The sequence below is a fragment of the Manis pentadactyla genome, chromosome 9 (genome assembly GCF_030020395.1).
Source record: "Manis pentadactyla isolate mManPen7 chromosome 9, mManPen7.hap1, whole genome shotgun sequence".
In the NCBI taxonomy this organism is placed as follows: domain Eukaryota; kingdom Metazoa; phylum Chordata; class Mammalia; order Pholidota; family Manidae; genus Manis; species Manis pentadactyla.
Genome location: NC_080027.1, coordinates 70,526,488 through 70,598,576, shown reverse-complemented (window position 1 = coordinate 70,598,576; position 72,089 = coordinate 70,526,488). Strand labels below are relative to the sequence as shown.

Here is a 72,089-nt window from a genome sequence, read left to right as displayed (position 1 = left end):
TGCTCCACATCACTAGTCATCGGGGAAATGCAAATCAAAACCACAATGAGCTATCACCTCACATCTGTTAGTGTATCTATTACCAAAAAGACAAGAGGTAACAAATGCATAACCAACAAAAACCAAAAAAACAGGAGGTGAAGATGTGGAGAAAAGGGGACCCTTGTTGTTAGGAATGTAAGTTGATGCATTCACTATGGAAAACAGTATGGAGGTTCCTAAAAAAATTAAAATAGAAACACCATATGATCCAGTAATTCCACTTCTAGGTGTATATCCAAAGGAACTGAAATCACTATCTCAAAGAATTTTCAGTCCTCCAATGTTCATTGCAGCATTATTCATAATAGCCAAGGTAGGGAAGCCCCCTGAGTATCCACTGATGGATGGGTAAAGAAAATGTGATTTACACATACAGACATATACACATGTAATGGAATATTATTGAGTTATTCAGCTATAGAAAACAAGGAATAAGGAAATCCTGCCACTTATGGCAACATAGATGAACCTGGAGGGCATTAAGTGAAACAAACCAGAAAAACAAATAATGGATGGTATCACTTGTGTGTGGAATCTAAAAAAAAATATTTTGAATTCAAGCAGGGAGTAAAATGGTGGTTTCCAGGGACTGGGGAATGAAAGAAATGGAGAGATATAGGTCAAAGGACATACATAAGTTATAAGATAATCTAATGTACAGCCTGGTGACTATAGCTAATATGACATTGTATACTTGAAATTGGCTGAAAGAGTGGTCTTCAGGGTTCTCATTTAGAAAAGGTAGCTATTTGAAGTGATGGATATATTAATTAACTTGATTGTGGGAATGTACATGTGTATCAGATCATCACATTAGACACTTTAATTATGTTACAATTTTATTTGTCCATTATATCTCAAGATGAGGAGAAAAAAAAAGGCATCACACATAGTGTTAAGAGGGTTGACTATGGACTCAGGCTCCCTGTGTTAAAATCCCAGCCTTACCTCATGTAGGCTTGTGACCCTAAGCAAGTTGCCCAACTGCCTTATACCTGCTTTTGAATCTATAAAATGGAGGTAATAATAGTACTAGCCTCACAGGAGTGTGGTATGGCTTAAGTGAGGTTTGAACATAATATATTTGGAAGAGTGCTTGGCATGTATTAAACATCAATTAATATGGGTTGTTACCATATTTGAAGGACTTGCAACCTCCTCTCTTTCCCATATCTCATTTTAATACTATGAAGTAGAAACACTATTGCATTTTATTTCTGATTTGAATTGTAATACTTTTCCACTATTGCTTGGGGAATGTTTTAAACTCTGTAGGTACTATGGATCTACAAAGGATAACTGTTGTTCCACTTTTAAAAGGGGAAGATAATTACTATGTGATCTTTTTTCAAGACAAGATTAGTCAACAAAGTTTTTTCCTTTGTTTTTTAGCCCGCCCACGGAGTTGCAAGCTACTGTGGGATGGTTCAAATGATTTAGGAAATTCAATTCTGGACTGAAGTGGAATGTTTTTCTCTGTATCAGAATTTTTATAACTGCAATATCAGAGCAGGAGAATATCACTTTTCATGTGGAAAAGAAATCCTTTCATAAGAAACACACAGTATTTTACAAAGTGTAAGTAAGAAAGTGATCGATTTTACATTGTCTCTCCTCTTAAGAAAAATAAAACGGTGTATTTGTCTTTGCATATTATGTCCATGACTGCCCTCAGCTTTATTAGAAGCTCACAGGTATACAAGGCATCTAGCAGGTCAGCATCTCACCAAGTGCATTTCTATTTTTGTTTCCTGATAGGAAACCACAAAGCTTACAGGCTGTTTTGGATTGGAATTTTTCCCCTTGTCACCAAGGAGGACTAACTGAGCCCTCCCATTGCCAAGCCCCCTACCTAATGGCTCTGACAGAGACGGGCTGAAAGGAAAAAGTAAGTTGAGTTTCTAAAATAAATAAATGTTGGTTAGTGAAAGACCATGACTAAGAATCTTGTCATTAGCAAGACTCATTTAATTTGAGGAACAGAATATCACAGGCTCACTTTGAGCATCATAAAATCTTTTCCAAAGCAAACTCCACCAACATCTAAAATTTAAAATCAAGCAAAAGAGGATGCTTAGGTTTTTCACTAGTTGAACACAAATGGAATCTGAGTCTTGTTTAGCAAGATTTCCTGATCAGTTTTGCCAGACTCCAGTGAACCCCAAAGAATGGACAGGGTATATATGCTTATCAGGATATATATTGGGGGGGAAATGCAGAAGGTAGTGGGGGAAACATTGTAACATCCTGAACGCAGAATGCATCCAGCTTATTGCTAAATGAAATCAAAACAGGGCCAGTCCACGCATGCCTGAGTGAGGTGTGAAGCCTGGTGATGCTGGGAACCGCGGTGCCTGTCATGCATCTGTTATGGGTCAGAAGACCCCACTGCAGAGATCACGGGCCGAAGTTGGAGCCACAACCTGGGTGAAAGGTACAGCTGGGTCTTAGAGCTCAGTAATGCCAGTGACAGCAGAGCTATGGCCCGAGTCAGCAAGGATGGGGAGGGGAGACTGAAAAATCTCCTGTGTGGAATTATTACTTTGGTCCATTAATGTAAACAATACACCAAAGCATCCGTGGATACTGGGAGGGCCATAGTTTCCTCATATTAGAATGGTAAGGAAGTCCCCTGCAATCTAGATAATCTCCTAAGAGAAAGGGGGAGAAGAGGAACCCTAAATTTGCTATCCAAAAGAAAATGAGTTACAGTTGGAAATGTTTAAGTTCTATTTAACAGGGAAGATTAAGTTTTTGCCTCCGAAGCACAAGAGGCAAATGTAATTACGTTTATATGTCTGAATTTGGTGCATTAGGCTTTGCCACACAGGGTGAGGAAAAAAAAAGGAGAGCTTGACTCTGCGTGCAGGGAACCACATGGTGCAGAAAAATTAATATATCGTAGATTCTCATGGACAAAAGTTCTCTCAGTTGCATTCTTGTTTCTCTCCTTACTCTGGGAGAGGAATGGAAAAACAGTTACCAGGGCCAGTTACATCTGGAAGCCCTGATTAAAGTTTGGCAAAGCCTGGAGCTGACTGCCCATTTTCATTGTTTCAGCCCAGTTCAATATATCGATTGCACCTTTCAAGTTTTAAAAGATTTGTAGTAAACGACATGGCTTTATTTCAAAATCTTCACAGATACCAGTGGTTGCATGAGATTGGCAATGACTTAGAAAACGGTACATCTGAGTTTTTAAAGCCTCGAACTCCTTTGATGTTTGCTTGCATTTTCCTTTTTTGTTACCCCTGTAGCCAACTGCCAAGGCTACAACTGAAACGAAACCAGTACAGTTCCCAAAAGTGAGGTCCGCTGTGTTTTCCCTGGCAAGTGAGAGTCACATTGCGTGAGGCCAAATGTTGAATGCATCTGAAGATTGATCGACTCAAATAATTGCTTTATTAATACATTACAGTACAGGTCAATTGATAGAAACAAGTTTATGGTTTTTTTTTCCTGTTTGGGGACAAATATCAAGTGTAAGGAAAAAGAAAGGAAGAAGAATTAGGATATAGAATAAGAATAATATAGTGAGATCAATTTCTGTTGTGGTTTGATAATCTAGACATGAAAGAGAAGTCCTATTTTTAAAATACAGAAAGAGCAGGTAAACCAGTGTGTCAAATAGAAAGTTGGGAAACTAGCAGATTATAGTAGATAGAGCCTAGAATGGGAGGCCAGGACAGGTCACCATGTGTTAATTAAGTAGACCAATATTGCTTTAACATTTGCCATATACCAGACACTGTTGAAGACACTGGAAAATAAAAAAAAGTTGCTGCTGTCATGGTGAGAAATAGACAAGAAAGCTATATACACATAAACAAATGGGATAATATGATCATTACTGGTAGTGTTGGGTGAGATGCCTCTTTAATAGCTACTTCCAACAGTTTCCACTTATCCTAATGTAAAAGTCACCTATTCTGCCATGCCAACGGTGGAAAAAGAGGCTGCTCTGTTACACTCTTGCTCTCTGCTCTGAGATCTTGCTGCCATCCTCTTCGCCACACTGTCCAAATGGGGCAGGAAGGAGAACAGCCATTCCACTGTATAAGTAGGTGTCCAAAGGGGAAGGAGATGCCTCTGTCCCTTTCTGACAGGCATGCCCGATATCTTCTAGTAGATTTTTTAGAACACCCTTCCCCTTGCCCTGTATACCACACACACACACACACACACACACACACACACATTTGTTTGGGAGGTGAGAGTGCATGCCTGTCACCTCTTTCATGGACAGTTAAGGGGAAAGCCTCAGCTTTTTCCTCTAGATAGATTTCTTATGGTCTTGTGCCCTGAAATTCTTCTCTTCTTACATAGTCTGGGAGGTACCAGGTAGTGTAGGGGTGGTGATGCCTCAGGTGGATAATGGGGATATCAAATCCAGTTAGGCTGTTTCCTAATAAAACTCGAAGCAGTATGTGGCCTGCTATTGCTTTGCCTCACTTTAGAGGGATTCTTATAATCTAGTTATGGAAATTTATGTCTGATAATTCATTTAGGAGCAACAGAAAAAATTCCACTTATCCTATTTCAAATTATCTATGAAAAGGAGTTATCTACCTTATGTATCTTTCTCAAGGAGTAAAATAAAATGACAGGTGAAAAGCACTTAGGGAAATTCTACCAAAAACACCTGTAACAATACCAAAAGAGCCTAGCTGTGGGTATGAATAGCAGGTTCCTCCTCTGAACTGAACTGAGGTTGTTGAGCCAAGGGATTGCAAAGGGCCTTTTGAATTGATCGCTGTAAGTGTAGAGTGTATTTAACTTAGTTTTCACAAACCCTTCCAGATGAATCTTCAAACCAAGGACCTGATGGTAATAAGATAAAAATAAGATTAACCACCATGTAAATAACTATCTCTAATATCATGAATTTAAATGGTATTTTGAAATTTTACCAAATACTATGATATTTATTACTTATTTTGATTTTCACAATAGGCCTACCCTGATGATTAGAAAATGACCATAGTCACCTGACCTTGCCATTGAACAGAGTAAGCATCATCTCATTTGAGGTCAGTAGGGGCCTTATGCAGTTACCTGGGAGACTGTGTTAGCTGTAGGTCGTCCACCTTCATCCTGCCACACAGCCAGCCCCGTTTCAGTTCCACCAGACTGCAGCAATATCCTGTTAGGTGAATATTAGATTTAAAATTTAGAACTTATGGCAAAAATTGAGTGAAGTTAAAATGACTTTGAAAAATTACCAATAATCACCAGCAAGATCTGGCTGTTTTGAGCCTTAAAAACAACTAACTTTTAAAATAATGCATTATTTTTTCATATATCCAATTCCAGTAAATTAATGTATGTGTGCAGCTTTACTGAATTTTTGTAATAATGTTTGAAACCAACACCATTACCATTTATTTTACAGAGAAAATGTTATCTAATGGCCTATAAGCTCCCTTAATTTCTCCTCTAGGATTGTTATTCTCTGCATAAACAGAACCTCCAAGACTCCAAATTTCAGAGAAATTCTAAGAGGTCTAGGATTCAGTGCTGTGGTCATCAAACAGACCCATTATTACAAAGTACTTATGACTCTACTGTCTTAGTTTTGTTGCTGAACAATTATTTGCAGCACAGTTTTCTCTCCCATAGTATTTGGACTTAAGCTAACCCCTCATACTTTCTGGGAACTTTCCCAGATCTTTGAACATATATAGTGAAAGCAGAGGATTCACATACTGATTCTTTGCTGTTACACATTTAATGGTAGGAAATCTTCCACATGGCTTACCTTCAGGATCCAACATTTTTTTAGTAAGGCAGCTAGAAGCAACAATTTTAAGTCAAAGAAGACCCCCAAATCCCACTTCGTAGCAAGGAATTAGAAGAAAAAGGAGTTCTGGGATTTTACTTTTTGATGCTTCTAATTTTCCCTAATATTCTATTATCTTCAACATTTTGCACCCTAAACTATATCATGGTAACTTACGGAACCTCTTAGTTTGAAAAGACATTTCTAACAGATGATTGAGGGTTTAGAAGCCAAGCCTATTTCTGACAAATCCCAGGCTATTTCTAAGGCAATTTTCAATAAAATGAAGAAATCAAACAACCACAAGAGTAATAAAATCAATTAAGGGTTTTAATTTTGGAGTTTAATTCTATTTTTAACATATTTCAAATGTAATGATGTGATGGTTAGGATATGTTTGCAAAAAGCACTGGCTGGAAAATACCTAAATTCTGCCACTTATTGGCAGAAGGACTTTGGTAATTCACTTAAACTTTCCAAACGTCAATTTGTTTCTTCTCTGTTTCTGCCTCCTTTCAAAGAAATGGGGCAAATGATCTAGTGGGAAATGATATTTTCCCTTCCTTTTCCCCTTCTGCCTCATTGTAAGGTAGTAAGCATGCTTTGTAATTTCTTGCCTTTGGAACATTTGTAATGTATTCTGCAGAAAGCAGAAGCTGGGACGTGATCTTTCTGTTCTGTTAAACTTCATGTTTTGTAATATTAAAGCCATGAGGGATTATGTCAGTGTTCTGAAATGGGGAGCGGATGTATGGGTCAGAAATAAGATGAGCAGGGGGGAGCTTCTGAGAAGCTGGGAAGGTGGGAGCGGGTCTGCTTCCTGAGAAGAGAGGAGAGCACTCATGCTCAGGTGTTTGGATTCCTGTGGGGTGATGGCAAGCCCTCAGAGGGCAATGACTGCCACCTCCTAGGCCCCCAAGGCTTGTTTAAGAGTCATGGGCTCCAGGGCTCACTGGAAAGCTGCAGAGTGAGCTCTCCTGAGGTGAGCACAGGAACTGGCGTTAATTAAGGGTGTGTGACTGAGCGCCAGTATGCATGGGTGAACGAAGACCAGATGGGCCTCCCCAAAGTCTTACTGCTATTTTGATCCCGGTCTTTTGCACAACTCTGGATGGAAGGATGCAGAATGGTCCAACAACAGATTAGATGACCCTTCAACCCATTATACTAGGGAACAGAGTCAATGTTAGTTTGATTGAAAATAAATTTTAAGGAGACATTTCTTGCATACTTTATATTATGGGCTGAGAATCTGACAAATAACTTGATATATATTGATTCTGCCACCTCTTTCCCTCCTTTCCCTCCCTCCCTTCCTCCCTTCCTTGGTCTTCCTGCAGTAGATCTGAGACATAATTGTTGCTGATTTTCTGGGCTGCTTAGCTCAGTGAATTAAAGCATGGTGTTGATGGAGCAGTGCTCCTGGCTTTGTTCACTCATTGTCCAGGAAGCTTTGAACAACAAAAAGGGCTATTCAGCAATCAGAGTCAACCCTAGTACTCTCCATCAGTCACAGACTCCCCAAATAAGAATTGATTGGTGTAGAGAAAATGAAAGTTCCTATGGCCAGTATTCTCACCTGACCCTGATTGGCTTGATCTCTGCATACCTGTGGGCAATATGTTATTATTGCCTCTATATGAAGAGCTCTGCCCAGTGCTCTGGGCTGCATGGCTGCAGGAGAGCAGAGCCTGGAAGCGCTAAGGACAGGCACTCAAATGACTGTGGGGGCAGGGAGGCCTGGAGGCAGAGACTGGCTTGCTGCATACAGACTTGCTCTGAAGTGGATGGGATTCTAGCACTTGACCTGACACCGTGAGAATAAAGTTGGGTATAAACCCCTTCACCCTAAGAACATTCCATTGTTGTTATTCAGTCTCACTGAATCAAGAGTGAACTTGCCCGGAACTGAAACCCACTGGCAAGACAGTTTGTCAAGGGAATTTTAGAAAATAATTTTATGCATAAGTAACTAAAAGAGGTGTGTTCCATGAGCATGAGTTAGTCCTGCCAGCAGCTAATGTCTGTATAGAGATAGCAGCACTCGACATGGTATTCAAGGCAAAACATGGGTCTTAAGTGTCAGAAATGACAGCTTCTTAATTTAGTAGAAATAATGGTGCCTTTTCTCTTGATAGCCATGGTATTAATTTAAATGGAATCAGTTGTTGTGGATCATGGTAGCTTAAGGTTTTGTCTGCCCAGAGGGTTGGTGCTGCAGTACCTCTCCCACTTTCTGCTGACAGAGTCCACTTTCTCTTGGAGAAGCCTCTCCGCATATTTCAGTACAGAGGGTTGGCCACAGAGCTGATCACAAGAGTTGGCCAGTCAATCCACTGTAGCCACTCACCACAGTGGCTGGTTTAAGGGAGATCACAAGACACAGGACATAAAGTAGAAAGTTCAAGAAATAACTTTATAATAGCATTCTAGCCTAGAATTGACAGTTGCCATTTTTGCTACCACATGAGGAAAATGTATCTGAAAGTAAAGATGTTAGAGTCTCTGGATTCAGTCTAGCTTAGGCTTTGTAATTTCAACTCCTTAGGTACTTCAGTCAATATAAATTTCCTCCTCCACTTTTCTCCTTAAACTTTTAAAAGTTGGATTTCTTTCAGTTGTTTTCAAAAGTGCTTCATTAATACAGAAATCACATCAAGTTGGTGAATAACTGTGTAAGGGAAAACCCAGGATTCCTTAGCCCTTAAAAATAATTACAGCAAAAGGGCTGGTCATGGTAATAGCATATTTCAAATAATATAAACATTAACTCTGTTTTTCAGTAACATGTCTAACCTTGCTTCCTTGTAAAGGCTTTCAGCAGGAATGATTCCATAAGAACGAAATGAAGTTTGCCCTGCTTTGTTGAAAGTTTTGTAATTTCTGAAACAGGAAATGTTGTCCATGAAGAAGGCTGTCGTGAACCCATAATGGCTTTCATAGAAGATTATGACTATGCATCAATTTACAGCTGTAACCAGATGTTTTTGTCAAAGATACAATGCACTGTGAAGTTATGATGCATTGTTAACATTATGTTATGTAATAGTACCCTAAGCTTAAATGATGAAGGGCTAAGTTATCTGCCAAAAAAATGTTGCCAGTGTTTTGGAGTTTTTCACCAGAAAGAGAAGGCATTTGGTTCATGTAGTGGTCTTGGAAGATGAGTGATTGTATCAAACTAACATATGCCAGTTCATCATGAAAACCCATTTCTTGCTGCTGGATGACAAAATAGGTGATATTATTTTAGATTTGAAGGCAGAATCTTGACAGGCCCTTATTCTTGTAAGTACTAAGACACTGATAAATTGACGCAAAACTTTTTTTGATTAAAGGTGGAAACTCTTCTGCTTGCCAAGGAGAAAATCAAAATTATTATTTAAAACATAGTATATTTAGTTTTTTTGTATTTTGTGCTCGGCCATGGTACCAGGTGACAAAAACTAGGTCATCCTACCTTATGCAAAAATGGGGAACCCACCAGAAGGTCTAGGAATACAAGAATGAGCAACCAAAACCACTAGAAAGTTAGGGGATCTGTTGGACCTCAGAAACAGCTGGCACCAAAGATGAAAATCTGAATTGTATCAAGTGCTTTTATAATAATTTATTAATAATAGTATCTTTTTTCTATACGATATTATTAGAGGAGGCTCACTTATGCAACAGAGAGTATAATAGTTCATATAAAAGTAAAGTTTATTTTTATGGGACAGAACTGGAGGGCTGAGTAAGTTAGGGAAATTCTCTTCTACATAATCATTCAGAGACTCAGACTGACAGATGCTCTACTATCTTCAAACTATATTTCCTAGATCCTGGGATCATATCTATTCCAGCCACCCAGCTGGGAATAAGAGCATAGAGCTGTACCTTTCAAAAGGTACCTGGAAGTGTCACATTCCACTTTAGTTCACATTGCATTGCCCAAAACTCAATTGTGTAACCACATTTAATTGCAAGGATAGCTGGGAAATATACTTCCCATTTCCAGCAACCAATACACACCGTAGGTGGGGAACCAAGAATTTTTAGTGGGCATCTATTCATCACAGTCATAATATTATAATATAGGGTCATCTTTGACTTTCTGGAATGAGCGATGCCTGTAATGTATTATTCTTTTAAGTATATGGTATATGGAAATTGGCATTTATGTGAACAAGTGAGTAATAGTGTAGTTTAATTTTTCTATGCTAAATATTTTACTTTTGTTATTATGCTTGCGTTTCTACACAAAAAGTCTTTTGGGAAATGCTGAGAAAATGTAAAAATTATCAGTTTATAAAAATTAATGATGAAGTATCTTGCCAAAGTGCTCTTCTTAAGATGTAAATTTTTCCAGTCTTACTGAGATATAATTGACATATATCATTGTATTAGTTTAAGGTGTATAACCTAATGATTTGACATATGTGTATATTGCAAAATGATTGCAATATGTTTAATGTCCCATCACCTCACATAGTTAACACATTTTTCCCTTTGTGATGAGAATTTTTAAGATATACTCTCTTAGAAATTTTCAAATATAGAATATAGTATTGTTAACTGTAATCAACATGTTGTATAATACATGTACAGAACTTATTTATCTTAAAATTGGAAGTTTGTACCCTTTGACCACCTTCACCCATTTCTCTGATCCCCACCCCCTGCCTCTGGCAACCACCAATCTATTCTCGGTTTTATGAGTTCAGTTTTTTTTTAGATTCCACATGTAAGTGAGACCAAACAGTGAGACCGTATTTGTCTTTCTCTGTCTGACTTCACCTACCGTAATGATCTCAAGGTCACAATGTCAGGATTTCCTTGTTTTTTATGGCTAAATAGTATTACATTATATATATTTTTTCTTCATCCATTTATAGATTGATAACCATAACTTAGGTTGTTTCTACACCTCAGCTGTTATGAATAATGCTGCAATGAACATGGAGGGCAGGTACCTCTTTGAGATAGTGATTTTGTTTCCTTTGGATATATATTCAGAAGTGGGATTTCTGAATCATAAGGCTGTTGAATTTTTAATTTTTTGAGGCAACTCCAATGTTTTCTATAATGAATGTACCAATTTACATTCCCATCAACAGTGCACAAGGGTTCCCTTTTCCCATATCCTCACCAACACTTGTTATTCTTTGTTTTGATAATAGCCATTCTAATAGATATGAGGTGATACTTCACTGTGGTTTTGATTTGCACTTGCCTGATGATTAGTGATGGTCAGCACCCTTTCACGTACCTGTTGACCCTTTCTGTGTCTTCTGAAAAATGTCTACTTAGATTCTCTGACTTTTTTGTTGCCGTTGAGTTGTATGAGTTCTGTATATACCTTAAATATCAACCCCTATCCAGATATACAATTTGCAAATATTTTCTTCCATTTCATAGGTTGCCTTTTCATTTTGTTGATGGCTTTCTTTGCTGTGCAGAAGCTTTTTAGTTTGATGTTGTCCCACTTACTATTTTTTGCTTTTGTAGCTTTTACTTTTGGGGACATGTCCAAAAAAATCAAGCAATACTAATGTCATAGCTTATCCTCTATTTTTTCTTCCTGGAGTTTTAAGGTGTCAGATCTTACATTCAAGTCTCTAATCCCATTCAAGTGGATTTTTTTGGTATGGTATTAGGGGTCAAGTTTCATTCTTTTGCATGTAGTTGTCCAATTTCCCCAAGAGTAATTTTTTAAATAAAATTTTTATTTCTTCTCTGTTTTTGTCCCATTTAAAAGATACATATGTATATCTGAGCCAATTTATTTTTTTTTGCCTAAAAAAGCATTCATATCATTTAAGGAATTCATGTAAAATATTCTCTTATACTATAATCATTTCAGTATTTTTGGTATCCGTGTACCTTTTGGATTTTATCATTCCTAATTTTGTATATTATTTATGTTTACTTTTCTTAATTAGACCAAATATTAATTTATTTATTTCATTGTTCCTCTACTCCTTTTACCTCCTGTTCCTCCCAGTTTTATCCCTACATACCCACTTCTACCAAAACAGCTTTATTAGAGTTGTTGATAAATTTTCTTTTTTTTCTAATTTATCCTAAATTATTTCTGCTTCATCCTCATTTCTTCCTTTTGACTTTGCTTGAATTAATTTATTGTTCTTTCCTAAATTCTCAAATTTAATTTTAAATCATTTCAATTAAAAGGATTAGTAAATTGTTTATTTTTATTTATTTATTTTTTGGCTATGAAGTGTCCTCTAAGTACATCGTTGGTTATATTTCATAACTCTGAAATGTACTGTTATTGTTATATTTTCTAGTTATTCTGTTTGCTTTTTATTCATGCTTGATGGAATTTAGTAGACAATTAAAATTTTCCACTTTCTTTCAATTGTTTTATTGTTTGTAGTCTAAGAACCTAATATGTACCATTGCTACTTTGGGGAGATATATTGCCATATTATTTATGGCACTTAAGAAAAAGGTGGATATTTTCTCTTGAAGACCTATTGAATCATCCTTACTGACTGTATTATTTATTCATTTATTTATTTGCTTAGTCTTTATCTGCTGCATTGTTCTCTAGATTGAGAGAATGGGATAAAAATAAAAAACACCATCAGTATATATTATTAACTTTAAAAAGTTTTTAATTTGTTGGCTAAATACCACCTAACTGATGCCTATAGGTAAATGGCAGCTATGTCCCATGATTGGATCCTTTATTATTATATATTCTATGTGTCTTATTTCACTTTGTACTGTATTTTTCTGCCATACATTATGTTATCAGTTTGTGGCATTATCTTTGCTCCATTCACTGTTTCAGTGTTATCATATCTATGCTAATTTAATTTTTTTCCTTCTTTTTGTTTAGTTTGGAAAAGGGAATTTTCTCTTAGATTTAAACTTATAAACCATCTTTAACAGAAGTTTCTATAGTATAATTTTAAATAAAAAAAGAACATAAAATTGCTTGCTTACTATGATACATAAGAAAATGTATACATATGGGCAAAACATGGATGTGGAGATAGAAACTTAAAGTGGTCACATTAAAGCATATAATGTAGAGAGGTTTAGCATATTTCCTTGGTTAGAATGTTATCTTGATAAGAATAAAAAATAAATCCCTGGAATTAAGAAATTAAAGATCTTATGTGACCTGTAAAGTTCATTCTGCCATATGTGGGTGATTTAAGTATTTAAATGAATCAATTGTTGGAAGCAATTTTATTAATGGTAATGGGGCTACATTTGATAATTTCCTCTCTCATCACTCTCCCAGTGTACGTATCCCAAGAAGGATTTGCTTTGGTTAACCTACCTCTTGTTCCTCTAAGTTCCTATTCCTTATTCCTCCACCACCTTTTTATTGGAACACCTTGCAAGAGCACAGTGGGAGAATCATGTCCTGGATGTCGTCGTGAGGCCAAGGGACAGGGGGAGAAGTGTGGTATGCATGCACTTGTACAACCTCTTTTCCTTTGTGTATGGACTGGAACTAGCGACTCACTTGTAAGGGATGGAATATGGCCCAGGTGGTGGGATGCTGCCACCCTGACTTCCAGCTTGCCCTCTCATTTGTCCTCTCCCTTGCTTGCTCTGCAGAAGCCAGCTGACATGTTGTGCACTGCCTATGGAGGGGCCCATGTGGCGAGCAATCAAAGGAGGCCTTCAGTCAATAGGTTTGAGGAACTGAGGCCCTCAGTTCAAAACCCCTGTAAGAAAATGGATCCTGCCAACAACTACTGGTGTCATCTTAGAAATAGATCCACCCCTGTTTGAGCCTTAAGTTAACTACAACCTCATGGGACACCAGAGCCAAAACATCCAACTAAGCTAACTGGATTCTAGGCCCACAGAAATCATAGATAATAAGTATGTTATTATAAGCCACAAAAAGCACTTAAGATGTTCTCACATAGAAGGGTGCCACTGCTACTGATCTACACTTCACTGTAAGGAATTAAAGGGAAATTTCCTCTTTAGATTTCAGGTTTTTTTCTAAATCATTTGTTTCTTTCTATTATTTCTAGATTGTGGCTGGAATTCTTCACTTGAGATATTCTTGGGAGCACTTCAAGGGAAAGGAAAGTACCACGAAGCTGACTATCCATCTGCCAAGCCAGTTAAGGGGCCCCTGTTACTTCTTTCTATATTTACATGCACCTTTTTAGAGTCATGCTACTTTTGGAGCAGGAAAAATTACCATTATGCAATTTATATACAGAGAAGCAATCCAGTACAGGCTAAACCTACTCGTCTGTAACTACATGAGAACTCGAATCAGTTGCTTACTCCTGTGAACTCTGAGCCTAAAGCCCCTCAACAATCCTCTGACCCTTGCTCAGCCAAGTTTTCATAAGTAACTTATTTCTTCATTTATCAATTGTGTACTGCATGGAAGCACTTGGATCAGAGACTATAGAGACAAAAGAAACTTTAAGATTTAATTATATCCCTAGGTTCTAACAATTTTGTTGGGTAAAGCAAACACAATTCAGTCCAATAATATTCAGCCATAGTGCTTTAGGAAACTGGGTGTGTGGAATGTGGGGTAGGTATACAGACAAATAAGAGCTGTCTTGTTCTTGAGCGGTAAATAAATGCTGTTGGAAGTTGGACTGAATAGGATCCAGCTGGTAATCTAGTTAGGGAAGACTTCCTGTAGAAAGCAGTATGTGAGCTAGATCTTGAGTCTCAAGTAGGAGCTAATGGCTCAAGATAAGGGTAAGAAAACAAGTGACACAAGGGCATTCAAACAGAGACAAGAGCACAAGCCAATAAGAATCTGTTACAGGGGGCAGGGAAGAGTGTGAATTAACAAAACAGAGGAAGAAGCAAAGTTATAAATGTAAGAAATGATAACTTCGTAGGGGAGACTAAACAATTTGGATTTTATCTCATTGGCCAAGGTTCAAAAACAGAAATGTTTGCAGAGGCCAGGAACATTATGGGAATAAGTAACAGGGCCAAGTGTAAGAACACAAGCTCCCATTGGGAGAACTATTAACACCAACCTTTGCAAATGTTGCATTCTATTATCCAAATCTAGCTGATTATGGTCATGCTTAAAGTGAGCTGGGCAGAGTTGCCAGTGCTTATGATTGTTCAAGACAAAAATAATTTAGATTTTTTTTAAATCTACTGATCTTTATATATCAGCTTAATTTTAAAAAATGTATATGGGTCAAACCAAAAAACAAAACAAAACAAAACATTTTTTATTTGCAGCCCATGGGCTGTCAGTGGTGGGAATTTTGGTGGAAGAGAAGGCTGTGAGTTGAATGGTGCCTTAGGAAGATGAAGTGTTTTTTTAGACTAGAGTGGGGAGAAGGTGTCAAAGGAAAATTACACCAAACCAGTTAAACAGGCAAGGAAAACTTTAGTCAAGATTATCGTAATGGGGAAGAGAGACCACGGCAACCCAGGGAGAGACTGAACTCCGCACCACTGAAACAAAAGCAAAGAGAGGTTTTCAGTTCTGGAGTTGCTGGTACTAATACGCTGAAGGAACATAGTGGGGAGGTTGAGAACGCAATTAAAACATTTGCATTTACTAATTAGCCCTTATCCAAGTTAGACTCCCACCCTTCCTCAGAGACTAGGAGTAAGGGATGCTGTAATTTGAATTATATTTCAATGGGATGGCTCCCAGGTCCCTGAGAAAGTATTTTCTCAGTTGTAAAAAATTTGCATCTCAAAGGGGCAAAGAGAATTTTTCTAAAGCAAATGCTCTAAGAAAAGGGAGGTCAGAGGCCCGTAGTCAGCAAGAAACTTGTCTAAAGTTCAATAAAGCTGAGGGAAATGTTAAAGCCACTGTGGTCAGAGGATAAGTGCAGGGAAAGGAGTCTCAGGCAGTAGGATGGAAGTAGGCCACCTGTTAGGTTCTGAGTTGGGAAAATTTGTGAAAGATTTTGAAATGAACCAAAAAGATTACTAAGTATTTTCAGTGGAAAAGTAGGTGCTTCTAAAGTACCCCCTTCCTGGTTATCTGATTCTATGGTGTTTTTGCCTTTGATTGTCTGTGAGATATTTTACAAGGTTTTACAAAATAAAGTGTAGTTAACTGAAAGCAATTCAAATGAATCTTTTTCATAGACATGCAAATGAGATCTGCCAGCTGAGGAGACAATTCATTTTTCTCTCCTTTCCATTCATATAGTGAGCCAGTTTTGCATCCACTTATAAATTATTTACACCTCTTTGTAAATTAATTTCAGTATTTCCTGTTGCTTATGTATATGTGTGGTTTTTTGATCAACTAACTGGTTCCCTGATAATTAATGAATCAATATAATATTTGACATATGTTCATTTTATATTTACATGAGAGTCTTGATTTTACCTTTTTAAAAAAATTATCCTCTAATACCTCTAGTAAAAAAGAAGTAATCAGTGTAAAGAGGTGGAAAAATTAAAATCTATATAACCCAGTGACAAATGTAAGGGTCAAGAGAGGAACAATACAAGGATGCTGCTTAATTCTGCACCAATGTGCATGGATGGCTAATTTATTATACACAGAAATAGGGGAGGCAGGATGAAGAAAAGTTTTGGTGTTGTAATAGGGGAGGAGAGGCATTTTTCTTTTATAAATACTGAGCTTGAGAGGAGGTTCTAGCACCCTAGTGAGAATGTCCAGCTGCCCTTTGGAATGATGTGACTACACTCTTAAGAGAGGTCAAGACTAGAGGCATCAGTCTAGGAATGCTCTGCACAGAGGTGGCCTGTAGAGTGGATGATCTGCCTGGGAGAGGAAGTAAAGAGAGGAGCTAAAGGCGGAGCCATGGGGATCACCCATATTAGAAACTGGATGACAAGTGGGGCAGCAGAGCAAGATAATGGGTAAAATGTTTACTAGTTTTTTCAGGAGTAAGAACCCTTTTAATCCCTCTTATATTTCTCTGGGAATTTTGTTTTAAACCTCACAGCCTTGCTTCTATCTGTGATCTCTTTTCTTCAATCACACTTCTGGCTTTCAACTCTCCAGTACTGTTTTTTCTCCATTGATAGTTCTGAGTATGTCTGTCAAATCACTGGGGATCCAAACACCCAGGTGTGAGTCTCAGAACTGACATTTTAAGCTGTGCCACAAAGCACAAGTGAATTCACTTCTCTGAGCATCAGTCTTTTCAGATGATAAAAGCTAACAATTATGCTTTCTCGAAACAGTGATGTGAGAAATAAGTGAGGTAACATGAGACAGTGTCTAACACAGCACTTGGCATATAGTAACTGTTCCTCAATTCTAAGTCTGAATTGCCAAATAGGCTATCCTCTGATGGCATGATTCATCTGTAACTTTTGCATAGCTGAAAGACTTACAGTTATACCACATTTCTTGGGAAAAAGCTGTTTATCACAATAAAACACTACACTTCTCGTATTCCAAGAGACTTAACTTTCCTCTAAATTTCATTTCCTTCTTCTTCTTTTCTTTCTTTTCTTGGCCTTAGTGTATCATGGGAAATATTTTTTGCCCTTGCTTATGCCTCCTTTCTGGTAGGCTATCATGAGCTTATAAACATAGGCCATAAAAATATTGGAAAAATATGGAATTGTAAAGCTTGAGTTCAATCAAATTCAAAACTTTGTGTTCTGAACCTTTATACCTTTTGTCCACAGATATTCCATATTGTGGGGGCACATAGGTGGCTTGCTCAAAAAAAGTTCAGGAGTAATTAGATAAGTTATTCTCTGCCTCTGTTATCTGCTTTTTTTGTTACATTTTATTTATAAGCTTTTCTTAAACATATATTTATAATTGAAAGGTTTTGTGGCCACTATGTGCTTTTTATTGGCTGTTGAATTCATTTGGAACTTTCTCTAGGAATCAGCCTGATTATAACACCTCGTTATTTTTATCTTCAATATATTTAGAGTGGAAAAAGAAGAATGTTTATGAGATCCTGTTACATTTCCATCCCTTCCCCTATAGTTTCATCAAGATCAAACAGATTTCACATATTGGCAACAATATAGAGCAGAGACCAAATCATATGCATATGTGAAGCTGTGATAAAAGAGAGCTTGATGGAAACAAAATAAAGACCTAGCAGGCATGCCTGGCTGGCAGCTTAAGAAAGTGCTACTGTTTTTTTTTTTTTAAAGGGAGTTAAGTATACTGCCAAGTCTCAGAGAACATAGTATCAAGTATTGCCTGTGGACCCCATGCTGGGTGACTCATTCCGTTCCTTTGGTCTTACTGTAAGTGGAAGACCCAAGTGCCTATTTAGAAAACCTGTTGGTAACAAGGTATAATATAAAACACATTAATAATTGCTGAGATTTGTCAGGTCCTTAGTTTGTGCAAGAGCTTTTGGAAGCGACCTGGCAACCATTGGTCTAATCCTTTGAATACCTCTGTGAGGGAGATGCCAGCATTAGTCCCATCTTGCAGGGGAGAAAACTGAGCCCAGAAAAGTTAGATAGACTGCCTAGTGTTTGTACCTGGTAAATACCAGAGCGAGTATTTAAACCTAGGCCCTTTGTCACCAAAGACTATGCCCAACCATTCTGCTAAAAGAGTTCATGCTACTTTTTAAGTATCCACCTTATGAACAATTCTATCCAACTAGGATATAACATTGAAGGAAACCAGTACAACCTTTAGAAACAGGTTATGTCATTAGTGAGCTTATTAAATATGTATCTTAAAAATATATTTCAGATGTTTAGTTCATTATATTTTTGAAGTACTGATCTAGTGCCATGTTCCTCAGCTTGTGGCCCTGGTAAGTCTAAGGATGTATACTGATTACTTATAGATTGAGTGCAATCAGAATTATAATAGATCCTTTTCTCCCCTCGCCTCTTCCCTTCTTTCCTTTCCTCCTTCCTTCCTGTTATTTAACAGTATTTTTGCACACTTACTAAGCTCTGCAGGTAGAACAATGGAAAGTTTCCTGCATTTAAAAGGCTTTCGTTCTGAAAAAGTAAACACATAATAAGTAAATACAAGTATTTAAGAAAATGATCAATGACATGACGATCGATCATAAAGGAGGATGCTGTGATGGTAAAGTGGGGTTCCTTTACATTAGGTGGGCAGGAAAGGCCCATGACATTTGGCCAGTGACCTGAATGAAAAAGAGAAACCTACCACCCAAGGAACTGAGGTCATGCCTCCTAGGCAGAGGGAAAGGCAAGGACAGAGGCCCTGGGAGTGGGAAGAGCTTGGCATATTTAAAGAATCAAAAGGCCAACATGACTGGTCCATGATAAGAGTGAGAGAGCGTGACAGAAGCTGAGGCCAGTGATGGAGGCATTGCCTGGCTACTTAGAACCTGTGGATCCTCATAAGGAGATTAGACTTTGTTCTCTATACCTGGGAAAGTCATTTCAACAGGGTGTAGCATGATCTGATTATGTTTAAAAAGATAACTCTGCCGTAAGGAGGAAGAACTTGAGACACGAGTAGAAGCAGGGGGCACACATTAGGAAGCTTGTAGAGGGATGCTAGAAGGGATGATGGTTGCCAGTAAAAGGCCACTCAAATTAAGATGCTGTTTCTAAGACAGAAAGAGGTTAAGGATAATAGGGAAACAACTAAAACCATCTGCTTTGAAAAAAATAGTAGAGGGTGAGATAAAGAGAAGAATCAGATTTAAGAAGTGAGGAAGTAAATCAACTGCTTCATCCTATGTAATCTATGGAGATTTTGGTTTATTATGACAAGAAAGATGTCCTTGTTAGTAGTATATCAATCAACCTGCACCCCTATTTTGTTTTCCTCCAAGTTCCCCACAGATGTCACAGCTTAGGCCAGTGGCATTATCTTCCCCCTCCTGGGGGTTCCCTTCCCCTTTTGTGGACTCAACACACCCCAGGGTCTATGGCAATTTATAAGTTAGAGAAGGACTTAGTGAGATCCAGATCTGAGACTCAATGCTAAAGCACACTCTTAATAAATGACTCTCGCATTTCTTTTAGAGGCTAGGAAAGATTGATGCTTAAAAATTGATTTTCATCCAGGCAATGGAATATTATTCATTCCTTAAAAAAAAGTAAGCTATCAAGCCATGAAAAGACATGGACAGACCTTAAATGCATATTACTAAGTGACAGAATCTCATCTGTAAAGGATACATACTGTGTAATTCCAACTATATGACAAACTATGGAAAAGACAAACTATGAAGACAAGGAAAAGATCAGTGGTTGCCAGGGTGGAAGGAAGGAGAGAGAAACAGAGTACAGAGGATTTTTAGAGTAGCGAAAATCCTCTGTATGATATTAAATTTATATATATATATATGTATATATATATATGTCATTATATATTTGTCCAAATGCAGCACCAAAAGTGAGCTGTAAGGTAAATTGTGAGTGATTATGTGTTGATGTAGGTTCATCCTTGATAAAAAATGTCCAGTTCTGTTGAGTGATGTTGATAATGTGGGAGGCTATGGGGGCAGGGGGCCATATGGGAGATCTCTGTACCCCCTTTAAATTCTGTTGTCAACCTTAAACTACTCTAAAAAAATAAGGTCTTAAAAAATGTGAACTATCACAACTCTATATTTTTAATGGCAAAAGTTCTGAACACTTTTAGTATTTTTGGTTTGATACTAACAAAAATATTAAGATGCACACATGCTACCAAAAGAATGGATATTAGGAAGAATTGTAGCTTATCTGAGGTAAGGGGTCATGTATACATTACTCCTGGCAGATGACTTCAAGAATATTTTTATCATGTGCCTATAACATGCACGGTACCACATTTAAGATTTTGGAAGGCACAAAAGCGAAAGTGAGATTTTTTTCTTTTAATCATTGTTAACCTCACTCGCACAGTGCCCTAAAGTATATTCATTCTTTTTGAAAATAGGTTCACCTTGACAGGTCAGCCAAACATTTTCCTACCAGCTTCCATGTACTCTGCATATACTGAAGTTAATATTGCTCCCAGGTTTGGTATTATTGTGCCTACAGGAGCATGGCTTAGTTTATTTGATCATCCCCTCTAAATTCAGTTAATTACATTGAAAAATGTTAAATAAAATCAAATATTTTGTTATTATTGTAAAAATTTATATGAACTTGATTTTTCTCTGTTTTGGACTGGTGGTTTTGGCATTGCAAATCTGCCTTCCAAATTCACCCACAAACACGTTTCTGTGGAAACAAGAGCCACAAATAGAAGCAGTGGTTATTGATTTTCTTTTGGGGCTACCGCCTGGTTTCTACAAAACCCTGGAGAGCATATGTCAATTTCCATGTGTATTTTTTCTTTCTCTCCCTCTACCCCTCCCATACCCACATGGGTTTAAAATAATTAAGCCTATCTGTTATTTATCAAAAGGCTATGGGTCGGCTGATAAAACAAAAAGAGTCTGACCTCTGCTTGTTATTAGAGTCTCCTAGCTGTGGCATCTCCTATGGCCAGTCTCTTTCTGTCTTTTGGGAACCTCACCAGGTTCAGGCAGATCCTCCAGCCTTGGTCAGCCCTAGTGCTGTATCCAAGATGCTCTTCCTCATCCTCTGCAGTGCTCCCAGCCTCCACTAACTTTGCTCAGTCCCTTATCCTTTCATCTAGGCCCTCATCTGCTGCCGTGCCTCTCATTTCTTGTCTCACCTGACTCCTGCCCATCCAACGAGTCCACTTTAGGCATTTCTTCCTTTAAGAAGTTTTTCTTGTCCCTTTCTTTAGACTAGGTTAGATATACCTGTTAAATATTTCCATAGCACCTGTAAATGATGATAATGACATCTATATTATGTTTTAGAAGATGGTGGAAGGCTTAGGTTGAAGAAAGAAAAAGTTTGGCATAGTGTTCATTTTCTGTGGTTGCTGTTAAAAAAAAACACGTAACTTAAGTGGTTAAACCAATAAACAGAAATTTATTATTTCATAGTTCTGGAGGTCAGAAGTTCACAATCAATGTGCCTGAATAGTCTATTCTATGCTCTCCCAGTTTCTGGTGGCAATCCTCAGTGTGTGGCTGGATCACTCCAATCTCTGCCTCCATGGCGATATTGCCATGGATCTCTTCTGTGTTTCTTTTATCAGGATACTCATTGGATTTAAGGCCCGCCTGGATAATCCAGGATGATCTCCGCATCTCAAGATTCTTAATTATATCTACAAAGACCTTGTTTCCAAATAAGTTAATATTTACCATTTCTGGGGATTAAGACATGGAGGACATATGTCTTTGGGGGCTGTTATTCAGCCCACTAACTAGGGTAGCAGGCACCTAAACACTGTAAGGAAGAACAGCTATTAATAATGACGATTACAATTATAATGATTTGTTGGTAGAGAAATCAGAGCAATATCTCCACTGGTTCTCCTCAGACCAGTGTCTTTACCTTACTGGGCTGTGTCATGCCAGTTCCCACATCAGTGACTTCACTCTAGCTGTTATCTTCACCTGAGAGACCCTTTTGCTATCTTACCCATTCTTTAAGGTTTAGCTCAAGGTTAACCCCCTCTACAAAGCCTATGTGATCAATACAGGTGATAATAAAAGCACCTAACGTTCATGAAGAGCTTACTATTTGCCAGTCAGGGGACAAAGAGCATTAATTTCATTGGTTGTTCATTCCTTTGACTCGCTATAACATTTATATCTGTACCACCATGAATACTAGTTAATTATATACTGTCAGGTATACTAATTATAGGCTATGCATGTAGCCTATATATAAATTCTTTATAATATATACTGCTTATGTACTATTTTACTACTACCACTACTAACATTCATTAGAGTACTTATCAAGGGCCAGGCACTGAGCTAAGTACTTAAATTTTCTCTTGTAATCCAAAAGCAGTTCTGCAATGTGTGTCTCACTTTTCAGATAAAGGAAAAAAAGTTTATAGTTAATTGCCCATGGTCCACAAGTGGTAAATTCAGAATTTGAGCTAAAGCCCTCTATTTCAGAGACCACAAAAACTTAGATATTATATTATATATTTGCTACTATGTCATGTTAGGGTTGGCCTTGTCTCCCAAACATTTAGGTAGATTTGAAGGTTCTTAAGGTAATACCGCTGCTTGCTATAATTGTCTGTTCTGATGCTGAGTTCATTATAGTTTTGTCTTGCCTTGTTTTTGAAAGTACTGGATGATTTAAAGATTTCTTTAATGGATGGCTATATGTTAGCAAAAAAGGTAGTATCTCTAAAGTCCTTTGTGATTCAGCTTTAAAGTGGTTGGCTTTAGACTCAGCTCAAAAGGACCAAAACTGCTCCCTCATCTCACCCCCACCCCCTTTTAAATCTGCCCTCATCACAGGTAGGGAGTCAAGGAAATCAGCATAAATTACTTTCCTTCTGAATATTGTAAAGGTCATTAAATTAGGTAGCATTAAATAGCATCAGTAGGAAGCTGAGAACTGTAAAAGATAAAGATTCTGAACCTGTGACAACCTTCTCTAAGCTCTAAGTACAGGGAGAGAATTACATGGTGGTGCAAGAATTTCTACGATTGCTCTATGTGCCATTCTTTGACAGGATAACCTTTGTCTTCCCAGAACCATGTCAATATAAACAATGATCTGGTAACACTTCCTTAACATTTATATCACTCATTAAAAGGAAAAGAAGATGAAAAGATAAAAAAAAATTTTTTCTCAAACCATCTTCAGTTTTGTAGTTTATATCAGCTCAACTGGAGAACAGCAGGATTATAGATTTTAACATGACACAGAAAAATACCATTCAGTTTTCTCCAGGTTTAATTTTAATTTGTTTATATTCAGTTAATTATTTAAGGACAACTTATCCCCTGTTTCCTTTTCAATAGCAGAAATTTTTTTAAAGAAATAAATTCAAAATTTTCCTCTATCTCACTGAAATGATGAAAATGTTTAAATATGATGTTTAGAAGTATCAGAAGTTTCTGTTAAAATTTCCAAATATGGCAAATAAAATAGTGAATCCTTGTGCTTTAGAAATGTTTTCTTCATCAAGTTGGTTTTAGAAATAAAAACAATTATTTATTTTCTTATAGCATTCATTTGGTTCTAAATAGTGATAATAGTTAACCATTGTTTATGAGAGATCACTATGTGAGAACTTGGCCTCAGAATTTGTTGTCTTTATCATATTTGATCTTCAAAACAGCTTTTTGATGAAGCCACTATTTTTATATCCTATGAACTGATAAGAAAATGAAAAATCAGAGAAATTATGTAATTTCCCCAAAGCCATACAGTTAGTATTTGTTTCTACACAGAATATATGAAGTGCACTGTTAAATGTCTGCCCTCCCCAACAGTAATTGCTGACACTATCCTTCATGAGTCAACATTTTCTAAACTGACAATATCCTCAATGTTATGTGAGCCCTTTGCTCCTACAAAGCAATAATTGCTAAGATATCTTCCCATCCTTTAAGGACCACCCAGTGCTGGTATATTTTGAGATGAGTCCACTTCTATCCTTCCTCAGGATTCCCATAAACTCTGGGATGAGTTTTTTGCTTACATGCCTCTAAAAAACCCCAGGCCCCCTTTCTGTGCTTTGAGACATTCCTCATCAGTGAATATTCTCCCTATTGCAATAGTTACATAAATAATCCCCTTGTCTGGTGTATTTGTCTTTCAGAGTTTGGTGCCATATCTCGGATAGGAAAAGATCCCACTTTTGGGTCCTGCTTACTGCACCCAGGGGAGAGGCCTCCTGAGGCCCATTATGCTCTGCTCCTGACCAGAGATTGGCGACCCAGTGGGAAGTCCAACTCCTGGTCCTGTGCTATGGACTTGTGTCCTTGGCAGTGCGATAAAGATTTGATTTTAATTCTTTTTAAAGACTTGCTTGACTTCTGGCACCATCTTCTTTTGGGTTTCCTGGTCTGACCATTTGGTGGTCTCTGTCAAGGAATTAATTGGTTACAGAGATTTTGTCTCCATCTGGTGAAAGGTGACAGAGACTCTGGTTTGTTAGTCTTTTCTGTTTGTCTGTTTTGAGTACAAATCAATTTAGAATCTGTACCCACTGGGAAGAGAACAACTCTTTGATGTGGATCACTCAGTTTTTGTGTTTCTGTGTTTATGCTTGACCCATGACTGACTTTTTAGAATTAAGCTATATATTTTCTTTCACTCTTTGAGTGTTTGTCTATCATTCAGAAAGGCCATTTTTACCTCTCATTGTGTGAACATGTAATATTTCCTACCTCCAGATGGAATTATCAAATTTAGTTATAAGATCTCCTTCAGGAGTTCTATTCTGATGGGCTTAGAGGTAAGTTATTTCATATATAAATTTAATATTTCTGAAATTCCCAGAAACTGAGGAAATTGAACTACTAAGACTTTTGATGTACCAGATTTAAAAAATATCCTTACAGAAATCAAATCAGATATGTCTTACAATTTCAGGTTCCTGTAATTTAGGTAAATCTTTGGCAAGTGAGCATTGTTTGATACTTTTGACTTAATAAATAGCTCTGTTTTCTCTGAGCTGTGAGTATTCAGTAGCAGGTATCATCATCCTCATTTTGCAGATGAGGACATTACATTTAAAAAACCTTAGAAACTTAATCAAGGTCATATGTCTAATACTGGATGAATATTTGCTGATTTTAGAGGCTGTGCTGTTAAACTTTAATCTGTATATCAGAAAGTCAAATTTTTCTTTGTGTATATCACATTCAATTTAGGAATGAAATATTCAATAATTTTCCCTGAGTTGAAGAAGAAAGTATACTGTATTTTTATTTAAGCCTAAAACCAGAGCCAAAGTTCATCACTTGATGGATGTGTACTCTCTAGGGCAGGAAAATTAATTGTTTTATTAAATATGTTATTAGTATAGGGGCTGTGGAGGTAAGTTGGAAGCATGTAACAGAACACTACATGTACATCAGTGATGGCATGTGAACCAGAGGTCTCTTGAAAGATGGCACTAAATACGTTGAGTCCTGGATAGAAGAAACCATCTCAGATTAGTACATATCAAGCCCACTCCTCTGTATGTTGATTTTAAATGTTGGTTATTATTTAATATGATTTGAATTGTTTATAAAGGCTGGATTCTCTTTCATTGTCAGGAAGTTTCTCACTGCAAATGCTGCAGCTTTCTCACCTACATATTTATGCAACATAGTTCTAGGCCATAATGAACTTTTTAGCTCTAATTTAATCTCCTTTTTCATTTTTATTTTTTCTTCTGAGTGAAAACCTCAACAAAGGAAAATCTAAGCATGCAAGATATTATTTTGAAGAGTGGCCCTTACATTTTTGGCATTGTAGTATTCTAAAACAATTGCTGAAATGCTCTGCTTCTCAGAAATGACTCTCTTGGTGCTTTTAACTAATGTAGAAGAATATGCATGTGTGAAGCTATTCTAAGATAAAAGCAATGGTTCAATACTGTCTTAAAAATAACTTTAATTTGAATCCAGTCAATTTTATCTCACTCTTATTCAAATTATCTGCCCTGAAGTACAGAAGATTTAGTATACCTAGTAAAATACAGGGAAAAATACTCATAATGTCTTAAAGAAATCTGCTGTTGTTTAGAAAACTGCACGAACAATTCCCATCTGCAAATGGTTATTTATTGCTTGGTTATTTTTAGACTTTTTTTTTTTTTTGATGCACTGCTCACAGTAGCCTCTGGGTGCATTTGCAGAGTTTAATAATTAGCTTTCCCATTATAGCTTACACACAACATAGAGGACAACATAAACACAGGATGCATTCACATGCATCAGCACATATTCACATGCAGACAAACAGGTGAATGAGGATACCTTTCATCTGGAGTTTTTCAGATAATGAGGTTAGTAATTCCTTAAATGCCAAGAATCTTAAGTACTTGACACTAATCAAGGAGCTACCTCTTTGTTTAGGGATTATGGTTTGTCTCTGGGCATGCCTTGTACCTATACGCTTTTCACAATGCTATGACATGCTTATGCTCTGAAAATGAAATTATTAGCTCTGAAATACAGAAAAAAAAAACCACACGAAATACTGCAGAATGTCAGTGTAACAGTGCCTACTAGTCAGCTGCAACTCAACTGTAAAACGGTTTACATAACCTCCAATGTGGAATGTGTAAATATTTTTTAATATGCTAAATAGGATGCCAGGAAGGTTCTCTGTAAGTTAGAGTACCAAGGATTTCCCAAGATCTTAAAACAATCTGGCATGCTGCTGTTGGAATTAGTGTGCTCAACTTGTGTTGGCCTCTTTTCAGAAAATCTCATCCCACCCACAGACTCAGATAAATGAGTTCCCTTTCGGGGATAGGTGACTTGACCAGTTACGCTGGTAAATTGTGACTTGAGTGGTCTGGTTCAAAAAGATGAGCTAAATCAATGAGATTTCTCCCTTTAGAAATTTTAAGGTAAATATGTGAAGGACCTTTAAATTGAAAGACCATTAACAATGGGGCTAAATTAGCCATTATGGGGTCACATGCATGGAGATACTATGGTAAAGCAGAGACTCATTGCTGAGAAAGAGGAGGGAGGTGGAGACATTTAATATACAAATATATACCTGACTAATCCTCTATTTTTACTAAATCTTGTTTTTTCACTTCTTTTTTGGGCTCCTACAATGTCTGAGATGTTCTTACTGTAAGGTCATTGTAGTATATGAGCTAGCTTGAATTGCTTTCTATTCTTTACTACTAAAAGAACCCTTAATAAAACAGAAGTTACAACAGGACAGTACATCCTGCCTTTTAGACAATAGGCTGCAGAGCTACAGAATCTTGGAACTGCACTTACAGAGCAGGACACCCGGGGATAGCAATCAAAGCCTCTTATGTAAATGTGAGTGGCATTCAGATGTAGAACTGTGAACACTTCTCTCTGCCCAGGACTACTTTCCTAACCCCCTAGGAGAGTACCCTCCTATCTGTTCCTAGGCACTTGGTGACTGCCTGGAATTGGAAACCGAGGGAAAGAAGGAGGGAAATGCTTTTCTGAGATCCCTACTTGGAATGGTTAAGCAGTGGTGTGTAGAAGTAAATCACATTAGGACTCTTGTGCATTAGATGCTGTTTGTCCACTAGGATCCTTTTGGGAAAGCCTTTGCTATCTAGGTACTATTGCCCTACACTTTGAACTTGTGGATACATCTGCTCATACCCTAGGTTCTTTTCTCTGCCCCAGATCTTCATGTGGCAAGCTTTCCTGTTATGTAGGCCTCAGCTCAAATGTCACCTTCTTAGCTAGGCCTTTCTTAATTCCCTAACTAAAGTTAAAATCCCATTCCCTGTCACTTTATTACCCTACATTATTTTTCTGGTAAGAGTTGTTTCCTGAAATAATCTTGTTTACTTATTTAAGAGTGGGGACTTTGTCCATGTTTATCATTACTTCTTAGTGTTTACACTAACACCTGAGACAAAGGAGAGGCACAATACAGTTTTGTTGAATGAATGAACAATTGACACTGCTAACAACATCCTGACTATTCCAGCTAATATCATCTACAGCCATTTTCCAAGAAAAACTGCCAAAAATTCTAAATTGGTTTAAGGTGAGCTTTAAATGATGCAGGCCTAATAAAATTTTACTACCATGTTAACAACCTTTTAACCACAGGTTGACCACAAACTTTTCTATTCCTTGAAAGAGAACCTGTAAGAACCATTTCTACCTAACATGTTGCTGAGTTTCATATACCACAGCAAAATTTGCTTGTAAAGACAGTTTAAATAGTTATCTAGTAAGATGGTGTCTTAGTGCAGGGTGCCACTAAAAACTACCATAAACTGGGTGGTTTAAACAATAGGAATTTATTTTCTCCTAGTACTGGAGGCTGGAAAGTCTGAGATCAAGGTGTTGACAAAGATTTCATTCTGAGGCCTCTTCTCTTGGCTTGTATGTAGCTGCCATCTTGCTCTGTGTGTGTGAGAGAGAAAGAAATCTCTCTCTGGTGTCTCTTTTCTTACAAGGGCACTAATCCCCTCATGAAGGTCCTATCCTCATGAATTCATCTAGCTCTTAATTTCCTTCCAAAGGCCCCCCTCTCCAAATACTGTCACACTGGAGTTTAGGGCTTCAACATATGAATTTAAGGGGGACACAAACATTCGATCCATAGCAGGTGCTTATTGCTTTAAAAATAATTATTTTAAAATCCTCTATGTAGTATTTTTATGGTTGTAGACACTTTCTCACACATTTTCCTGTATGATCTACACTCATGATCTTGTGAAACCTGACTGATGGTATAGTTCCCGTTTTTATAGATAAGGAAATTGAAACTCACAAAGGTTAAATATCTTGCTGCGGGTTCTGCAGCCAGGAGGTCGGAGAGACAATCCCACAGCCCTGCCGCTGATCCCGGCTCCCGCTCCTCCGGCAATCCAGAAGTGATTGCTTTAGTGCAGTTTATTTACTTATTTTCCTAAGGGCTGTTGTAAAGCATTAGAAATTCACTGTAAATAGTAATGTAAGTTAACATTCAAGTTCAAACCTATATATGAACTTGGAAAAGGACTCTTTCTAAAAACCATCTAAGGAAACTGTTTTTGCACTCCCATGTGACCTTTGGAGATGTCAGCCAGGATCTCTGTGCTTATTTAGAATAAGAGCTGATTTGTGAGGTTGACTGAGAAATCAACTAGAGGGGCTTCTAGTGTGTATAAAACCTGACAAATGACGCCCTGCTCTCTCTGCAGCCATTGCTGAGAAGCCATAAGTTAGCATCCTTATGACACTCACGCTCATAGCCTTGTTGCTCTTGGCTTTTTGTTCTAAAATGTATCAGTTGGATAATTTGCAGAATGTGTTTCTATCTTTAACCAGGAGTGGATAAAAGTGAGTAAATAGCAGAAATAGCTTGGGTAGATTTCTTAACTGACCTGTATCCAACAAAAATTTCTTCTACATGGTAATTTCCTTCCCAAAACTGACTCTTGTTTGGGGGAGCATGTGTTAGACAAGGTCTCTATCACTTTACCAAATCAAAAGGAGAAGCAGTCAGGGCTGCGGTGAGTGATGGCATCCTGGAGGAGGCATAGAAACATTCTTATGCTGCAGAACAGAGGTTTGTTGTAAGCCTTGCTGATGCCTGTTCTAGCGGATGGAAGGTATTAATCAAAATCAAGATGTGGGAAAAGGGGAAGGAATCAACTCTCATGATAATAGAATCCAGTTTGTCCTATGGTCATTGACTATATTTAAAGGGGCCTTCCGAGAGTTTGCAACACATTTCATATATATTTCAGGAAATATACCATGATCTCTTATTTTCAGAATAAGGTCTACATTTAGATATACAGGAAAAGTTCCTTGAAGGCATGGTGGCAGTAGTGTCTATAGGAACTGAAACACCATTCTATACCTAAACCTTGCCTTGATTCATGTCTGCCCCAAGTTTGCACTTGATTGACTGGTGCCAAGACAAGGCTGTGGGTGATTTTTATCTGCACTGAGGCTGTTGCTTCATTTTAAGTGAGCCTCCACAACTGCCCTATTTCCTAACTATATATAAGGAAAGCAGAACAAAGAGCTAAAAGGATGACTCTAGCTCACCTCGTTAGTGTATCTGACGGAGTGGATCTCAACAGCACTGTCAGTCACATTGGTATATTCCTGGTAGGTCGGGTGCATTGTAAATTTCAATTAAAGGGGGACAAAACTAAATCTGAGATAATTTAAGGTTATGCCATTTCACTCACTTGGCTTCTGAGATGCATTTATAGATGGAGGAGGAAAGGATGCCATTGCAGCCAGGAAACTAGGACATGCATGTAACTCAGTCCACTTGTGGAAGACACCTGCTAACTTGGTTTTGCCCAGAGCAGCTGGTCATTTGTATGAACTACATCTGTGCTGTATGTGTAGAGGTGGGAAAAGGGTTGAGAGTCCTTCCATGCAGTGTTTCATCATGGACCCTAGTTCAAACTCTTGAACATGGCATATCTAAGTCCATTCTCATTGCTTCCCTTTCCCACTCCCTATTGGATCCTCGGCTTGTCTTTGCTTATCCTCACATATGCCACCCCTGTTCAGTAAGTCTTAACCATGTGGCCCCTATCTTGGGATCCTTCTTTCCAACCTCAGTTAGGTTCTGCTTCTCTTCGCCCAGGTGTGACTGTTATCTGATCCTCGCCATAAGAGCATGCTGACAAATCTCTCACTCCTGAGAGTACAGGTGTTCACCCAGGGCAGGCAGCAGTTATCTTACCCTCCATTGTGCCTGGCACAGTGCTGTGATCAGAGAGTCAGGGAGTAGGTGGTCAGTCTTCGTTTTCAGGGTTGCTTTCCTCACTGTTACAAGTAAATACATTTTTCTTGTGTCTTAAGACCTGACCAGTATTGGTATGCATAAGATGGATGGGAAGTGGTGATGGACAGTCTTTGGAAAAATCCATGTATAGGAGAAAACTAGCTGAGTGATCTGCATTTTATGAGGAATGATGGGCTACTCAGAACATCTGCATCCACAGATTTGGGAATGGGGGACATGGAATCAAGTCCCTCAAGACTTTTTCACTCTACGTCCTTCAGAATTTTGTAAGTCAGACAGTTGAAAGGCTGGGGTAAGCAGGTAAAAAAGTGATCTTCTTTTAGTTCTCTTCCAACACATGGGCTGAACTTTCTTGGCAAATGGAAGCCTCTTCCATTATTCATTAATTTTAGTACATTCTCATCCAGTGCCCACTCTGGGTCAGATATTACCCTGGGTGCTTGGGATACAGTGCCTGTCTTCAGGGAGGTGTTGCAGGCTTCTTGGGGAGAGAGAGGAAGAGTAGACAGAACATTGCAATTCACTGGGGACTGTAGTCCCCAAAGAGAACAAAAATACTTATAATGAACTTTGTATCCCTCAGAGCCTCCTATCTTCTTGGTACAAGGGAAGAACTGCTGCCCTCCACCCATCTCTATATAAATAAAGACTTCATTGTATGGTCTGGAACATTTGTACCACCACTTAGAGAATTCAAAGCCAGGGAGAAATTAGTTGTAATAGGTGTATTTGGGATTGGAGAGTTTGACAAATTTTGACTAGTTGATGATTAAGAAAGGCAAGAAAATAATTTTTTTCCTTTCCAAAGAAGATGGTTTTGGGACTGAGACAAGGTAAGATTTTTGTTGGTCACAAGCAAAGAATCTTTCTGCTACCATTCATTTGTGTGAGTTTCTAGGAATCTGTAAGAGAATTTCAGGGGGAGAAATGGAATGTTTCTTGTTTGTTTTATAAAGAAATTATTTAAAAGGGCAAAGAGTTTGCGTTGGGGGGGATGGGGGAGGGAGAAAGGGGCATATCCTTCTCAATTGGACCCACTTATCTTTTAGGTTCAAGTTCTGCTTGGTCCACACCCATGCAAAGAGCTCTTGGATTTTTTATGGCAGCCACTCTAATTCTCACCATTCTTCAAAACATCTCTCCTTTCTTTGTCAATGCTTGCTTGCTTCCCCTAAATCAGATGATTCTCTATTCTTTGCATTCCAGGAAAACCATTCTCATACCTCCATCACTGTACATACCTCTGCTTCATAATCTCTATGTATCTGAAACACACTCATTTATGAGGACAAATGGGCATAGACCACAAGGTATTATCCCCACCAGTCTATCCATTTTAAAGTCAGATGTTAAAGGTCCAGTCCTGCTATATAATTAGCTGTATAACTTTTGGGCAAGTTTGTTAATCATTGTAAACCTCAATTTCTTTCTCTAAAAACATTTATGGGTAGCTACCACTGGAATGTTTAGTTATGCAGATAAAATTAGACAATATGCATGCAAAGAAGTTCGCACAGAGCTTGGTACTAGGTGAGCACTCACTGAAAATTACCTGCCTTGATCAAGTCCTCCGTAAGGACTCCTTGTATGACCTGGATAAATATTTCAAGAGAATGATTTTTTCCTCAGCTGCATTCTTGCTGTGGGGCTTTAGTACAGATTTCTTATACTTAAGAAGTGCAAATATTTATAAAATCTTCAGGCGTTTAAAATTTAAAAATTCTGTGGGCCATGAGAGGAACAAACAAAAAATGGCACATCAAAGCATTAACATGATCCAATTAAAATGTCCAAGCTTCAGTGTAACTTGTCATCTTTTGTAATTCATTCAATCTCAGTTTCTATTTCCCTGAAAGCTTTCCACTGTTGCTGGGGATTGATCTCACAAATTGCTTTTGGGAAACTAGTCCCAAGATCCTATGCCCTCAGCCCTGCTTTCTACCATCCCGAAAAACATCATTCTGGTGAGATTAAATGCCTTTGGTATGTATGAAACCACACAGTGACTACATCACATTGTGGAGGCACAGCGAGGGTTTTGGGTCAATGCTCTTGATCAATTTTACTTCTGGAGAAATCCGTCTTTCCTACTAGAGGGAATGAACTGTGTTGGGGAAACGATTGGCGGCAAAGAGCCTTTCTATAACAGGTGTGCAGGTAGGTACGGTTCTCTCAATTTCTTCACTGGCGGTTCAGGCCATAGGATCACAGGGAATCTTATTCACGACAAATTTCAAGCTGCACTAACTGAAGAAGTTAGGAAAACCAGGCCCTATGTCAGGTGATCTTTTTTTCCCCTTTTATTTTTTTCTTTTCACTGATTACAATGCGATTTTTTTTTATTTATTAAAAAAGAAGATAAAAAATCAAACAGATAAAAAAAAAGCAGTCCTCCAGGTGTCCTATGCCAAACCAGCAGCGGTTAGTGAGTGAGCGAGGGCATATCTATAATTCAGCTAGAGAATATTTCTCTTAATAATTAATTGAGCGCCACAAAAGGAGGAGGTCCAATAGGGCCCTCGAACAAAGCTGCCAGCTGAGAACGACAGTGGCCGCCTGGGAGCCAGGTGACCCTCCCAAGGTCGGATTTTGCTCCAGTAGCGGTGGCGCGCGCCGCTACTGCTTGTTTGGCGGATCAAACGGAGTGGGGAGAGGTGCCCGGAGGCCCCGTCGCCACCTGGGTTTCTGTGTGCGTGTGCGTGCAAATCCCCACTTTCCACCGCTAACCTTTCTTTTAGATTTGTGGGAACTGCGTATTTGCATCCACGCCCAAGGGCACTTCATATGCCAGCACCTAATAAGCCAGCTGGGAGCCTACCCGGGGCACGGTAGTACGCGTTTTGCTGTCCGATGGAGGTGGGTGGTGGTAGAGAGCCGACCGCTAACTACCAAGGAGATCTCCCGGGAGCCAAACCACTCGTCGAGTCGTATTTCTGTTTGCAGCAACAGGTTCGCCAAGGGCTCCTCCACTTCCACAGCCCCCCGCCACCCTCGGGCGGGACCTGTGACCCGCAGGAGCCTTACGGCTCTCTCCCGCTCGGCCCTGTGCCTCCAGTGCCCAGCACTTAACTTGGGCCTTATTACAATTTCTGCAGCCCATCCCTCAGCCGGGTGAAACACACGTTTAAAGTACGTTTCCTCTGCGCCCCGGAGGCCTGGCCCCCGAGTTGAGGCTGACAAACTGTGTGTAGGGGAGGCGGAGATGGAGCGGCGGGGCGAACTCGCAGACGTCGGGAGGGCTTTCGATCGGCTGCCCCTAAACTCAAAACCCGTTATGGGAGGCGGCTGGTAGGCCGTGGAAGATGGAGAGAAAGCGGGTCAGGGAGAGAAGATGCTCAGAGGCACCCTGTTGTAGAGTCTGGGCCTCCCGTCGAGGTCGCCCCTTCCAACCTCTCCTGGGGCTCCCACCAGGAGAGAGGATCAGGACCCCATTTCAGCTCACCGGGAACGCCTCGCCCTCGGTATATGCTCCTCGCCTCTGGGAGCACCAGCCACGGGCCCCCTGGAGTGGTTCCCAGGCGCTGCCCGGAGCCACGGCGTCGGGGGGCCGGGCCCGGCGCGGGCCGTGGCGGCGTCGTGACTGCGCTCGCCCTGCCGCGCGGGGAGGCGCCCCTGGCGACCGCGGCGAACGCCACACCCTCGGCCCGGCCCTGGCCCCGCCCCCGGCCGGCGCGCGTTCGCGGCCAGGGGAGGCGTGTGCTGCTTTTGCAGCGGGCGAGAGAGGGAGAGGGATGGATGCTGGAGGAGGAATTCGGGTTTAACGAGTGATCGCTGCTGTCTAGGATTTTGTTGCTTTCTCTGGGGAGCCTTGACCTCCTTTCCCGGACGAGCCCTCCTGTGTTGAACTCCAGAGGAATCCGGAGTCTTGGGGTCTTCTTGGGGCAGCCCCGATCCCCACCCTGGGCTCCAGCATCGAGGACTCTGTGCACCCCCTGGCCAGGCAACAGAACTTGTTCCGCGGATGTTGTGGAGCTTCCACCTGCCACACCGGAGTGATTCCTTCTACCCCCTCCTCCAGCTGTAGCAGCTTAAGAGGGAAAGAACAACTAACCGGGGAATTTTCTTTAATTTTATTTTTCAACCCACCTCAGAACGGTAAGTATGTTAACCTCTCTTGTCTCTCCTTCACTCTCCTCTTTTGGCTGTTAAGAAACAGTGGACATCTGAGGGGTAAATAATATCGGGAATGTGACAGAAGGGCATGAATGGAAGGCGGTTAAAAATAAACCAGGAGGTGGAAGGAGGGAGGTGCAGATGCTGCGCGGCGCTCCGGGGGGCCAACAGTTGTTATTTTCCTAACCCTGGGGATGGGGTGCGTGCGCCCTGCTTAATGTGCCGGAGCGGGAACCTGAATCCGGAGGCGAGGGTGCGATTAAAGATGTCGTTTCTCAACGAGGTGGGGTTTAGATTTAGCATCATTTTGCCTCATTTCAGACTCACCGGTTCCGTTCTTTTGGGAACAGCTGGTGAACGGGTTTGAATTGCATCCTCTCCTAGCATTTGGATTTGGGTGCATTCTCCGGGCATTTGAGCAACACATAGGACTGTATAAATGGCGTGCGTTGAAGTGTATATTTCTCACGGTGTTGGCCTTTTCTGATTCTCTCAGTCTTTCTCCTTCTCTCTCTGATAAGATTCAGGTATCAACCGAAGACTGTTGCAGGAATTAGCAATGAGACATGAAAACAGCCTTTTTGACGGGGGTTGGGGGTGGGAGGAGGAAGGGTGGGATGCTTGGCTCTTTGGAGGTGCAGGAATTCAAGAACATGTATTCTGCAAAATCCTATTAGTTTAATGATGTTAAAGAGGAAGGGAAATTTCTCTGCAAAGGTCTCCCCCATAACGGCTCCTGGGAGTCTGCTGGAATAGCTTCTCCTAACATGAACACCTTGAGAAGGAAGAGAGATTTTAAACCAGTCTGGTTTGGTGGGTGGAAGGATTCTTTTTTCCTTTCCTTTCTTTTTCTTCTCCTTCCCCTCTTCTTCTTTAGATCAGGGGTAGTGAGGTAACTGTAACCAATTAAAAGGAAGGTAGTTTGCTTTTCGTAGGGTGGACAAGGGAGTTAAATAAACAAAAACTAACAAACCCAAATAAATAAGAAATTATTTATGGTAGATCAAAAAGAGGGTGGGTCTGGATCTCCTGCAGAGTTGGTGGTAAATTAGAAGACCCTTTAATTCATGACCTTATGGGAGCCAGTTGTTGGGGATAGGGATATGCATAGAATACAAATATAGGGGTACTTTGGTTACACTAGGGCGTTATTTAAATAGTGCATTATAATCGCTTTGAGGGAGTTGGGAATGAAACTAAGCAAACTCTCAGGCTCTTTGGCCTGTGAAAGTCTTTAAAGAATGATGGCCTGGCCCTCCACAGTGAATGTGATTCCAGGGAGGTTTTGTATGTAGAGATTTGAAGACCTCCTGAGGGTAAGCATTTCAGAGTAAAAGATGATGGTAGTAGGAGTTAGGCAAAGAAAGGCGTATGTCATTTGAGATAACTTCAGAGATGTATTTTCTGGATTTTGTGTTCCAGTTAGGCTCACCTCTTGCCCTTGGAGAATATGCAATCGAGAAGGGATCTGTGACTGGGAAGCCCTGTGTTTGCCACTTCCCTGCTAGTCACTTCATGAAACTCTGGTGTGTTTAGGCTTCTAGGCTGACACAATTCAGCAAATAGCAGCAGGTGGTCAAGAGTTGAATCCTGTTACTGGCTCCAGAAAGCTGTTTCTCTTATCCTCCCCAAGTGCTTCTAGTAATAGAAGCTGGTAGATGCCCTGAGTTCTGTCATTTTCCTCCAATTCTCTGGGCCACTCTGCATTCTTGGAAGTCCGGGTGGATAGAGTGAATGGAAGGAGCAAGGAGACAGGCAATTGGGGCAGGAGCTCTTACAGGTCCTGGCTTGGAAGCTAGACTTAGCCAGACGCAGAGAGAGCCAAAGTCAGAAGGAAGAAGAAAGGCCAGGAATACCAAGTGATAGTGGAAACAAATCAGGCTGCAAGGAAGATATGATCAAGAAGGGGGGGATTGGAAAGCAAGGTGGGCTGGGACAGAGAGGAGGAGGGAAGTTGGGGAATAGGAGACATGGATTAAATTATAGGGGGGCAAAGTATGACAGGCTGAAAACAAAGTCCACACAAACTGGATTTAAAGCGTGAGGAGCTAGTCTCTTGAGAGGAGTATAGTGGGGAGCATCAAGGTGAACATGGAGGAACCACAAGAAGAGAAGATGATTACTAGGGCTGTGGAAACTGAGCCTAGCTCCTAGGTTGTGGGTGGTTCTGCAGGGAGTGGTAGGGAGCGTTCTGGAGTCTAAGGAACAGAAAAACAACAACAGGGCTATGCTTCAGGGAGTCAGGGAGTGCCAACTTAATACAGGCCATTGGTGAGTTTCAGAATGTTCTGGATGTCCTCACATTTTGTACTTCCCTAACGTTAGACATTAGTATAAGGACATGCACATTTGGAGATGGGGAAATAGCCAATAAAAGTTTGGTTACTGTCATGTTATTAGTGTCTGCCAGTATTTATTGATATTCATTATGTGCCAAGGCACTGTGTATTCTATCACTGTCTACTCATTCAATCCTTACAAAAGTGGGATGGGGGATGTCGCATAATCACCCATACTTTGTAGATGAGGTGACTGAAGCTTGCTCAAGTTGGTAGAGTCCGGATTAAAGAAAACTTTTTTCTGACTTCTCTAATCCTGAATCAAGACAGAGAGGGGTGTAAGGGCACTAGATTGAGAAATATTTTATGAGTGAAATATTTTAAAAATGACTTGATATCAAAGAATGATGGAAGCAGCTGTAAAGTGACAGCATTATTCTTGTTGAATTAAGACTTAGCCTTAGTGAAAGGCGGGACTGAAAGAAGAGCCATTAGGTTGAGAGTAGAGAGAGGAAAAATAATTGAGTTGCCATGAAATTAGAGCCAAAATAATAACCAAATAAGAAGGACAGAAAGATGGTTTAGTGAGAAGGAGATTTAACAACCTGCCTCAGACTCCTTGGAAATATATGGTCACATGGTGCTTTGTGTATTTCTATTTGCTGGAGGGCAAGAGAAAGAAGTGGATGTGAAGGAAATGCTCAGTTTGCTCGTTATGATTTGATTCTTCTTTTTATTTTTCTCCTATGCTTGTTTCCCTTCCTTTTTCAGGTGAAGTGCTTCTTCTGCTTGATTTTAGCTGAAGGATGCTCAGCATTTCTTTGATTTCTATGGAGACCTCAGAGTTGGGTTTGCCCCTGCTGACACCTCATCTTGCACCTTCTCTACCTCCCAAGGTCTTTGCCTCTGTTGGTAGCTTGGCATTGCCCCTGGGTCCAGGAAACCTGTGATGAACTTAAGGGGAGAGCCTGAGAGTCATCCTGATAGGCTTTGAGCAGCAATGGCTGGACATACTTCAAGTCACATGTTAACATGGGTCAAGCCGTCACTAGAAGGCAAGTGCTAAGACTAAAGGCTTGTTTGCATTTTATTTAAATTTGATGGACTCAGCTTTGGACAATTTCCATGGTAGAAAAATATATTCCATTTTCTAGGCACAACTGCTGGCTGTCAGATACTTCCTGCCTTCGAATCTTGTGGCATCCATCATCAGCCACATCCAGACGTATTTCCAAATTTGAACATCATCCCCAAACAGGTGTTTGGGAGACCCCAACCATTTCTGACATAGGCTTGAGAGGGGTAGGCTGTTTATCTAGATAAGCCAAGCTCTGGAGCGCAATGTTGAATCCCTGGGAAGCGAGAGTATGGGGTGTGCTGATTTAAAAACAGAAAATGCAAAGTTGGACTGAAAATATCTTTAGTCTTCCAAGCAATCTGCTTAAGTGTTCCAAACTTACCTTAATCTGGTGAGAAAAGGAGCTGCCCTATTTTTCTTTGTTCTTCGTCTACAACTGGAACCAGCCATTTCCCAAAGCCACCACCATGGAGGTTGCAATGGTGAGTGCGGAGAGCTCAGGGTGCAACAGTCACATGCCTTATGGTTATGCAGCCCAGGCCAGGGCCCGGGAGCGGGAGAGGCTCGCTCACTCCAGGGCTGCTGCGGCAGCCGCCGTGGCAGCCGCCACAGCTGCTGTGGAAGGCGGCGGGGGTACTGGAGGGGGATCCCACCACCACCACCAGTCGCGTGGGGCCTGCACCTCCCATGACCCTCAGAGCAGCCGGGGTAGCCGGAGGAGGAGGCGACAGCGGCCCGAGAAGAAGAAAGTCCACCACCGTCAGAGCAGCTTTCCTCACTGCACTGACCTGATGGCCAGCGGCTCTGAAGAGAAGATCCTGAGGGAGCTGAGTGAGGAAGAGGAGGAGGAGGAGGAGGAGGAAGAGGAGGAGGAGGAAGAGGAGGAGGGAAGGTTTTACTACAGCGAAGATGACCACATTGATGAATGTTCCTACACGGACCTGCTGCCTCAGGATGACGGGGGCGGCGGGGGCTACAGTTCAGTTCGCTACAGTGACTGCTGTGAGCGCGTGGTCATCAATGTGTCAGGCCTCCGCTTTGAGACTCAGATGAAAACCCTGGCCCAGTTTCCAGAGACCTTGTTGGGGGACCCTGAGAAAAGGACTCAGTACTTTGACCCTTTGCGTAATGAGTATTTTTTTGACAGGAACAGGCCTAGCTTTGATGCCATCTTGTATTATTACCAATCAGGAGGCCGTCTGAAGAGGCCGGTCAATGTCCCCTTTGATATCTTCACCGAGGAGGTGAAGTTCTATCAGCTGGGAGAGGAGGCCCTCCTCAAGTTTCGGGAGGATGAGGGCTTTGTGAGAGAGGAGGAGGACAGGGCCTTGCCGGAGAATGAATTTAAAAAGCAGATTTGGCTTCTCTTTGAGTATCCCGAGAGCTCCAGTCCAGCGAGGGGCATAGCCATCGTCTCCGTCCTGGTCATCTTAATCTCCATTGTGATTTTCTGCCTGGAAACCTTGCCTGAGTTCAGGGACGACAGGGATCTGCTCATGGCGCTGAGCGCGGGCGGGCACAGTGGGCTGTTGAATGACACCTCCGCGCCGCACCCAGAGAACTCAGGGCACACGATATTCAACGACCCCTTCTTCATTGTGGAGACGGTCTGTATCGTTTGGTTTTCCTTTGAGTTTGTGGTTCGCTGCTTTGCCTGTCCCAGCCAAGCACTCTTCTTCAAAAACATCATGAACATCATTGACATAGTCTCCATTTTGCCTTACTTCATCACGCTGGGCACGGACCTGGCCCAGCAGCAGGGCGGGGGCAACGGCCAGCAGCAGCAGGCCATGTCCTTTGCCATCCTCCGGATCATTCGTCTGGTCCGAGTGTTCCGGATCTTCAAACTCTCCAGGCACTCCAAAGGCCTGCAGATCCTGGGCCACACACTCCGAGCCAGCATGCGCGAGCTGGGCCTTCTCATCTTCTTCCTCTTCATTGGCGTCATCCTCTTCTCCAGTGCGGTGTATTTCGCGGAGGCAGATGAACCCACTACCCACTTCCAAAGCATCCCAGATGCGTTTTGGTGGGCTGTGGTGACCATGACGACTGTGGGCTACGGGGACATGAAGCCCATCACCGTGGGGGGCAAGATTGTGGGGTCTCTGTGTGCCATTGCGGGAGTCCTAACCATTGCTTTGCCTGTGCCCGTGATTGTCTCTAACTTTAACTATTTCTACCACAGAGAGACTGAGAATGAGGAACAGACACAGCTGACCCAGAATGCAGTCAGTTGCCCCTACCTCCCTTCTAATTTGCTGAAGAAATTTCGGAGCTCTACTTCTTCTTCCCTGGGGGACAAGTCAGAGTATCTAGAGATGGAAGAAGGAGTTAAGGAATCTCTCTGTGCAAAGGAGGAGAAGTGTCAGGGAAAAGGGGACGACAGTGAGACAGATAAAAACAACTGCTCTAATGTGAAGGCTGTGGAGACCGATGTGTGAATCTCACTCTCCACCCGCCACTGCCCCCTCGCCCCACAACCCCAGCGTCTCCAAATATATTTATGCATAGAGAGTGCCGTTATGAAAGTGAAATATGCAAATGAATCTAATGCATATAGTAGTATGCCATTTAACGGTTATACATGGCATAATTGTTACTAAGCTTGTATTACATATCAAATAAATGATACATCTTGGAGAAGAGGGAGGCTTAAATAGGAGCAAATCTATCTTTATATTTTTTATTAGAATGCAAGAATTTTGCACATTAAATGGAAAGGATGTCAAAAGTGCAGATGGTTCCATGGAGAGAATGTGTGTGTGTGTATGTGTGTTTTGGTGTGTGTGTGTGTGCTGCGTGCACGTGTGTACATGTCAGTAAATTGTCAACATTGTTAGTAATTGTGTAGTGATGGGAAAAGTTGGCATTTTGAAGTATTTACTATGTAAGAACTAATGAATTTCAGCAGGCATTTATCAGTGCTTTAGTCGCATCTCATGTCTTTGGATTCTATAGTTGTTTTTTAAAAATTGTAAGAATTACTGTGTAGAAAAAAAGAGTAAATTATTTAATAGAATATAGGTCACAATTTTATCTTGGATTTAATTATAAAGTTTATTTTTAACTGGAAATTAACTTTTAAACAGGCTGCAGGGGCCTTTAGAAATTGATTATATTTTATTATTAATTTTGGAAAGATATGACAGCAAAAAAAATGGAAGAAATGAAATCAGAGAAAATGTAACAAGTTTTTTTCACAGATAACGGGACTGAAATTTTTTTTTTCCTTTGCACTACTTTATATGCTGGAGATTTGAGAGAGACTTCATACTGTGAATGTTTACTAATGTAACAGTTTAATGACAATCATTGGAAGAATGATTTCTTAGTCTTATTTTATTGTTCTCTTTTTTCTTTGTGTGAGACTAATGGCCACGCAGATAACAGCACATGATTCCCTTCTTTTTTTAAATTTACATAACTGATCTGCAAAGGGACTATGAAGTAAAATTTAGCAACTGAATCTTTTGAAATTGGTCTGTTGCCATGCTTCTGAAACCATACTATCATAAATATTCTTCTGCCTTTAAATTCAAAATAATTTAACCAAAGTTAATGCATGCACTGAAAAACTCTTGAAGAAATAAGATGCCCAGCAGTTACAGTGATTGGCTTAAGAGCTTTCTATTAAATGTGCAACATAAATGCTAGATTTATTAAGTTTATTTCTTTGTACAGCTACATAAGAGCATAATGTGGGATTCGCCTAAGAATTTAGCATTCTATTTGCTAAAATTGATATAAGAAAGAATTGGGTCAAAACATTGATTTGGACATAACCATCACTATTTTTACTAGAATTTATAACATATATAACTGCATGTAACTTGCAACAAGGTATTCTAGAATGTGAGGTAACAGCTAGAGTTCAGACTTGCACTTTCATGTCATAATGCGATATAGGTTAGCAAACTCAGAATGCATAAGAGGGCTTCAATTTCTATTCTCTATAAAATGGTTGTCCTGAGGTTTGGGGGGGAAAAAGGTACATAGGGTATCTTAGCACATAATGAACTCTGACAACTGTGAACTTGGGGGAGAAAAAAAAGACCTAGGATAGCTTTTCTCTAGCTTTTTAATCCCAGGCCATCATTTGATAATAACATAAACCTTACTTCTTTAATGGTATTTGAAATTTCAAGTAAATCCAGTGTTAGGTTTAAAAGCAAAGCTACACCCTCTCCCCATCCCTTACCCACCACTTACAGAGAAACACATCTCGAAAACACCATTTGGAGAAAGAAAAAGAGCAAGCAGGATAGTTGATTGTGCAGACCAAGGATCTCTAGCGGACAGTAGCGTGACAAAACAGGAAATGCCATCTGGTAACAAGACTTCAAAGATGGCATTTTAATATATCTTGGATATGGAGCAGAATTGTAACATACATTAGACTAAGGGTAATACTATTTAAGTTGGTCACCATTTGGAAAAATCACATTGTTAATCTCTGCCCCTCAATTTCCTTATTAGTAAAAAAGAGGGCACATCAAGCATTTGTTTTATCTCAGAGTTGTTGCTGAAAGCAAATGAGAACATGAAAATTCTGAAATGTCAAGTGCCATATAAACGCCTTGATGGTATGTCTAAACTGTTTAATCTTCCTCTGGGGCAAAAAGAGATTTAGAACCCATGAGCTACATCTGCTTTGTTAGGATATTGTGATAACTGTGGGTAATTTCTTTAATTTTGAGCTTCTTACGAGAAGTTGATTTGCAGACACAAGATAGCCTATCATTGAATAATTGAAGCAATTTCTTTTGGGGGAAGATCCCAGGCATGTCTTAGTATAAAAAGTTGACTTCATGGACAAGCTACCATGTACCTTTTGCTGTACTAGGTCAGATTCTATATGAAAATAGTACAAATGCTCTCCAGCATTGGATGTTTATTGAACATTTCTATAATAGCAATAGCAGTGACTTGACTGTGTTTATAAAGGAAAGCATATTGTATTCCGTTGTTTCTACAATGCCTCCTTTTTAAATATGAAAAGTTCTATTAAATTTAATTGATATATATTAGAGCTGATAATTCTGAGAATCCAAGAAATATAGTTATTTGGGGATTCTGGGATTTTCCTTTATCTTACATGGTTTTCTTAAGGGTAAAAGGGTCAAGAAATAACAGTTATGGGCTTCCAAACCAAACATTATTAGGTTATTAAATGTATGTATGTTTGATTGTTTTTTCTTGCAAGATACATTTATTTTAGGATGTCTGGATCTTGATTCCATGCTGAGAAGGAAGCGTTTTAAGCCCTTAAGACTTGTATAGGGGCATTTCTGTATGGAATACTTCTCTTATAGAGAATGTGTAAAGATAGAATCCTCATTGCAGCTGTGGTTTTATAGAATTTTCCAAGTCAGAGATAGACAAAATGCTTTAGTACCATTTGTGAAAATTTTATACTGGGAAATATGCTTCCAGGGCCTATTTGTAACAGATTAAGGAAACTATCTTCCTTAGTAGGATACATTAAGGCCACTATACATATTTGGATATACTATAGAAGAGAAGTGACCCCATTTAGAGATTTGAAGTTTTAGGATCTGGGATCCTTTCATTGCTTTTCATATGATAATGTTACCAAAAGTACAATATTTGAGGGTCTTCCTAACCAGAGTCTTTTCAAGGGTGAATGCAGTGTTCTCTCTTGCGAATGCTTGAAAAGGAAACACTAATGCCTCATAGTTATAGAGAAGAGAGGAAGCCTAAATATTCCTTTTAATTTCTGTGAAAAGGAGCTAGTGGGTGACAGAGGAATGACAGCTGGTCTCGGAGTCCAGAGCTGGCTTGTGGACCTGGGCACATCATTTCATCTCCTGATTCTGTTTTGTTTTGTTTTGGTTTTTTAAGCATAAAATCACTTCATTCCTCCTAGCACTCTGAAGGTGATAGAAGTTGCTTGATATTTTTGAAGTACCTTCAAGTCATATCACCTTGATTTTATAGTAAGTACTAAGCATAAGTTAGTTTTAAAATCTCACTGTTAGGTTAAATGCAGGATGAGGGGTTTGAGATTTTTAGAATGTAAACCAAAGTGAATGAATAGGGTGTATTTTGAAGCTATTTATTCTAACAATTTCTAAAGGGAAGGGATTCACTTAATAAAAAATAACTCCTCGGTCTCCAGTTGAATACATATGGTGAAAGTTGGTAAGTAAACATTTTGATTTCTTGCTTTGTTAGAGTACAGCCTTGTCAGTAAACAAGTGTTCCGACCTGTGCTGGGGAACTCATTTTATGCAGAAACACATGTAGTATTTCACAAGTGTACCAGTTTCCTTGTCAAATTTGTTTCAAACAGGATCGCTGAAGCTTTGTGAAAACCTTTTCATTAAGCATGTGTTGCAATAGAATCCAATACATGACTAAGAAACATCTAAGGAAAATACTCTGAGTTAAGGGATATATTTCCATTTTTTTAGAAAGTCAACATTAACCAACAGAAAATTATCTTTAATTACATTGGCATCTTAAACAGAGATATCGCTACATCCCAAGAGATCAGAAATGGTGTTATTCATTGTTACTGATTTTGAGGATTGTGATGCTTCCTCAGCACTAACATTGCAGCCATTCCTAAGTAAAGTGGAAATACCCGTAGGTTCGGTTTGCATTTTTAAGTGAACATATGATGTGCTTGTGTGCACGATGCGGAGTGTAACATCCCTCTTTATATATTTATATATTTTTATCAGTATAGTTTAGAATGATTACATGTTGTCATTCAAAGACAAAGGGGCCTGTTCCAAAGGGAAATCTTCCTGACCCAAAAGTTATTCTGAATTCTGCAAGGGACATTTGGTATGAACAAAAGGTACCCCTTGGTTTTCCTGCCTGTGAAGAAGCTTGACTCAAAGCATAGAGTCTTCCAGACCAAGGTAACACTGCAGGTTAGAAGACAGTCCTACTGTCTAGTACGGAGATCGGTATTGCCATTCGAAAGAAGGTTGATGGAGTGGTTTGTGTTCATGATTGAAGGAAGCAGAGCTGTTTTTGTAGTAAATGGGAATATGTACTTTTGAAATGTAAATTAAGATTCAGACTGATATGAGTTTTATTTCTGACTTGGTTTTCTGTTTCCATAGCAGTCTCAATTTCTTACAGTATCTTCTTCACAAAAGTATGCTAATATGTATCAGGCCATATGGTCCAATTTGAGGTTCAGAAAATATGGTTACTTTATTTGTGGGTAAATAAATTAATCCAGGGCATGAGTTGGGTGTTTTGAAAACATGACACATATGTAGTGAGCTGTGGCATTAAGTGAGACTCTAGCATATCCTCTTTCAGGCCCATGGGTTACACTGAGTAGAGCCTGAATAGATGTATAAGTCAAATAATTGATACATAAAGACTCTTGCTGTCTGTCACCTGGGAAAGGATTCCCACGTTCGCTAGTCATGGTGTTGTCAGCCTGCAGTTAAGTTCTTGATTCACTAGCTGCTGTTGGTATCTTGGAAGGAGAATTTGTATCCAGAATACCAGGAGCTACTGATAGTGGATCCACAAGCAGTCAGCTTTTGCTTCCTAAACAGCAAATTATCTGTTGTGTATCTTTCCATAACTAGCTGCTTCTCATCTGAGGCTGGCTTTGCTCAGGCCCAGGACCATTTTCTCCCATTAAACAGCCGGTGTATAAAATGCAAAATAAAAAAAAAAAAAAAAGGAAACTAGTACAGTAGAAACAACAAAAGCCAAACAAAACCTAACTGGGAAGCCAGATCTGTTGTTCAATGTGCCATGTACATCAGAGCAAAATATGGAGGGTTTATGGGTAACTTTTGTCATGGTGGCTCCTCACCATTAGCAGAGGTAACCAACAGGTGACTGTTTTGATGGCTGATATAAAGAAGAAATGAGTTACTGAAAGTGTATATGAGTTAACATTTTCTGTGAAAATGATAGAAATGCCAACTTACCTTAGTAGTGGTCTTAATAGTAATTATTAAAAACAATAAATATGAAAAATATGCTGTTTTTTTTCAGTTATTAGCATCATGTGGAAATGTACTGGGATTGTTTCTTTCATGATTCTATCGACCAGGGGTGTATTTTTAAACCAGCGAGCATGAAGGCAAATGTTTCTTAAGCTATTGGCTATATTGAGGGGTCAGTCATTTCTTAAATCAGTCAAAGCAGTTAATAGCCCCTGTGGATATCAACTAAAGTTGTGTCAGTACTGAGCCAAAGAATTATATTTGTTTAAAAATAATCAGATTAATATATATTTATATGTTTATATTTATCAGATTTTATGTTCTGCCTTCATTTTGGCAAAAGGCACATAAGCAAAATGAATGATCTGAGACATTGAAAGAGACTTCTTGAAGTGGAAGTGCATAATTCCCATGTGTTTTGGGGAAATAGTGAGACTAAAGACTGAAAAAGTTTTCTTTACACTCTAGGTTGGATTTTTATGCCGTATAACCATAGTGGTATTAGGGCTAAGCTCTGGGACATTCCATGGGATAAGGTTATATGGGTTTCCATTCCCAAGAAGGGTTAATTTGTATGTTTTATGGAACATTGCAAAGTGTTTATTTTTCATGGACATTATTCCCATTATATAAAGGGTGCACATAGCGTGGAAACTAGACTATATGGCTCCATACATCTACTTTGTGCTCTGTAGAAATAGACATACTTGAAACCATTATCTTTCTGTACTTTTGTTGTGGATGTTGTTTGATGTGACTTCCTTAATTCTCTTAATTAAGGTAATATTATAGCATTAAAAAAATCTCAGGTTACTGTTGTGGGGTTTTTATGTTTTTCTTTTGTGTGTGTGAATGTTCCAATATCTTTCAACTTCTGAGAGCACTCACATACAAAATTGTAAAATAATTGGAAAACCCCATGGCTCTTGGTGACCAGGGGTATATCACCTGAACTCTCCTACTGACAGGGGCCATTAGTTAACATGGAGGATGCATGTTATTCTGTTTATAAACTTAATTCACTTGGACCTGAATAGTGATGATTCCCGCCAAGAACACTAATGGTGTTGATAGCACCTGAGTGAGTCTTTTCTTTCTCCTTCAACTAGTAGAGTTCATGATCCAAATAAAGCTTTCATTCGCTATCAGGCAGGGTAGGAAATAATTAATGAAGCTCCCACTGGACTGAAATCTATCAAGAGGTGATGGGATCTCTAGAGAATGTGGCAGGATTTATATTTATTTCTTTGCCATTCTTACTGGGTATCGTTCTTGGCATTCCTGTTGGGAGAGGGATTTTACATGTAGTATGACTTACCTAATATTAAAATGTCCTTGGTAAGAAAATAGAGAATCTAAGTTCCACACTATCTTATTAGTTTGAGGAATATCTCTAGCTAAATATTTTAAGAAATTAACATGAGATTTGGGGATTGCAATCCATATTTAGAGCCAGGAGATTGAGCCCATAAATAATGATTCATTTAGTCAGGTTTCTTGAGAGGATAATGGAATCTCTGCTTTTCTTCCTTTTCTCCTAACTTGCATACATTATATTTAAATTTGTGCATTATATTTTAAGTTGGTGGATATGAATGTTTTATCTTTTAGCAAACCAAGTAAAAGGTTTTGTTACAAATTGATTAGAGGTTGACAAAACTGTTGTTCTTTTCAACATTTGCTGTTAATCAATCTAGAAGCTGATTTCAGTATACATGAAATACAACATAAAGAAATGCATATATAACATATTGGAATCTAGATGACAGAGAAAGAATATTAAGAGTAGATTTTCCTTCTGGGTTTCTAGATGTATTCTCAGAGTTCTTGCCCTATTTCTTCCAGATTCAATCCAGCCAATGAGAAGCTAGTAAACTGCCATTTTTCTGGAATAGCAACAGAATATAAGAAAGACCAGAACTAATTGGGAATAGGAAGTGGGAGGGAAGTAGGCAAGGGACAAAGTGTTATGCCTAAATGAAGTTATTGATTTAATGGTAAAAAAGCTAGATTAGCCTAAAAACTGCTTCATTGGATAATGCTAATCATTAATTATTGCTCATCTAGGAAATATAGGAAGTTAAGCCAATCACTTAGTAACTTAGTATTAGTACCAGACTTAGTAGGATGTGTGTGTGTGTGTGTGTGTGTGTGTGTGTATACATACATTCATGTCCAAATATCTTAATTCCATTTGCCCTCAGTCTTAGAGAGCACTCAGCTTTCACACCCTTAGAAGATTAACACTTGAGCACCTGTATTTCACAGGGGATAATTCCTCCCTGCTTATTCTAATGCAGAATGTCAATGCGGTAGTGTATTAAAAGCAAGATGTAATTAAGCAACCAATTGAAGCCTTGGGAGTGAGTGTCGCTAACACAAACCTGAATGATGTGTTTATGTTGGGTATTGCTGGTGTGCAATTCTTAGAGGAGTGGAAAAATCATAAAATCTGTGCAACATAATTAGAACTCCTTCCTGCCGTCATATGCTCCTTGCTGATTTAGCTGCTGCTGCTTCTCATCCAAAGATAAGAGGTGTTATTTCACTACTAGAATCCATATTTCATGGGCTTCCAGGCAGTGTGAGAAGCAGTGGAGAAAGAAAGGGTTAGATTAGATAGATAAGCATGAAGCAACATTCAGTATGTGAAGGTGTGAATCATCTTGTGACACCAGGCTATTTTTACTCACTCAAGGGACTGAGTTGAATCTTTGGGTGTGGGAGGCTCTGTTGAGGAGTTGCTGTTTGTTTTCTGTTTGTCTGTGGTGTCACTGTTGGAGATCGGTGGAACATGGGATAAACCCTGCCATCATTGGTAAAGTAAGTTGAAAATTACATGCTCGAAACATTTTTTTTCGTTTCAGTTCTGAAATGTTGTAGTTGAGATAGAAGCTTTGCAGGAGAGGTTAGGAAGTCACTCAATTTTCAAAAATTTTACTGCATCCCTGAAAGAATTTGGGAAAGAAATCGAAGTAATGATTCTAAATTCTGACCAAATATAAATTTGTTCAAAATAAAGTGTCCAAAGGTCCCCTTTTTAGTTTCTGTTTTCAAGCTTTCTCCTCAGTTATTTAGCCTGTTGGTTTTATTAATTGCAGAGGTAAACAAGTAAATTGTTTGGCACCCCCACCTTCCCCACGTCCCACCACACTCCTCTCACCACTGCTTCAACAAAAGCCCAGATTAGGAAGGCTGCAGACACCCCAGATTCACAGATGCCTCAGGGAGGCTTTTTTTGGTGTAATCCAGGTAGACAGCTTCCCATTTCATACATCAGGTCATGCCGGTATATATCCAGAAAGTGTCTACGATCACCTGCATTGTGGGTTCATTATGTTGTTATTATGCTGGGTATTTTCCGCCTATTACGGAACAACTGGGATTTTAGAAACAGCTGGATGATTAGTTTTGTATTTTCCACTTTTCACCCAGATTCTTTATTATTGTGTAGAAATAACCCCACAGTGGAATGAACTGCAAGTATAATAGCAAAAATCTTGCTCTGATGCAACTGTTGGTATAAGGAATCTGACCAAGAAAATTAAGGACAAATAGTTTTAACTATTGTTCATTTACAACCGTGTTAGATAAAGCATACTCATTTCCATTCCTAGAGAAAGCAGTTGACTTACCAACTTTTAAAATGCCTCTTGCGATATTCCTTAGGCTACCAAAGCTATGCTTTAGTGGTGACATTTATTTGCTTAAGGGGAGATGTCTACACACAATGTGCCATCACCTGAGATTTCCATTCACTGCTGGCAAGGGGAGCTGACAGAGCAGGCTGGCTGCAGTCCTCTCACTCACCGGAGTCTATTTTTAGGTTGTCTAGAGGGGTTGAAATTCAAAGACAATACAACTTTTTATTATGATGATTTGCCGGTTTATAAAGCTGTTGTGTATTGTGAAAGGGACAAATTTAATTCAGGGGCTGTTTTTTTGGTTCTTCATCCAGGACTGAAATCAGAATTGAAAGTGTGCAGACTTCTTTTCCTTCACCAATTATGTTTTCAATAGCTATTTGTTCAGCTCATGTGAGGTGACTGGGCTATTTCTTCCCGTGTTCCTAATCTCTCAATGTACTAACACTTCAGAGGATCACAGTCCATGTAGAAGGATTCTTGAGTTATGGAAAGATTCATTTGTCAAAATAGATTCTTGTTTATTATTACTATTACCTTTCCTTCTTTTTTTTCCCCCAGACTCTGTATGTGTGCCTGGATCTAGTTTCTCCTTGGAGAGTGAATTGCCAGGCTATCATGCTCTAATAATACTTTTTATACATTCTATCTTGTGTTCTGCAATGTGCTTCATTTTCTGTAATAGCTTCTTATAAACTGCCTAGTAAATTCAAGTTGCCCATTTTTTATGATTCTTGCATGAGCAATAACAACAGTCAGTGCTTTCAAAGAGTAAATGTGATTATACAAAGAGTATCTACTTCTTTTAATCCCCAGAATTTATATTTCTTCTGTTTAATAGCATGTGATTAAATTATAAACTGAGAGAGAGAGAGAGAGAGAGAGATAAGCAGATATGACTGAAATAATAAACATCTATGAAACAGTAAAAAATCAGACCTTTTATTCCAACTTTGAGGACCGTGGTTATTTTGCCCCAAAAAATATTTTTTTTTTCAAACCCATATGTGTGTTTCTCCTTGGTAAGGGTATGAGGGCCATCGATGGTGCATTTAAAAATTTTGACTTAAGTAAAGATGTGAATTTCTTTCTTGGATAAATATTGAAAAGGATGGTTCTTTCTGTGGACATTTCTACCTAGGCAGGCCAAATGAAATTGCATCAATTGCATGGCTTAGGCAGGACAGCTGAGGGAGACTTTTGGAATTTTTCTGCTATGCATTCTGTTTGTGTTGATCAGATCCCATAGGTGTTTGCTCAGGTTTCCATTTGCTTTTCAAGATGCTGTCTGATTTCTTTCTCCTGGAGTAGAGGCTTTCACATTGAAATGAACTTGTAAAAACATTTTTAGCTCTCTCCAACTAGCTTTAACTTCCTAAGAACTCAGACTTCTCTTGCGAAATATATCTTAAGTACTATCTTGTTTGTTTTCTGAATATTTTAGATCATACATTAGAGACCTTGGCTTTCAGTCTTCATTCAAGCCAAATAACCATTATCTTTAATTGAAGCTGCTTCTACTTAAAGCCAAAACAATTGGTCGAGTCAGTGAAGGAAAAAAAAAAGTCAAGTTGCTTGTCTGGCATTGTGAAGTCATTGATTCAATTATGCTTCATTAAAGCCATCAGTATGAAATGCACACCGGATTCTCTTTAAATTTGGGGAGTTTTCTATTGCTACCTATTCTGTGAGTGGAATATCTTTAGTTGTAAAACCATTATCTTGTGGGATTTTTATTTTTTACTTTAGCAAACTGAAACTATTCCTTGCAAGTGAAACCAATATTATGGGATTTCTTAAAACTAAAATTATTTTTCCTTCACAATTTTTCATGAAAGTATTTGCAAACTTGGAAAATGTGTATTTTAGCCTAAATGAGCAGACACATAGCTAATATTTGAAGATATTTTTAGGCAGATAGCTTAATTTCTCACTATTATTGTATGCAGGAGAAAATGACTCTTGCAATTAATTTTTACACATTGGAAGTGGAGGTGGAAGGATATATATTTGTTTACAATTTCTGAATGAGACTGGAGGTAATAGACGTCAAAACATTCTGTGAGGTTCTTTCAGAAGTTCTTTAATGGAAGCCAAGTACGTTTAAAATGTATCTATATTTTTCTATACCTAACCAGAGAGTGTAACTTAGAAATGTGATAATGAATTAAGCAGATTACATTTCTGAGATTTTAATAAATTCATATCATACAAGATTATCTCTCTCTAGGGCCTATTAGAAAATAAAATGAAAACAAAACACAGCCTAACAGGCTGTGTGTGAATGTTTTCAGCATAACGTTTGGCAATTTGAAAGCCCATCTCCCTGGAAATACAGCATGTTTTCAGTAGAAAAGATCACCTTATGCACACCTCTGAATATAAAATATTACTCTAACAATTTTGAACTTCTATTTTAGGTTTTGATCTTATAATTTGGCTCTAAGTTTCACTTTTGCTGGCATCAAATGGATGGTTTCTGTGGTATTAAGTAATCATTACTTAATTACTTCTACTAGAATAAAACTTGATGTTAAGAATAGGAGGCACTAATAATTTGTACAGATTGGTCCATAGAGAATTAGCACATAAAACAGACCTTCCTCTTTTCACTGGTCTTGTAGAGCAATTTCTCAGTAATCATGTTTTTCTGCTTTTTAAAAATGTCATACATTATTTTACTAAATATTTATTGCAGTCTGGTCATGCCTTTTATCCTAAAACCTGACTGTTTGCCATGGAGAGGTAAACCTCTGGGTCTCTATAGAGGTTTAAAAAGATGTATTAAAAGCATCTTGTCATAAAACTCTCACCAAAAAGATGGTTCCATGGCAGGTATTCAAGGGTTGGATCATAGGCAGCTCCAGAGTATTTAATGGAATGTACAGATAACTTAAGTGATTCGGTTTCATTAAAAAAAAAAGTCCAGATTCTTAGCAAGTTGAATGTTGCCATAGCTCCAATCTTTAAATCACATTAGTTGCCAGATATTAATTATCAGTGAATGGTCAAATGAGAAACTGGAGATGAGATATTAAAGTACAGAGGGTTTTGCTATTATATAAGATAATGTTTTTATTTTAATTTTGACATTGTTATCCCTACAAAAAGTCCTAATTATTGGTAAGTCTTGCTCTTTTAACTAGCAGATAACAAGAGCAAGAAACTCAGATTAATCCTGAGGAAGCAAAATTTGCCTTTGTGTGTTTGTGCTAGTGACTCTAACATAAATTTATTATCTTATAACTTCTGTCATTAGCATGCTGATACCATCGCAATTTAATAATTTCTTAATTTCCAGGGAAGCCTAGGTGGTAAATTTAGATTATGTGCTTTGCAGCCAGCTCCTTGGTTAGTAGATGGGCAGACACAGTTATAGAATTTGTTACCACCCATCACTTTTTTAGTATTTTTTATTTCTTTCTCAGATTCTCAGAGAAGAGTTTAATTTTATTTTGCTTAAGGAAATTTTCATTTTTTAGGCTGTGTAGCCAATACATCTTAGAAATAGAGATCATGTGGCAATAGAGTGTTTGAGGGAAGCAGTTGTATGTTTTGTAATTTTGGTTGTTTAGGTTGTTTGATTTGATGTCCAAATCAAAACCTAATATGCTTTTCCTGGATTGGATAAAGCAGCTGATGCATGATTCTTATCTGTGTGAAGTGTTTAAAAATAAACTCATCCACAGCTGAGAAAAGGGTCTTCATTTGTATGCGTGGCAGTGGGAGATAAGCTTCACACTTAGCCTGGCTTGTGCTACTTAATGACATGGAAACTCAAGGGATGTGGTGCACTCCAGGCATTTCAGCAATTCTTAGAGTCTCTGAAAGTATTTGAATTGTGCCTTTATATTGATGAGGCCTGCCAAATTATTTACTCATTGCTTTTGTGGATCCCGTGAAAATGCATTCACATTTTTTTTTAAAACACATTTTTTAAGAAGTGTGTTTATCTTATGCTAATATTTCAGAGTATAATATAATGATCGTATGAAAACATGATGGCATGTGATCATAATGAAAGAATTATTGTAATTAAGGCTGAAGGAGTTATTTTAAATATTTTGAAACTAAAATACTACTCTATTATGTTCTCTATAGGTAAAATAGAGAAAAGTTGGAAAAAGGTGCTCCTTTTTCCCTAAACATCTTTATTCTACCTCATGTTAATTATAACACATTTATAATCTGAGTTGTGGTTTTCCCTGAACATAATATCACTACCTTTTTCTTAGTGTTGCTACATAGTTTTTGTTAAATTTTACTTTTTTGGCCATGATTTTGGGTCTGTACCATGTTCTATCGAATCAGTATGGGCAGTTTCCTTGTTCATTCCAGCATGATGGATATTTTCTAGATATATTTATTTTTTTTCATTATTAACAAAACTCTGATGAATATTTTCATGAATACAATATTTTTAAATATTTTAAACTTATTTTAAAGCTAACTTCCTCAAAGATGTTGATTGTTTTTAAGTAAAGTGATTTTAATTTTGATGATATAGTATTCTTTTCTAGTATAATGTAATATATTAATAATGAATCTAGTGGGGCAATAAATAAATTTTGAAAATAATTCATTTGCTGTTCTATGCAGTTTAGCAAGCATTAATCATTTAAATATTATCAATAATGTAATGGCTATATGTTGACCTCAGCTTTCCCTATTCATATAGCAAATTGTTTTAGATGATAAATGTTGCTTGAGCAGCTCATGACAAAGTGGTTCACATTAGTTCTTTGCTCTCCTATTGTAAGCAGACTTCTGTACCTTTTCATCTGGCTCATGGTGATCAGGTTAATTATCCCTTTCTCCTCCATGTCTTAGCTGCAGGGCCTGCCTCCAGCTCTCTGATCTCTGTTAACTGCCCCATCACAAGCCCTTCATTTGTCTGCAGGACAACACACTCTCCTGAATGACCTAATCTCTGTGGTTTGTGAAGTTTCATGGTAATTTTATCATGGCATATTTAATAACAGAACAAACATTTTATCACCAGTTCTATTTCTCGTTTTTCTTAATTCTCTTCCTCTTCTTCAATTTCTTTTTATTTTTTTTAAATTGAATATCTGGCTTTTCACTAACTCAGTGTTTCAACACTGTGGGACAGATTGCAAATGGGTACCCTCTGCCTGCCCACTTCTTTCTTCTCACCTACCTGGAATTGGAAGGTCACTTAGAAGAGCTTAAACTATTCAGATCAAAGTTTACCAGCATCCCACCTGGTAAGAGAATTGAGCTGCATGGACTACTGAGTTTTATAGAGCATATGTCTTAGATTCTTTTGTCAGTTGTCTCTGGAAATAATACAGGTTATTCCTAGGAATACTAATTCTTGCTCTTGAAGACTAATCTGACATTTTGTATTTAACATTTTAATGAAAAGAGGCTGGTAGAAATGGGGAGTGATTAATCTTTTTTTTTTTTTTCCAATTGGCAGCTAAAAACATATTTTTAACTTCTTTTTCCAGGGCTCCTGAAAGGATTTCTGGAATCATTGAACAACTCTGCTCATTTTAAACTCGAAGCCCATAACTCTTAACTCTTTACTATCTACTTATCTTTGGGGATGTTGGTTTGGGGAATTGATCCCATTAAATTAGAGCTATTTCCAATTATTTCTGGAGCCACCTCTTTTGTTAGGAAGAAATTGTAGAAATAACTTGTTTTTTTCTTTTAAAGATTGGAAGTGACTTATAATATCTTCTGGACAGTTTGTCAACTACATTTCTTCTAACTGTACCTTGCTTTTCAGGAGAGAGAGGTCTGTATCTTAAACCATAACTTAAGGAGTTTAAGGATAGGTCAGTCATTCCAATAAAGAGGCAATAAAGCCAGTAGGCAAATCTCAGTTTCTAGAACAAACAAGCAAACAAAGGAATTAGAACACTTAAACTTGCCAAATGAGACAGTGAAGTTATAAATAATGCTTCTATTTTTGAAAACTTGTTGGATATGTTTGGGGCTTATTTTTGTGCACTGGCGTGGCTGTACCAGTTGTAAAAATGTTGAAATGCACCCTGTATTGATTAGTTACCAGCTGACAGTCTAGAGCCCACAAGTGCTCCAAGATAACTTCTTGGCCCCTCCCTTTAGCTATCCTCAAGATCCCTGAGTTAAAAGGTGAACTGCCACCTCAGGAGACCTCCAAAACTCAGCACCAGTGCTAATGCTATGATTGATCTTAATTACTCATGCTTTACCAGTTATATGTATATGTTAAACAGCATTCCTGATATGAGATCAGCCTTCAGATGATCCAGTAGTTCTAGCTTTTCTGGATTCCATTTCTAATTTTAACAGCAACTTTGGCTTCAGATCTTATGGATCTATTTGCTTTTTCTATGCCTCAGTCTACCCATCTGCACCTTTGGTCTAATGAAACCAATATAGTCAGTGATTCTGTAACATTTTTCTGTGTTGACAGTAACTGCACTAGTAGGGGGGGAGGATTTAATAATACAGGCATCAGTTAAACCACTGTGTGTATATTTGAAACCAATGTAAGATTGTGTATCAATGATATTTCAATTAAAATAAAGAGGAAAAAAAAGAATGATGGATAGACCCATTGGTATTTATAAAGTGCTTAAAGCACTTGTGAAGCACTTTTTTCAATGAGCATTTTCTACATGCCAAGTCACTGCAAAATTGAGTGACTTAAAATGATAAACATGATTTTAAAATATCTTAAAACAATTAGATATGATTTTGTAGGTTGGCAATTGGGCTGGGTTCAGTTGGATGGTTCTTATTCTGGTCTCACCAGAGCCCTCACATGTGGCTCCAATCAGCTGGGAAGTCTACTGCTGCTGATTGACCCAGCGGGCCTCAAACATGTGTCTGATGTTGATGATGGTGATCACTTTGTGTGTCTCCAGGATCTGGCAGGATAGCCTGTGCTCATTCACATGGCAGCTGGGCTCCAAAAGCAGTAAAAGAGGGCAGACTTGGTGTAAGCACTTCTCAAGACCCTGCTTGTATCTTGTTTGCTAATGTCTCATATATGGCCAAGCCCAGATTCAAGGGGTGGAGAAAGAGAGTTCACTTTTTGATTAGAGGAGCTATGAAATATTTGTGGTCCTATTTTCAGTTTACAATAGCATGTGACCAGATTTTTTTTTTTGGTAAAGAATCTAAATTTCTTCTGATAAAGAATCTATTTTAGAGCTAGCTGTCCCTGTCTATATGCATGGAATGCATGGAAATGCATGGATTTCCATTCCATATAGAATGCATGGAAAAATAATATTTTAATTTAGCCTACTTTCCAAACTCTCTTCTGCCTAGTACACTGAGATATTTATGGGCTCGGAATTATATGTGCTTATAAAGGTTGTAGTTTAAGAAAAGTGCTTTAAAGTTATTTTTATCTCTATTAGTTTTTTTTTAAATCTTTCCTTAGAAAATTACAAGCTTCGAAAGATAAAGGATTGATTGCTTCTTTCGGTATTCTTTCCCCATCTAGGGACCTGCACAGAGTGTGATTAGCTAACCTGTAGGTTCTACTGACTAGACATAGACAAGTATTTCACATTAAGCATGGTAGCATCATTTTGTTATGTTTGCTTGTGACTCAGTGCTTTTTAGCAGTTGTTTAAACAATTATTTGAAAAATAAATCTTTGCCTTAATGTGAGCTATTTTTTTGTGCCTTGAATTTTGAGCCAACAACATTGCCTTCTGTTGTGAATTTAAAGCTTATCTCCTGTGAGATTTGATTTGAAAGTGCATGTCCAACTTTGGATCTTTTGTTTAACATGCAGCGCATGTGAATTTCATCAAGCAGTAGATACGTTCTAGTCAGCTGCCAATGAAACATCTGGTACTGAAACGTGCTCAATTTGCTATCCTTTGAGTGCAGTATCAATTTTGTAACACATTTTCAAGTGATTTCAGAGCATTCATATTGGCTAATTACTGATATCCATAATAGTTATGTTGAACTTGGTACTTTCCTTGCTGTGTTTATAGTAGGTGTCCTTCATTCATTGAACAACAGAGCTGATATTTTTTCTAATGTTCCTTAAAGAAAGACATAAAGATGTCTTTCCAAATGTATTGGATGGTCTTATCTATCAATAAATTGTTAAATAATATTTCAGGGACTTTGGAAAATATAATTGGTAGAGCAGATAAATCCATTTATTTAGAAAAGTTTTCATTGTTACTTATTGTCATATGATATGAGTTGTTTAATTCCCTGCCTTGTTGTGCTATACAGTCATGTATAAATTGTATTTTTTTCCCTTGGGCTCAAGAGTCTAAATTCTTATTCTTAGGCACAGAAGACTTTGAATGCTTCTTTTGCCATATTTAAATTTCATACCTGAAAAATGCTTTTTCATTTTCAAATTGCTATCAGATGGCAAAATCAGTGCTTTGGGTAACATTAAGATTCTTTAATAACTAAAGACAATTCTTTTCTGTTGATTCCTCCATCAATTAAATTTCTTGAAGCAGTCATTCCTCTATAAGCATAAGGCAACAGTGCTCTCGTAGTGTTGTCTTCATATAGATTAAATTTAAATAAGAGTAATAGTAGGGTTTTCTAAATACTTGTTTGCCAGAAAATAGGCATATCTACTATGTGCTCTGAGTGGCTTTATATAATTCTTGATTTTTAGTGATTTCTATGGGAAGACTGTGAGCAGTGTAAGTACGTATTTAAAGACAGAGGACAGTAGTAGCCAAAATTTGCTCCCTAAATTTACCTTCTGTTTTCTTTCAAAACATTTATTTACATTTCATAAAGGAACACCTGGTATACTTACAAGTCATTTCTTGTGTGCTTTTTGCCCAATGATGTGATTGCTGATATTAAAAAGTCAAAAGAAAAATGTCCAGGAAAGAGAGATGACAGAGACTAGGATCGAAGGACCTGGAAGAATTTGGAGTATGGAGTATTTGTCAAAACAGCTGGGCAGCATTAGACTTCTCTTCTGTACCCTTCTCTGTGTTCACGGTACTTTCAGATGTCTCTTCACCATAAAATGTGAAAAATCACATTCCAAAAGCCAGAGGGAAGCAAGAAACTGTTTTCTGGGACTCATTGGCTGTGCTGTCCGTGAAGTCTGTGCCTCAGTGTGTTCTCTTCTGGCTGTGGAGACCACTGAACTGTGAGCCTCCCACTTAGCCAGTGTTTGTGAAGTAGCGGAACTGATAGGCGACGTGCTTGGGGGAACAGGCCCCACCACGTAAATCCAACTCATTAATCATGTTATGGTAAATTTCAAATGATTTTTATCTTGGAAAATAAGGCAATTTATCTTGCAAAACAAGGCAAGATCAGACCTGCACCCTATTTTTTTCTATTTATTATATTTCCTTTTAAAATCATTTCTATCAAGGTATAAGTTGTACAGTAAGCAGTGCTCACTTAAAGTGTGTAAGTCAATGAATTTTGACTAATATATTCCCTCAAGAACTCAGCACTACAATCAAGATGTAGACATCTGATCCCTTGCTCCAGCAACCAATGAAATCTGCATTTCGTCACCATAGATTAGTTTGTAATTTCTAAAATTTTATACGAATGTAATGTAATGATACACTATGGACTCGTGTTCCTGACTACTTACACTCAGTGTAATGTTTTTGATTCATCCATGTTATTGCATGTATCAGTATCTGGTTTCTTTTTATTGCTAAGTACTATTTCAGTGTATGGAAATACCACATTCTACTTTATCCAGTCACCTGTTGGTAGGCATTTGGGTTTTCTAAATCCTGTTTTCATGTTTTTGCACCAAATTCTGTTCTTTGTGTCACCTGCTAATTGTTTAAGTCCTGAAACCTAATTTCATCAATCTTTTGTTGTTTGCTCTACTACTTGGAAATATACTTTATACACTACAAAAAGCCATTATATGACTGAAAGTTCATATAGGATATGCAAATTTAAGTGGAGCTGCATAATATTTTATAAAAATTTAGTTCTTAGTGATTTATTTCCCAAAGGAAATTGTTTCTAATCAAGAATGTGTAATCTTTTTCTCCAGAGGTCACTTTTACCTCTGGGCCATTTGTCACTTTGATGGCAGCAATGTGAGGATTTCTGTAGAACTACCTGCTGACATATAAGTAGACTAGTGGACTGCTAACATAGCACTTCCCTGGTTCAAAGAAACAGGACATGACATCTAGAAGAATTTCAGTTTTAAAAGCTGATCAATGAAATACAGAGTTTTCTATGTTCTTCATTTGAAATTTAAGCCTTTTGAGACTTTCACTAGTTGTTTTTTAAGTGACAATCATCATCTTAGTCAGAAGTTGCATTTACCGAGGGAGCTGCAGCCTCTCTGCTGAGAAAAATTTAGGAAGACCAATTTTGCCTCTGCCAAACTTAGTATAGCTACTAAAGTTAGGAGCGATATGAGTTTACGAGGCCTGTTCTTTAAATCTTTCTTTTCGGTCTTTTAAAAATCTCTAGGCTTAGCCTTCTGAATCTAATATTAATGGCTAAGTACATTATCATTTTTCAGTTCTCTGGCACCCTCTTCTTTTCTCTTCTCTCTCCAGTTTTCTTCTTCATTTTCCATCTGCACTTGTAGTTTTCTCTCTTTATTTCCCTTTTTCCCTCTAGCCACAGAGATTCTCTAGGGAAGGACTGAGAAGCACAAGAGGAATTCTTTCATCTGGACTTTGACCATCTTGTCTGTGATATTTTGCTCTCCTAATACAGAAATCTCAATCATATTACTGGCACGAGTTCTGTATCTATACCCTGGCAAAGCTTCTAGGAGTGGGCCCAGTGGGATTTCAGTTTTAGAAGCAACATTAAGATCTTTGTAGCATCATTCATTTGCTTTCCTAAAAGAATTTCAGCCAAATGCATATTCTCAGATTGTTTTGCCAAAGTACTTGACCACTTCAGTGTAAAGATTATGTATCTGAAAATACAAATATATGCATGTGTATATATATACTTGAATATATGTAGTATACGCAAATATACATATGTCTATCTCTAAACAACTAATTAAGCCCCTGAAGTCACCTTCCTCTTTTATCCCAGAAGCATTTCCTTTCTCCTACTCATAGTTGTTTTGGCTGCACTGACTGTGTGAGGCCCCTGGGATACTGTCTCATTCCATCTCATGTTAGACTAATCACAGTATTCCTTAGCTTAGTCATGATAATATAACAATTAGGCAGTTCTCCTTGTACTTCCAAATGCAGACTGGGACCCTGGTGAGCTAGTTGGCTAGGTGGATGAGTGAGTGGGGCAGTGGGAGAGGTAGGGAGAAGTACTGATAGGCTGGGGTGAGTTGTCTTTGAGCATTAACACCGTTGTTTGATTTACAGCCGTATTAGCAATGGCTCTAACAGCAGGGAGAAAAATGCATCAGACATGGCTAGTGGACAGTTAAAGGTCTCATCAAATGGTTATAACTTGGTAAGTGTCACTGATCTTAAAATAACATATGGTATAATCATTAATTCAGTCTTCAACCAATATTTAACCTATACTATATGTTAGGGAATACCTATGAGCACTTATTTATGACCCAACAAATATTTGATGTTATGAAGATGCATACAAATCAATAAACATTCATTCTCATTGTTGAGTTTGCAGTCTTATGAGAGAGGCAGTCTTGGGAACAAATAATGGTAGCCATTGTGAAATACGGAGTATGTTAATGGGAGTACATACCCTGTGCCATGAGAATCTTAAATTCTTTTTTAACTTGGCATTTCTTTTATACCAGACCTTTATGGAAAACTCATGATGTAAAGAAAACCAGTTTTGTCAACTAAACCCATTCCTTTGCTTGTTTATAGGAAAACACATGACTTTGATCTTACGGTTATTTTTAACTCTTGCAAATATGTGATTACATCTATAGTTTTAATATTCTTTACATAGTATCTATTTTATCTTGTAACTTATTTTTGGAATAATGTTTCCTATTGGAAAGAGGGATTTCTTATCCCATATCTGGAGAGATGCTAGGAGAAATTGATTAAAAACAAGTGAAAGCAGGGATATTCTCACAAATGACATTTTCTTTGAAGATGATTCTAAAATTGGATATTGGGATTTACGATTGGAGGTCTGCCTTTGTTAATCTCCATGATTTCTTCATGTATCACCGATTTGGTATTTCATCTGCTGATTTTTATATTGCTCAGAGAGATATAGGTTTGGTTGTTTCTCAACACGTCTCAATCTCACTTATGGCATTTTTCTCTTCTAGGTAATTGAATTAAATGAGAAAGCTCCTAACCCATTGCTGCATTTTCTTCCTCTCTCTGCCACACACACACATATACACACAACTGTAATACAATGGGCCCCAATTAAATAATAATCTAATTCTCATAGGAATTTCCAGGTAAACAGCTCAGTTAGGCATTATTTTTAAGTTCCTGTTCTTGGCTTCTGGGGAATGGTTTTTGAACAAGTGTTTGTCTATTTGAGTCGCCAGTGGAAAACAGGTTACCTGGTACATTGTGGACTAATGTGAAGTCTAGTAAGAGGGCTGAGCTCACATTTCTCTCTGCATTAAATCAGAAGAAAATGATTTCAGTTTTTATTTTTGAAGAACGTTATCTAGCACTAACTAACCTTACCTTGCCTACCTATTCAATGGTTTCTCACCAGCAGATATTAAGTGCTGCTTTGTGGAGCAGGTGAGAAAGCAGTGACAAAGTCAGTGAAATCAGAGCATGCCACAGCAAAGATAACATATGCAACGTGACTAAAATGGTACTTAGTGCATAGTAAATGCCCAATATTTGTTTATTATCATGATGATTATTCTAATTACTTCACTTTGCTTTTACATGAATATCTCATGATTGTGTCCGATTATATAGTTTAAGTATTTCTCCACAGTTCCCCATCATTACAGGCAACAGAAAATTTTCACCTTTAAATATATCCAATTGACCAATGTATGAAAGAGAATAGTATCTTTACATATTTTTGTACATATCTGATGCAAGTGGTACTGAAGCATATTCAGGTCTGTATTAGTTTCCTATTGCATGTTTTAAAAAATTATCACAAATTTAGTGACTTGAAACAACACAAATATATTATCTTAGAGTTATGGAGATCAGAGGTCCAAATGTATTCTGGAGATTCTAGCTACCTGCCTTTCCTTTCAGCATCTAGGGACTGCCTGCAGGCCTTGGCTCCTGGCCCCTTCCATCTTCAATGCCAGCAATCACTTCTTCCAACCATCACTCCATCTCCTTGCCTGAGCCTGTTCTTCCAGCCTCCCTCCGATAAGGATCCATGTGATTGCCTTGGGCCTGTCCAGATAACATAGGATAATCTCCCCATCTCAAGAGCTTTCACTGAATCACATCTACAAATTCCTTTTCATGTTCTGGGAATCAAGACATGTGTATATTTAGGGTCCATTACTGTGTCTGACAGGAAGTCCAGTGAAAGCCATGACTATTATTTGTTGGGAGAATCACAGAACTTTAGATCCAAAAAGTACATTAGGTCACTCATTTTAGAGACAAGGAAACTAACTCATAGCAGAGAAGGATTATACTGCCTGGAATTAAAACCAAGTTCTTGGCTTCCTAATCAGATGACTTATCTACAGTTTTTCCATAGCATTTCTTAAAACTGTGCCCATTGGTGAATTCATTAATTTTGGATTAAGAGGGAACATTATAAAATTCCAAATAGGAGTTTTAAGTACTGAATTTGAAGCTACTCTGAAATCTGAAGGTAGTCTACCCTCTCAGACTTCAATTTTGACACACTTAAAAAAAGTGCTGGATACTTCAAAATTAGTTCAGTGAAATTATTTAAAAAGGGAAGAATACCTTAAGGTTCTCCCAAGAAGCTTATACAACTTACAACTGTGGTTCCAGTTGAATTTGTGCAGCCCAGAATCTTTCCTCCTCAGAGGGGCAAAATATCTTTGTGAATACTTCTCATTCAGGCCACAGTTAAAAAAACTGCCTTACAAAAAAAGGCAAACAATTGATTTCTATGAACAGAGGACATGATTAGAGCTGTGCTGTTGCTTGTTTTGATAGACTATTTAATGCACTGCTGAGAAAACTCACGGTACCTTTTAATTTCCTACGTTTCATCTGTGTAGTGCGCCAGGATGCTATAGTCAATTAGAACAGCATGTTCTTATGTACAATATATATGGTTTTTATGGAGCTCACCCAAGCATAAATTAGAAACTGGCTGGCTGCCTCTATTTCGTTTTTCCTTTTTTCATTCTTTTTGAAGTTTGAATTTTTACAGTCTATAGAGGATACTTTTGGTCATTTTGATGCTGTTTTATTATCTAGGCTGCATTTCAGAAGATGACCTGAAACACAGACAACTGATCTTGTCATTCATATTCACCAGCCATGTCTGAATTACTTAACCAAATAAGCAAGGATTTATTGAGCATCACCTGTGATCAAAGAACTGTGCTGGATATGAAGATGAATTAGACACAATTTTTTATAATGGGAAAGCGATCAACTTCAGATTCAACTTTGGTTCCTATTTCCTTTCCAGCCTACAGTAAAAGTCTGTGAGCAGACACTTAACTGCTTTGAACCTGTCTCCTTACTTCCAAAGTGGGAAAATGAGACCCACCTCACAGGGTTATTATAAGGATTAAATTGAGGTAGTGCATGTGAAAACACCAAATACAATGCCTGGTGTGGAGCAGGTGCTTCATAAATGTTAGTTTCCATCTTCAGAGAGCTCACAGTCTAGTGAGAAAGATGAGATATCTATAAATAACTGTAGTACAAGGCAAAGTGCTGAGTGACATGAGAGAGGCCCAAGTGAGGAGCTGTTGGAGTTCAGAGATGAACGATGTTACGGGGATCAGAGAGGCCTTCTTGGAGCATTTGCATGGCATTTTAGCTGGCCCTTAAAGAGGAAGAGGATTTAGACATCTAGAAATACAGGCCCTATGATTTATGCTCCTGTCTCCTGGTTCATCCCTGTGGTAGCCTGCGGTCTGTGCCTTATCTGGTGCATCATCCAGGACTTGGGTTTCCCGGATTTGTCTCTTTTAATCTGACTTCTGGCTTTGCTCATATATCATCGAGGATTAATATCCTTTCCTGATGTGTGATACTAGAGATCCTCTGTCTTCCATAGTCACCCCACAGCTGGTTCCCTCTGTGTTGACCTTCATCATAGCCCCTCTAAATAGCAGTGCAACTTACACTGGTCTCTGCAGCTCACTGAAGACCTGATTTAGAAAACTGGCTCCTTTTGCATAGGCTAATGAGAAGCTATTTGGAGGTATGGCCTTCTAGTGACTTATAGCTTGAACTATATTGAAGTCCCAAATGTGGCATTTCTTCTTTATTTACCTCAAAAGTCATAGTCTTTATCAAGTGTACTTTAAGTTACTTCTCATACCCTTACCCTTATTAATGTTAGAGTGACCATATTTTTGAATCAAAGGTTGAACAATATGACATAGGATCCAGTTTTGAGGCCTGATATGTCTAATGTATGTTTGTATGTATATGTGTGTGTGCTGTGTGTGTGTATGTATAGGTCAAACCTGGTGGTGGTTATACCTTTATTACTGTTAAGTGAACCCTTTTTTCCTCTTTGAATCTCAATTAAAACAATATTTTTGTAGTATCTTTTCAATTGCCCTGAATTTTTGACCCCAAGGTGGGTAAATCTGACCATAGCATAAGGTATTAAGAGTTCTTCATTGTTAATAGTTTTTAATGATATAAGGGAATGTGTTTAGATTTGGGGGAATGTTCAGATAAGTGGTTGTTTAACTGTTTATTCCTGGTTCATAATAAAAAAATACCCAAGGACTCTATTTTAGTTTGGGATCTAACACTTCTTTGCTGATGTGGCTTAGTCCTCCATTGTCAGCTGGTGATACTCCTCCTTTAACAAATCAGTCTGGAATTTTGGTGATAAGGATTCAGAGGGGCAACATCTGTCTCCCAGGCAGGAGCCTGTGGCATTACAGTGTTCTTGTCTTTGCATTTGGGATCTGTAAGTAGGGGTTTGTGGGGGAGAAAAGTGACTCTACCCTTGGTCCTAGGATCAGATGTTGATCATCTGAGTGGGCAGATTAGTGATGCATGGGTTACAGATTGTAAAGTTTTCCTTGGGGCCCTGACTAGTCTCAACAAGAAGTTGAAGTTCCTTAGACTAACTGTCCAGAAGATAGAAGTAACACTTAACAAAAGATTGGGGCTTTATGAAATCCTAGAACCCACTTGCTGTTTCTTTTGGAAGAGATGGAAATTGAGAACTAGACAAGAATACACGTGAGTCCAGATAGCCAGGTTTTGACTTGTGTAGGGGTGGAAGGGTTGGGTAGGGAGCATAGAGACCTGGAATGACTTTCTTCATCCTGTTGTCTTTCTTCCTCATTCAGCTGTTGTTTCACCCTGTCTTAAGCTCTGTCTGCTTTCTTTAACTATGCAGATTTGGGTGGTACTGAAGGGTTAATCCAACTGGGTGTTGGGTAGTACCCTATATTTAACTAATTTATTGATTATAGTTTTCAGGGAGCAACGACCTTATTGTGAATCTATAAAGAATATTCCTGAATGAGGGCAGAGCTCTTCTTAGTATCTGTGAGTCACCTTGGGAAAGATTGTTCTAAATCTTCCAACTTTAAAGCGTGAGGCTGAGAGAATCAAACTCTTTTATTGTCAAGCTCTGAGGCTATGAGACGTTACTGACATGAGTCAGTTTCAAACTCTAGATGTTTATCTGTACTTTGACTCCAGGCAAATATATAGAAGCCTTGTGAATACAGTCTAATGTAGCATAAATTCACTTTGATCTAGGTTATTCTGGGGCCTTAGCCAATATTTTCATTTTTTCTTTTACTTTTTCAGTTTTAACCAGATATACCGAAAGGTTTTCACTGTACCTCAGTCCCTGTATAACATGGACCCCAAAGGTGAGGCTGTAGGAGGCCCCCACGTGCTGTATATTTCTGTGGGCTGAAAGCAATTATCATCTATAGCACTTTTCCTGAGAGATCTCATAAACAGCTAATAGTTATTAATTTAAAAAGGGGGGTCATTTTTAAAAGATTGAATTAAACAAAATAAAACTAATTTCTTCGTGATTTCTTCTCAGAGTCTACAATATATATGCTAACGTAAAGAGTGCATTTCCAAGAGGATGATATATGGACTTCCTCACATTTTTAAACATAATCTGCCCCTTTTATACCTTTTACTTTTTTGCAAAGCATCTCATTGAATTTTGGTTGCACAGGACAGAATTTGATCAATGCTGTTTTATAGAGTCTAGAAAAGAGACTTTTTGAAAATTTTTGTTAAAATTCTGTAACATACCTCTTGGGTCTGGGTTTCTAAGAGTCTAGATAAGTGCTTATAAAACTTTAATATGTTTGCTAATTTTCTGTATATTCTGTTAATAGGCAGAATTTGATTTAGTTGGTCTCAATGAGGGCAGTGCTTTTGCACTTCTAACAAGCTCCCAGGTGATATTTATGCTACCGGCCTCTGTAACACAATTTGAGTGCTTAAAGGCATTCCCAGGTGAAAAATGTTAAAGTGTTAAAAATGCTACCTGGAGCCTGGAGGTGAGCTGGTTAGAGAGGCATTTCCTTACAGGACTGGAAACTGGAGCTGAGTAAGTAGTTATTATGCAAGCTGTTGGCCCTCTTGTTCTCTCTCGTATGTAGAATAAAATAGCAAATGGCTATGTGCTTTGACACTGTGTGTGTCTGAAGTGTTCCATGGCCTTTTGAGAAGATTCTGGTGGGAGAGTTTGGGTCTATGTTCTGTAAACCATAATTCTGAATGTTAAATACACACCTAGAACTCCTAGTTAGTCCTCCTCATTTAATCCCTTACTCATCTCAACACTCATGCCCCCACTCTAGGGCAAGACTTAACTGACTCTCTATGTAAAGCTTTATCAGTTCAGAAGGGATGTTAGTTGTTTAATCTAAGGCTGGAGTAACAATGATCATATCATATGCTAACTCCATTCGTTTGTTCTTTGCTGTCTATAGGGATGTTTGTCAAGCGATTCCAAGGCTATGGTCTGAGCTTGTTATGGGAAGGAATAACACAATAGATTAGCAATGTCTGTGCATGGCATGGGAAAGGAAATGTCCTCACAGGAGCTGAACTGCTTATTTGACACCCCTGAGGAGGAATAAGGTCATGCTGACACCACATTGTCAACAGGTGGTCTTTGGGCTCGGTGCTTTGGTTAGGCACTGGTTGCCAGATAACTTAAATACTGGATAAAACTATTGTAAAAATGATTTGCTTCAGATGCCATTTTATTTTTTCAATACTAAAATTACTTTTGAGGTTGTGTACTGAGAGTAACTGGACCAAGATTCCAGTGAAATATCTGGATTGTGCTAAAAAATAAATGCGATGTTATTCCTTTAAGCCCCTTCTCAGTGCTTAGACTGATTACTCCTCAAATTCCTGGCTCACAAATTCTTTCTAAGAGAGGGCCTGTTATATGAATTAGTAAAGATTTATTTATAATTAGAAAATCCTATTTGCAAACAATCGATGGAGTCATTAAAAGTTTTCTTTTTAGTAGGTTAAACATTTTCTGCAGTTTTGATTACAAACACTTCCTTTTCTCTGTTACAAAGTTAAGCTTCAGTCTAATCCTTGGTCATACCAAAAATTTTAAATTGAGTCTGAATCATGATTTTATTATATTCCCACACTTGTGTAGTGGAGCATTAGCAATAATAAAGATGCTTCTTTTATGTGTTACACTCAGTTTGTTGGAACAGAAGAGATTCAACAAAATATAGATGCCCAGTTAGAAAAAAAAAATAAACAGATTCAACTATAAACTAGAACTACAAGCTGAACTATAAGTGACAACTTTTTAAGAGTGACATAAAGTATCCTGGGCACTTGTGCATATTCTTGTGTTGTTGGTGGTGGATATTGCTTTGTTTTGGTTTGCTTTCTTATTCTCCAAATGCCTGCCTGCAGCCCAAAGACAAGCAGACATGATTTGGGGATTCCAATTCTTATCCAGATAAGAGCTTTTCTGACTGGGTAGTAGGAAGTCAATAAGAGAGCTGGATGTGCTATCCCCCATTCTGAGTTATATAAAATCTGTTGGGCTACTCTTGTTCCACCTCTTCATAAATTTTGAGGGCTGGCTCTGATCTCTATAACAAGGTATGTGTCACAGCTTTATAGTATAAGATGCAAAATTTATCACAGTTGTACTACTGTAAATTCAGCACCTGTTGCTGTGTAATTATGATACTGCATTTGAAGAAAATTAAAAAAGGAATTTAAATATGTGTACAGAATACTGTTCTCTCCATATATTAGGAAAGGTGAGACTGTAGATTACAAGGCAAAAAATAAAAATGGAGAAATTTGTGTCAGAGCTTCTTGTAAGCTTATGCTTACATTCATAGGTTTGTGTATTTGCTTTCATGTAATCTTATATAAATCTCATTGTCTAATACATGGGGGACAAGAGATCATAGCATGATGGATAATCCTCTGAGAGCAGGGACCGTGTCTTTTTTATTTCTCTCCCTGCACACCCTGCACTGGGCTTTCTGCAAAGCAAGTATATTGACTGTGGAATCCCCAAATCATGTCTGCTTGTCTTTGGGCTGCAGGCAGGTATCAAATCAGACAAGGGCAATAAGCAGATCTATTATGTGAAACCATTCAAGGGAAAATGGGAAAATGTCAGTCAAAAGTTATTTATGGTTGGGGACAGGGGTGGGGTGGGGGTGGGGAAGAATTAAAAGTATCAATTCAGTCAATACAAGTGCTAAATCAATTATTGTAATAAAAGGTTGTTTTTTTGGATTTGTTCAGATTTTTAAATCTTACTTTTAAAAAGTAAATACAATTCCATTCTTCTTTAATTTGTTGGATTTGGTACACAGTTTCCTTGAATATGGTTTTCCTGTTCTGTTAGTCATTCTTTAGGCTTAGCCTTGCTAATTCTTAGGCAGTGCTGAGAATTAGGGTGAGGACAGAAGGATTATCCACTGTAGAGTCAGCATTCAGTTACCCAGAAGTCATTACCACTTGTGAACAAAATGTGAGTTTTTAGCCTTAAAGAGAAATAAAAGAGTGTGTTTTAAGTATCACTGTGTCATACTTTTATAAATGGAGGTATTTTCGCAGTGCAACTTGATGCCAGGCAATTTATCGTGCGTATGTAATTGTTGCCTATGGTCAACCTGTAATAGTTTTTTCTATTTGCTCCAAGAAAATGATGGGAAAATAGCATTAGTATGTGGAAATGTAGCCATGAATCTTAATTGAATTTGCTAAAGTGCCACTTAAAATTTTTTTGCAGATTTGAACCAGTGCCATCACATTAATTGAAATACAAAACTCAGTTGTTTAAATATCTTTTTCAAAGGTCAGAGAAAGGCTTCAATGAGTTAAAACATGCTTATATTCACTAGTGAGGTTTATGTATTTTTTTGTATGCACAAAAGAAAGGTAATGGATATTGTGATTAGTCCTCTAGGATAAAGTCCTGGACATTTGTGGTGGGCCTAAATTCATCTAGTGTAGATTATTCTTGGTTAGCCACCAAATCTCATTTCATGAAGTGAAAAATCAGTGTACTGGGCTACTTCATTGCTCTAAGTCAGTGAATGGATTCATGTTAGTAGAAATAAGACCTTGAATCCTGTGCTTGGATCAAGCTTTCCTTAAGGCAACAGTGGGTGATTATCAACTTATTAAAATAGTTCACAAGGTATTAGTGCTTATTATATACCAGACACTCAATATAGCACTTTGTAAGCATTTGGTCATTTTATTATCTGAACAATATAATGAGGAATATATTATTGTTATCTGCATTTAAAAAATATTATAAGCTGAGGTTCAGAATTTGTCCAGGGTCATGTGGGTAGGAAATGGTAGAAATGGGATATGATTCCAAGTAGTATGCCTCCAGGGTCCTTGCTCCTAACCTGTATGTTATGTTATGCTTCCTCCCATATATTAATTCAGAGCCAATCAAAAATGTAGATGTTCTTAACAAAACTGAAAGTCTTCATTTCAGCTGTGGTGGGAATCAATCCTTTTCTAGATGAGATGTTACATGGGGTGTAAAATACAAAATATTGCACCTATTAATAGATTAGACAATTTTTAATTTGCTCTTAATCCTGAAAGCCTATGAATTGGTGGAAACAATTTCCTTTTGGGACATGTTTCAAAACACTTTTCAAACAGAGAAGCAAATGCAGCTCCAACTTCAATTCAGGTCCAAATTTATCTTTTAAAAGCAATCCCTCATTTTCTCTCCAAATGAGCTTATGGAATATATATTCAAAAAGAGCAGGCACTGTCTTTTGAAAATTTTTCATGTATTCTCCTAAAAGAATCCAGAAACCAGTGACTGCCTCACTGAAATCTGTGGGTTTTTTTTCTCCCTTTTCTTCTCATATAAGTAGAGTGTCTTGTTGGGAAAAGCGACTTAATTAATTTGAGAAAACATGCTACAGCACATTTACTGAGTTGCTATCATAAGTAATTAAAACAAAATTGCTCTTTTCAAAATAAATGAATAAATTTGATGAGGCATTTTCCTTTTTTCTCAGATTTGTTCCACTTTATCATGAATTCATAAAATCAGCAAAGGATCTCTAAGTCATCAGTGTGATCAATTAAACTCTGCTGCTTGTATTGTTATGAAAGGAAAATAAAAGTCAGAAGCATGTACCAGGCCAAATGAATGGGGTGAGGTACATTTCTACAAGTGCACTAAATGAGAACATAGGAGCCCATGCACCATCTGAGGCTGAGGCAAGAATCATCATTCATGTTCAATATTTGTATGTCAGTACTGACTGTAATAGTGATCTTTCAATGTAAGGGACATTTAGAAAGTATTGAAAGCAATATTTTTATGACTGGAAAACAAAATTGGGCTGTCTCATAATACAAGCTATAGAAAGCAGAGCGCGACCACATGTTCTGTTTTTGGATATTGACAGGTGTTTGGGTGAATGCTAAGGAAAGGAATATCATACTGCATTTGATGTGTCAGATTTGCATGTATCAAAAGACAGTTTAGGTTAAGATGGTTGAGAAACATAGAAGTGAC

General features: G+C 38.3%; 1 protein-coding gene across 1 annotated transcript; it reads left to right on the top strand.

Moving 5' to 3' along the window:
* Positions 1-34,629: 34,629 nt before the first annotated feature.
* On the top strand, positions 34,630-47,261 carry KCNA4 (potassium voltage-gated channel subfamily A member 4). Its single transcript, XM_036891893.2, has 2 exons — positions 34,630-35,065; positions 38,134-47,261. The coding sequence occupies exon 2, from the start codon at positions 38,908-38,910 to the stop codon at positions 40,879-40,881; it is 1,974 nt and encodes a 657-aa protein (XP_036747788.2). The 5' UTR covers positions 34,630-35,065; positions 38,134-38,907; the 3' UTR covers positions 40,882-47,261.
* Positions 47,262-72,089: the final 24,828 nt, after the last annotated feature.

Excerpts from the sequence above, each read along its gene's own strand:
- KCNA4 (XM_036891893.2), top strand. The coding sequence starts at position 38,908 with ATGGAGGTTGCAATGGTGAGTGCGGAGAGCTCAGGGTGCAACAGTCAC.